Source organism: Taudactylus pleione, unplaced genomic scaffold (assembly GCF_031769625.1).
Source record: "Taudactylus pleione unplaced genomic scaffold, aTauple2 ptg000005l, whole genome shotgun sequence".
Classification (NCBI taxonomy): domain Eukaryota; kingdom Metazoa; phylum Chordata; class Amphibia; order Anura; family Myobatrachidae; genus Taudactylus; species Taudactylus pleione.
Window position 1 is genome coordinate 12421523 of NW_028284408.1, and position 72089 is coordinate 12493611.

The 72089-nt window shown below is 43.3% G+C and overlaps 1 protein-coding gene across 1 annotated transcript; it reads left to right on the forward strand.

Moving 5' to 3' along the window:
- The first annotated feature begins 25670 nt into the window (after positions 1-25670).
- On the forward strand, positions 25671-37252 carry RGCC (regulator of cell cycle). The gene is made up of 5 exons (XM_088482490.1): positions 25671-25855; positions 28186-28359; positions 35012-35119; positions 36391-36453; positions 37191-37252. Exons 1-5 carry the CDS (start codon positions 25822-25824, stop codon positions 37196-37198), a joined length of 387 nt encoding a protein of 128 aa, XP_088338616.1. The 5' UTR covers positions 25671-25821; the 3' UTR covers positions 37199-37252.
- The last annotated feature ends 34837 nt before the right edge of the window (positions 37253-72089 follow it).

The window sequence follows — 72089 nt, forward strand, 5'->3', positions numbered from 1 at the left end:
ACTGTATGATGTAGGTTGTGTGACAGAATCGTATGATGATGATGTGACAGAACTGTATGATGTAGGTTGTGTGACAGAATCGTATGATGATGATGTGACAGAACTGTATGATATTGGATGTGTGACAGAACTGTATGATGTTAGTTGTGTGACAGTACTGTATGATGTTGGTTGTGTGACAGAACTGTATGATGTTGGTTGTGCGACAGAACTGTATGATGTTGGTTGGGTGACAGAACTGTATGATGTTGGTTGTGTGACAGAACTGTATGATGTTGGTTGTGTGACAGAACTGTATGATGTTGGTTGTGTGACAGAACTGTCTTATATTGGAGGTGTGACAGAACTGTATGATGTTGGAGGTGTGACAGAACTGTATGATGTTGGTTGTGTGACAGAACTGTATGATGTTGGTTGTGTGACAGAACTGTATGATGTTGGAGGTGTGACAGAACTGTATGATGTTGGTTGTGTGTCAGAACTGTATGATGTTGGAGGTGTGACAGAACTGTATGATGTAGGTTGTGTGACAGAACTGTATGATGTTGGTTGTGTGACAGAACTGTGTGATGTTGGAGGTGTGATAGAACTGTATGATGTTGTTTGTGTGACACAACTGTATGATGTTGGTTGAGTGACAGAACTGTATGAAGTCGGAGGTGTGACAGAACTGTATGATGTACATTGTGTGACAGAATCGTATGATGATGATGTGACAGAACTGTATGATGTTGGAGGTGTGACAGAACTTTATGATGTTGGTTGTGTGACAGAACTGTATGATGTTGGAGGTGTAATAGAACTGTATGATGTTGGTTGTGTGACAGAACTGTATGATGTTGGTTGTGTGACAGAAATGTATGATGTTGGTTGTGTGACAGAAATGTATGATGTTGGAGGTGTGACAGAACTGTATGATGTTGGTTGTGTGACTGAACTGTATGATGTTGGAGGTGCGACAGAACTGTATGATGTTGGTTGTGTGACAGAACTGTATGATGTTGGTTGTGTGAAAGAATTGTATGATGTTGGTTGTGTGACAGAACTGTATGATTTTGGTGGTGTGAGACAACTGTATGATGTTGGTTGTGTGACAGAACTATATGATGTAGGTTGGGTGACAAAATCGTATCATGATGATGTGACAGAACTGTATGATATTGGAGGTGTTGCAGAACTGTATGTTGTTGGTTGTGTGCCAGAACTGTATGATGTTGGAGGTGTGACAGAACTGTATGATGTTGGTTGTGTGACAGAACTGTATGATGTTGGTTGTGTGATAGAACTGTATGATGTTGGTTGTGTGACAGAACTGTATGATGTTGGAGGTGTGATAGAACTGTATGATGTTGGTTGTGTGACAGAACTGTATGATGTTGGTTGTGTGACAGCACTGTCTTATATTGGAGGTGTGACAGAACTGTATGATGTTGGAAGTGTGATAGAACTGTATAATGTTGGTTGTTTGACAGAACTGTATGATGTTGGAGGTGTGAAAGAACTGTATGATGTTGGTTGTGTGACAGAACTGTATGATGTTGGTTGTGTGACAGAACTGTATGATGTAGGTTGTGTGACAGAACTGTATGATGTTGGTTGTGTGACAGAACTGTGTGATGTTGGAGGTGTGATAGAACTGTATGATGTTGGTTGTGTGACACAACTGTATGATGTTGGTTGTGTGATAGAACTGTATGATGTTGGAGGTGTGACAGAACTGTATGATGTACTTTGTGTGACAGAATCGTATGATGATGATGTGACAGAACTGTATGATGTTGGAGGTTAGACAGAAATTTATGATGTTGGTTGTGTGACAGAACTGTATGATGTTGGAGGTGTGATAGAACTGTATGATGTTGGTTGTGTGGCAGAACTGTATGATGTTGGTTGTGCGACAGAACTGTATGATGTTGGTTGTGTGACAGAACTGAATGATGTTGGTTGTGTGACAGAATTGTATGATGTTGGTTGTGTTACAGAACTGTATGATTTTGGAGGTGTGAGACCACTGTATGATCTTGGTTGTGTGACAGAACTGTATGATGTAGTTTGGGTGACAGAATCGAGGTGTGACAGAACTGTATGATGTTGGTTGTGTGACAGAATTGTATGATGTAGGTTGGGTGACAAAATAATATCAGGATGATGTGACAGACCTATATGATATTGGAGGTGTTGCAGAACTGTATGTTGTTGGTTGTGTGCCAGAACTGCATGATGTTGGAGGTGTGACAGAACTGTATGATGTTGGTTGTGTGACAGAACTGTATGATGTTGGTTGTGTGACAGAACTGTATGATATTGGAGGTGTGACAGAACTGTATGATGTTGGTTGTGTGACAGAACTGTATGATGTTGGTTGGGTGACAGAACTGTATGATGTTGGTTGGGTGACAGAACTGTATGATGTTGGAGGTGTGATAGAACTGTATGATGTTGGTTGTGTGACAGAACTGTATGATGTTGGTTGTGTGGCAGAACTGTCTTATATTGGAGGTGTGACAGAACTGTATGATGTTGGAGGTGTGATAGAACTGTATGATGTTGGTTGTGTGACAGAACTGTATGATGTAGGAGGTGTGACAGAACTGTATGATGTTGGTTGTGTGTCAGAACTGTATGATGTTGGAGGTGTGACAGAACTGTATGATGTAGGTTGTGTGACAGAACTGTATGATGTTGGTTGTGTGACAGAACTGTGTGATGTTGGAGGTGTGATAGAACTGTATGATGTTGTTTGTGTGACACAACTGTATGATGTTGGTTGTGTGACAGAACTGTATGAAGTCGGAGGTGTGACAGAACTGTATGATGTTCATTGTGTGACAGAATCGTATGATGATGATGTGACAGAACTGTATGATGTTGGAGGTGTGACAGAACTTTATGATGTTGGTGGTGTGACAGAACTGTATGATGTTGGAGGTGTAATAGAACTGTATGATGTTGGTTGTGTGACAGAACTGTATGATGTTGGAGGTGTGGTTGAACTGTATGATGTTGGTTGTGTGACAGAAATGTATGATGTTGGAGGTGTGACAGAACTGTATGATATTGGATGTGTGACAGAACTGTATGATGTTGGTTGTGTGACAGAACTGTATGATGTTGGAGGTGCGACAGAACTGTATGATGTTGGTTGTGTGACAGAACTGTATGATGTTGGAGGTGTGGTTGAACTGTATGATGTTGGTTGTGTGACAGAAATGTATGATGTTGGAGGTGTGACAGAACTGTATGATGTTGGTTGTGTGACAGAACTGTATGATGTTGGTTGTGTGAAAGAATTGTATGATGTTGGTTGTGTGACAGAACTGTATGATTTTGGAGGTGTGAGACAACTGTATGATGTTGGTTGTGTGACAGAACTATATGATGTAGGTTGGGTGACAAAATCGTATCATGATGATGTGACAGAACTGTATGATATTGGAGGTGTTGCAGAACTGTATGTTGTTGTTTGTGTGCCAGAACTGTATGATGTTGGAGGTGTGACAGAACTGTATGATGTTGGTTGTGTGACAGAACTGTATGATGTTGGTTGTGTGACAGAACTGTATGATGTTGGTTGGGTGATAGAACTGTATGATGTTGGTTGTGTGACAGAACTGTATGATGTTGGAGGTGTGATAGAACTGTATGATGTTGGTTGTGTGACAGAACTGTATGATGTTGGTTGTGTGACAGCACTGTCTTATATTGGAGGTGTGACAGAACTGTATGATGTTGGAGGTGTGAAAGAACTGTATGATGTTGGTTGTGTGACAGAACTGTATGATGTTGGTTGTGTGACAGAACTGTATGATGTAGGTTGTGTGACAGAACTGTATGATGTTGGTTGTGTGACAGAACTGTGTGATGTTGGAGGTGTGATAGAACTGTATGATGTTGGTTGTGTGACACAACTGTATGATGTTGGTTGTGTGATAGAACTGTATGATGTTGGAGGTGTGACAGAACTGTATGATGTACTTTGTGTGACAGAATCGTATGATGATGATGTGACAGAACTGTATGATGTTGGAGGTTAGACAGAACTTTATGATGTTGGTTGTGTGACAGAACTGTATGATGTTGGAGGTGTGATAGAACTGTATGATGTTGGTTGTGTGACAGAACTGTATGATGTTGGTTGTGTGACAGAACTGTCTGATATTGGAGGTGTGACAGAACTGTATGATGTTGGAGGTGTGACAGAACTGTATGATGTTGGAGGTGTGATAGAACTGTATGATGTTGGTTGTGTGACAGAACTGTATGATGTTGGAGGTGTGACAGAACTGTATGATGTTGGTTGTGTGACAGAACTGTGTGATGTTGGTTGTGTGACAGAACTGTATGATTTTTTCGTTGTGTGACAGAACTGTATGATGTTGGAGGTGTGATAGAACTGTATGATGTTGGTTGTGTGACAGAACTGTATGATGTTGGTTGTGTGACAGAACTGTCTGATATTGGAGGTGTGACAGAACTGTATGATGTTGGAGGTGTGATAGAACTGTATGATGTTGGTTGTGTGACAGAACTGTATGATGTTGGAGGTGTGACAGAACTGTATGATGTTGGTTGTGTGATAGAACTGTATGATGTTGGTTGTGTGACAGAACTGTATGATGTTGGAGGTGTGACAGAACTGTATGATGTTGGTTGTGTGACAGAACTGTATGATATTGGAGGTGTGACAGAACTCTATGATGTAGGTTGTGTGACAAACTGTATGATGTTGGTTGTGTGACAGAACTGGATTATATTAGAGGTGCGACAGAACTGTCTGATGTAGGTTGTTTGACAGAGCTATTTTATGTAGGTTGTGTGATAGAATCATATGATGATGATGATGTGACAGAACTGTATGATGTAGGTTGTGTGACAGAATTGTATGATGATGATGTGACAGAACTGTATGATGTAGGTTGTGTGACAGAATCGTATGATGATGATGTGACAGAACTGTATGATATTGGATGTGTGACAGAACTGTATGATGTTAGTTGTGTGACAGTACTGTATGATGTTGGTTGTGTGACAGAACTGTATGATGTTGGAGGTGCGACAGAACTGTATGATGTTGGTTGTGTGACAGAACTGTATGATGTTGGTTGTGTGACAGAATTGTATGATGTTGGTTGTGTGACAGAACTGTATGATTTTGGAGGTGTGAGACAACTGTATGATCTTGTTTGTGTGACTGAACTGTATGATGTAGTTTGGGTGACAGAATCGAGGTGTGACAGAACTGTATGATGTAGGTTGTGTGACAGAATTGTATGATGTAGGTTGGGTGACAAAATCATATCAGGATGATGTGACAGACCTGTATGATATTGGAGGTGTTGCAGAACTGTATGTTGTTGGTTGTGTGCCAGAACTGTATGATGTTGGAGGTGTGACAGAACTGTATGATGTTGTTTGTGTGACAGAACTGTATGATGTTGGTTGTGTGACAGAACTGTATGATGTTGGTTGGGTGATAGAACTGTATGATGTTGGTTGCGTGACAGAACTGTATGATGTTGGAGGTGTGATAGAACTGTATGATGTTGGTTGTGTGACAGAACTGTATGATGTTGGTTGTGTGACAGCACTGTCTTATATTGGAGGTGTGACAGAACTGTATGATGTTGGAAGTGTGATAGATCTGTATAATGTTGGTTGTTTGACAGAACTGTATGATGTTTGAGGTGTGAAAGAACTGTATGATGTTGGTTGTGTGACAGAACTGTATGATGTTGGTTGTGTGACAGAACTGTATGATGTAGGTTGTGTGACAGAACTGTATGATGTTGGTTGTGTGACAGAACTGTGTGATGTTGGAGGTGTGATAGAACTGTATGATGTTGGTTGTGTGACACAACTGTATGATGTTGGTTGTGTGATAGAACTGTATGATGTTGGAGGTGTGACAGAACTGTATGATGTACTTTGTGTGACAGAATCGTATGATGATGATGTGACAGAACTGTATGATGTTGGAGGTTAGACAGAACTTTATGATGTTGGTTGTGTGACAGAACTGTATGATGTTGGAGGTGTGATAGAACTGTATGATGTTGGTTGTGTGACAGAACTGTATGATGTTGGTTGTGTGACAGAACTGTCTGATATTGGAGGTGTGACAGAACTGTATGATGTTGGAGGTGTGACAGAACTGTATGATGTTGGAGGTGTGATAGAACTGTATGATGTTGGTTGTGTGACAGAACTGTATGATGTTGGAGGTGTGACAGAACTGTATGATGTTGGTTGTGTGACAGAACTGTGTGATGTTGGTTGTGTGACAGAACTGTATGATTTTTTCGTTGTGTGACAGAACTGTATGATGTTGGAGGTGTGATAGAACTGTATGATGTTGGTTGTGTGACAGAACTGTATGATGTTGGTTGTGTGACAGAACTGTCTGATATTGGAGGTGTGACAGAACTGTATGATGTTGGAGGTGTGATAGAACTGTATGATGTTGGTTGTGTGACAGAACTGTATGATGTTGGAGGTGTGACAGAACTGTATGATGTTGGTTGTGTGATAGAACTGTATGATGTTGGTTGTGTGACAGAACTGTATGATGTTGGAGGTGTGACAGAACTGTATGATGTTGGTTGTGTGACAGAACTGTATGATATTGGAGGTGTGACAGAACTCTATGATGTAGGTTGTGTGACAAACTGTATGATGTTGGTTGTGTGACAGAACTGGATTATATTAGAGGTGCGACAGAACTGTCTGATGTAGGTTGTTTGACAGAGCTATTTTATGTAGGTTGTGTGATAGAATCATATGATGATGATGATGTGACAGAACTGTATGATGTAGGTTGTGTGACAGAATTGTATGATGATGATGTGACAGAACTGTATGATGTAGGTTGTGTGACAGAATCGTATGATGATGATGTGACAGAACTGTATGATATTGGATGTGTGACAGAACTGTATGATGTTAGTTGTGTGACAGTACTGTATGATGTTGGTTGTGTGACAGAACTGTATGATGTTGGAGGTGCGACAGAACTGTATGATGTTGGTTGTGTGACAGAACTGTATGATGTTGGTTGTGTGACAGAATTGTATGATGTTGGTTGTGTGACAGAACTGTATGATTTTGGAGGTGTGAGACAACTGTATGATCTTGTTTGTGTGACTGAACTGTATGATGTAGTTTGGGTGACAGAATCGAGGTGTGACAGAACTGTATGATGTAGGTTGTGTGACAGAATTGTATGATGTAGGTTGGGTGACAAAATCATATCAGGATGATGTGACAGACCTGTATGATATTGGAGGTGTTGCAGAACTGTATGTTGTTGGTTGTGTGCCAGAACTGTATGATGTTGGAGGTGTGACAGAACTGTATGATGTTGTTTGTGTGACAGAACTGTATGATGTTGGTTGTGTGACAGAACTGTATGATGTTGGTTGGGTGATAGAACTGTATGATGTTGGTTGCGTGACAGAACTGTATGATGTTGGAGGTGTGATAGAACTGTATGATGTTGGTTGTGTGACAGAACTGTATGATGTTGGTTGTGTGACAGCACTGTCTTATATTGGAGGTGTGACAGAACTGTATGATGTTGGAAGTGTGATAGATCTGTATAATGTTGGTTGTTTGACAGAACTGTATGATGTTTGAGGTGTGAAAGAACTGTATGATGTTGGTTGTGTGACAGAACTGTATGATGTTGGTTGTGTGACAGAACTGTATGATGTAGGTTGTGTGACAGAACTGTATGATGTTGGTTGTGTGACAGAACTGTGTGATGTTGGAGGTGTGATAGAACTGTATGATGTTGGTTGTGTGACACAACTGTATGATGTTGGTTGTGTGATAGAACTGTATGATGTTGGAGGTGTGACAGAACTGTATGATGTACTTTGTGTGACAGAATCGTATGATGATGATGTGACAGAACTGTATGATGTTGGAGGTTAGACAGAACTTTATGATGTTGGTTGTGTGACAGAACTGTATGATGTTGGAGGTGTGATAGAACTGTATGATGTTGGTTGTGTGACAGAACTGTATGATGTTGGTTGTGTGACCGAACTGTCTGATATTGGAGGTGTGACAGAACTGTATGATGTTGGAGGTGTGACAGAACTGTATGATGTTGGAGGTGTGATAGAACTGTATGATGTTGGTTGTGTGACAGAACTGTATGATGTTGGAGGTGTGACAGAACTGTATGATGTTGGTTGTGTGACAGAACTGTATGATGTTGGTTGTGTGACAGAACTGTATGATTTTTTCGTTGTGTGACAGAACTGTATGATGTTGGAGGTGTGATAGAACTGTATGATGTTGGTTGTGTGACAGAACTGTATGATGTTGGTTGTGTGACAGAACTGTCTGATATTGGAGGTGTGACAGAACTGTATGATGTTGGAGGTGTGATAGAACTGTATGATGTTGGTTGTGTGACAGAACTGTATGATGTTGGAGGTGTGACAGAACTGTATGATGTTGGTTGTGTGACAGAACTGTATGAAGTTGGAGGTGTGACAGAACTGTATGATGTTGGTTGTGTGACAGAACTGTATGATGTTGGAGGTGTGCCAGAACTGTATGATGTTGGTTGTGTGACAGAACTGTATGAAGTTGGAGGTGTGACAGTACTGTATGATGTACATTGTGTAACAGAATCGTATGATGATGATGTGACAGAACTGTATGATGTTGGTTGTGTGACAGAACTGTATGATGTTGGAGGTGTGACAGAACTGTATGATGTTGGTTGTGTGACAGAACTGTATGATGGAGGTGTGACAGAACTGTATGATGTTGGAGGTGTGACAGAACTGTATGAAACCTGTTAAGCTATACTATCATATAAGAACTTTGTGTCTGTATGTTTGTTCCAAATTGGCGCAAAAAACTACTAAACCTATTTTCATGAAAAATTCATCATTGTGTAGTGCAAACTTCTAGAAATAATCTGCACTTTGTTTCCTCTCGATCCGTCAATTTAAAGCTGAGCAATAACAAAAACTAAAGTTATTGACATAATCAATGTATGAGAGAAGTGTGGAACCATGCGCGCAGCCGGTAGGCTTTGAGGTGCTTTGGGTCTGCATTCACTTGAATGGTATACGGATAGACAAAAGGTCGACAGTACAGAAGTTTGACAAGGACAAAAGGTCAACATGTGCAAATGGTCACTTCTGTTGACCTTTTGTACCTGTCAACCTTTTGCATAGCAGTCTGTGCCTAGGGCACAGTGACAATGGTGTGAGTGGTGGGTGAAGGCACTGCTGCCACCACTCTGTATAGAACTGCTGGTCACATGGGCCACTTCCACAACAGGATCCCTATGCAAAGCAATACAACTAGAACCATTCCCACTTCTAGCCTCCTCTTGTTTTATCCCCAGCATCTCCTGGCCTCCCCTATCTCTTCCCCGGCCCTTCCCCATGAGGCCATGGCCCTTTTTCAGGTGCATTTTATATCCCTATTTAAAAAATCAGAAGGGGGGGGCACCAATGCTCTCACTGGCAAAGGGCACCAAAAAGTCTAGTTACGGCTCTGACTAGAACACCAAAAATAAAAAAAATTGTTGGCAGAAGCGATTTCATCGTGGGTGAAGCTTCAGGCAAATCATTCTTTAATATAATTCTTTCTAACCTGATACCATAATACACAGATATATCCTGGGACACTGGTTGAGAATCAGTGACATAGATGCATTATGCCATAGAGTAGGCCATGAGAGAAACTATAACATTTTGGTACCAGTAATTGTTTATAGCATGAATGTTTCGTGGAAGAAAAATTCAAGAACTCCATCTAAAATGTAAATGTCCCTGAACTTATTAAGTAGAAGATGACTTGAAAAGGGCATCATTATGTTATATCTAAGTAACATAATACCTTTAGCTCATAGCTCATAATATGTTGGTGTCTGCTGACAAGGGGCAGAGTGTCTGGGTGTATTTATAAATTTTATATGAAGTTACTTATCCCATGACTTGTTCTATTCCTCTCACTGACTCATGCTGGTGGTGGGATAAGCGAGACAAAATAGTCATTACTATGTTCAGTCCAATGATTGACTACTTTGGAAATGATCATTTGTGTCTGACGTAACTAAATCTACGAGTGACTATGGAGCCAGTCACAGACACCCTGGGAGGTCGTTCTGTTCAGTCCCCCGCACCAGTTACAGTATGTGAGTTATTCCAGAATGAGAAAGCTCAGAGTTATTATTACTGAAGGGAAAGACACTTTTACACAGGCACATCCACCAATGACATTATGTTATTGTTTATACAAAGGTGAGTTAACAGTGGATTGTTTTCATTTTATATAATAGACTAAATGTACCTGCGCCTTACTTAGTATACCCTGGCCCAGCCACACTATTCTAAATGCCCACTGCTGTTGCTCTGAAGACCTATGGGTGATAGGGGGCAACCCTTGCAATACTTTTTTATAGGAGATATTGTTATTTATGTTCTTGTTTTCTGTGCTCTCCAATCACCTCAGTAATCCCTGTACAGTTTTATAACAGCGTTTCTCAAATCTGGTCGTCATGTACCCTCAACAGCTCATGTTTTCAGGATTAAAGAAATACTGAAAACATGAGCTGTTAGAGATGTGTGAGGACCAGATTTGGAAAAATATAAATAATGCGCACAAATGCTTAAGAAATTAGGTTTATTTTGCAGCAGTGGAATTTTAATGAGCTTCCAGGGATAAAGACTGAGCATGGTGAAAGCTGCTTCACCCTAAGTGGGAGTTGAAAAGGCTTACAGAAAAGCAACATTTATACATCACCCCAGAGGTGGCGGCAATACGTACTTGGTCGCCACTTAGAACTCCTTCTGCAAAACCATGTTATTGGAGGGAATAATAAAGCAGCATAAAAAAAACAAAAAAACAAAAATTGTGACAACAAGTATATATGTACTACTATTGTATTTTGTTATAGAACAGTGTAAAAATGATAAATTCTATAAAAAGAAAAAGTACTTCTCAATGTATGGAGTGTGCATTTTATAAGGTAACCTCAGGCAGTACATTTTGAGCTGTACCAAAATGAAGTAATTTAATTTAAAAATACCAATTTGCTGAATGCTAAATTATAAATTAGTAGTATTTACCTGATTAAAAAATCTAATACTGCTTAAAGTTTATAACAGCCTCTTAAAGTTGGAATTGACCCCTAAATTATGTGGAACTGGTTGTGAAAATATGGGAGGAAACAAGAGTAGGGTTCCCCCATATTTTCATTAACCAGCATCAGGCTTATTGAGCCAGTCCTGGTTTGGAAATACGGGGGGTAAAATGAGTAGGGATACCCCATATTATACACAACCAGCACTAGACTTTTTCTAGCAGGAGTGTAATGCCACAGCTGTGTGATCCACTTTACGGGGTCCCCTGGCCAAAGTATTATCAACCCATGCTAGTCAGTCCAGGCTGGGGATCCCCAGGGAGGTGGGGACCCCCAGTAAAGGACCTTCCTCTCTCCAGGGCACCCCAGGCCTGAGCTTTTGCACTTTTCAAATGCATAAATAAACCATGCTATGGGTTTGCCACCAAAAAATATTCAGAGAAGGATGTTGTTGATTTGATGTGATTACTGTTGTTGCATTGAAGTGAAATAAATAAATAAGTAAATAAATAAATGTTACTGAATGGACCTAAACACACAAATGCGACAAGTGATGGCGCCAATTTTGCCGCTGCCGGTGTCTTTAAAATACAAATGAGTTCTATGAGGAATGCTCACTATAACATATACAGTATGTGGATAATTTGATACATGTTAATTATGGACTTCTGATGCCTTATGAAAGCAAGGACAGAAGCTTTAGCTATGCTTATCTTTCCTTTACAACACTTATGTACAAATGCCTCATACAGCTGTCAGCAGGGAGGATGTGCTGAATGTGTTCAAATGAACATGGGTACATGACATGTATAGTGTTTGGGTGGGGAGTCTTTTATAGGTTCACACCCTCTGTATTTGAATGTCTTCATTGTTATAATTGAGGACAGTCAACAGTCAAAGGAAAAGTTACAACAGATCTTCATTGACTTGTTAATTACAGGGAACTAATTCCTTCACACATCGCCTGTAATTGACCATGCTGAAGTTAAATGGACTCTTACTAATAGCACAGTGCTCTAAGTGTTATCTAAATGTTTCGGTAACATGAAGCATTGGGCCTGATTCAGAGCCGGACGCTATTTGCGCTCGCTCGTTCAGAAAAAGGGGCCGGATATTTAAATAGAGCGCTCACTCTTTGCGGTCTGTTGACGCCTCTATGTCTGAACGAGCGAACGAAACATGCGCTCGCTATTTTTAAAAAAATGCCCCCTGGCCGCTCGCATCCTACGTCATCTCCGCTATTTATTAGATTAATCGAGTACATCTAAAGGCGTATGAACTGCTCGCAGTGCTTGTGGTAGCATTTTCCTACCGCAATCATGCGAGCAGTTCAGGCTAAAAGACAACCAAGTGACGTGGTCGATGACGCTGCTTTGTTAATTATGCACACCCTTAAAACGCCCGTTTTGACCGTTTGGCACGCCTGCGTTCGGATCTCCACTCCCCGTTTTCAAGCACCTTCCCCTGTTACCACCCACAAACGCCTCATTCTGTCACTCAAATTAGCAGGCATTCGCTATTTTGCGAGCACACAATTTCCGACCGCAATGACTGGTTCGCGCATGCGTATTACAACCCATACGCATGCACAGTTGTGCGAACATCGCTCGGAGCGAACGAGCGGTCGCTTACGAGCGGCTCTGAATCAGGCCCAGTGTTTCCTATAGCCCTGGTTACTGCTACTTTGTGATGTCATAAAAATTGTGTGTGGTTTTTGCAGCATATTTATAGAACTGCAAACTATAAAATGTTGTGTAGAAATAAGTATATGGCTAGTACTATCAAAGCCTACACAGATGACACGGGATTTCACTTATACCCCTTTTCCACCAAAATTCCGGGTCTGACCCGGAGTTGGAACAGAGTTCCTATACGGATGAGACCCAGAATTTAGCCAGCGCCGACTCGGGATATTCCCAAGTTAGCGCTGCTCACACCGGATAGACCCAGCATAGACCCAGCTTTCCCGGCGTGAAAGTGGACGCTTGGAGATTACGTCATCTCCAAGTGCCACTGAAGCCGGACCAATCGGCCGGCTTGCAGCGCACTCCAGGTCATCATGACCCGGAGTGCGCTGTTCTCACAGCAGGGTTTCACCTGCTACTTACCTGGGTTGGATTGCCGGGTCACTCGCCCCCGGCGATCCAACCCTCTCCCCTTTTACACCAGGGAGCTGCCCGGGTTAACACTGCAATAACCCTTCCAGCTCTCATCCTAACCCACATAATACTCCTCCCTGTCTTCCCCTTCTGTGTCACGCCTGTCTGTCTGCCCCTCCCCTTTAGAATGTAAGCTCTCACGAGCAGGGACCTCTTCCCTCACGTGCTTCTCCTTACACTTGCTTCTACTCCTTACTCCCCATGAGGGCACCTAACACGTCTCTGCCAACTCCCTGCTACTTATTGTGAGTGCTTTAATCACTATTGCAGCAATGTATATAATGTCCTTCACTGTACTGTAAGTTACTTGTTTGTTGTTTGTTTGTTTTTTTGTTCACTTATTAGTTCTATGTACTATGTAAGGCGCTGCGGAACACTTGTGGCGCCATATAAATAAAGGATAATAATAATAATAATAATAATAACCCGGGTTTTAGCTCTGGTGTAAAAGGGGTATTAAAGTACCAAAGTCTAGGGAGCGCACAGACTAGGGTGTATGGTAATTTGAAAAAAACCTGCTAATGATGTCTTGCCAATTATATAACAAAACATAGAATGTATTCATAATACTGACAGACTAATGTCTTTTGCTGTACAACATGGACACTGATCTGGTAAAACAGAGCTCATATACCTATGTACAGCAAATAATGTTGCTAAGAGAAGATAGATGGGAAATGAGGTGCTGTATGATGTAAAACAAACAGCTTTATAATATTATAAATTATATTTTCCCAGAAAAGGATTTAATTATTTTGATTTTTGCAAATTGAATAACCCAGGAACAGATTTGAAAAACAACCCCCAATCTACCGAAAGGGAAAAAATACTTATCAGCCATCACGGTGGTAGTAGTTAGGGAACATGTATCCACAGCATCATGGTGCTAGTCATGTGACAGAAACCAGGGACTGCAGGGATGTCAGTGGCAGAATCTAAAGCTGGGTACACACTACACTATATATCATAGTGTAGTGCACAGGTTCCCAAACTCGGTCCTCAGGACCAGTGGCGTCACAATGGTGGTGCGGGTCGCACCTGGGTGTCACCCGCCGAGGGTGACACCAAGGTTCTGGCTCCCCCTCAGTGACAGGAGCCGAGTGCTGCACTTATTGCTACAGTGCAGCACTTGGCTCCTGTCACAGTGAAGGAGCCGGCACTCCGCACCACCGGCACCCCCACCACCCCAGTGATGAAAACTATGGGCCGGGGTTCGGGCTGTGAGGCCGCATGCCTGTCCACGAGGCCACATGCCTGTCCGCGAGGCCACGCCCATGTCCGCATGGTCACGCCCCCTTTTATGACACGCATGGCATCCCTCCCCGCACTGGGTGTCACCGCGGGGAGGGGCGCCCCTGCTCAGGACCCCAAACAGTTTATGTTTTCCTGGTCTCCTCACAGAATCACAAGTGAAATAATTAGCTTCACCTGTGGATCTTTTGAAATGGGTCAGTGAGTGATGAACACACCTGTGCTCCTGCTGGGTGACCTGGAAAATATGAGCTGTGTGGGGTCCTGAGGACCGAGTATTAGAACCACTGGTGTAGTGTTATTCTGACGCGGATTGAAACAATATATCATATGGATCGTGCTGTGTGTACATCCGATTGCACGTTTATGAGGGTCATTCATCATATCATCACAGCAGATGGGATGATGCAAAGAACAATGTGGTGTTGTTAAATGTACAATGTAATGACAAATCACGCGTTGTACCCCGGACAGTGCCGTGTGTTTGGCGCACACGATGTGTCGTTATATGGCATCTTTTCGTGGCTGGGTACACATATCATATAGTGTGTATCCAGCTAAGGTACCTCACACAAAGAATAAGAAGAACAAAGCTGGGAGGCAGTGTTCAGTAGGGTTGGGTACGCGATCCCGGCACACACAGGCTGTAACAGAAAATCTTGTGGATTAATTAAATATAATTACGCCTCATTTGTTTGACATGCCTTGCAATTGATGACCTTGATCCTGTGCAGGCTTATAGAACAATTAACTTATTATTTAGGGCTATATATGCTCAGTATGTACTATGTATTTTCTGCCCATCATATCTATTATCAGTGACATACACTGTACTTACATCCTTCCTAATCTTTACTTTACATGCATTAGATGAATAAATGCTTATCACTCCAAAAGATAAATGATGTGTGTTTTAGCAATCCAAAGATCTTCTTGATGTGTTGAAAGTCTCAGATATCAAAGGACTATTTGGGTGGGATAAGTACAATTCTGTAACTCATTAGCACCAAATCATCATTTAAATAGCTGCTTTATAACTGAATGGAATCTTTTAAATGTGTTGTCATTGTTGTCTATTCATATAACGTTTTGCTTTGGGGTACAGTACATATCATATGAATGTACTTTAGTTCATATTGTCATTGTTTGTGTTATTTGTATCAATACATATTTGTCTATAGATATTTAATTTGTATAATTAAAATAATGTCATGCAGAAGTTAGGATGATAATAATATTGTAGAACATCTGCTGTTGGTCTGTGGGAAAATATGTGGATTTACTTTACAAGCAGCAGTAGATCTATAGATGATTTAAACTTATGATTTGCCATGTCACTTATACTCCTTTTACACCGGAGCTAAAACCCGGGTTTTTGAAGGGTTAACCCGGGCAGCTCCCTGGTGTAAAAGGGGAGAGAGTTGGATCGCCGGGTCGAGTGACCCGGCAATCCAACCCAGGTAACTAGCAGGGTTTAATACGGGCGTAGCCTGTGAAACCCTGCTGTGAGAACAGCGCACTCCGGGTCACGATGACCTGGAGTGCGCTGCTAGCCGGCCGATTGGTCCGGCTTCAGTGGCGCTTGGAGATGACGCCATCTCCAAGCGACCACTTTCACTCCGCAAAAGCCGGGTCTATGCAGACCTGACTGCGGTGTGAGCGGTGCTGACTCGGGAATATCCCGAGTCGGCGCCGGCAAAATTCCGGGTCTGATCCGGATAGGAACTTTGTTCCAACTCCGGGTCAGACCCAGAATTTAGGTGGAAAAGGGGTATAATGCTGGGCATACACTCTACAATTATCTGTCAAATATCTGTCTAATCTGGCTGGTTGGAATGAAAACCTGGTAATGTATGGGAGCAAATGACAATCAACTATTTGCTCACAAACACTGGAAAACAAGATAAAAATGGTCGTTCAGACAAACTGGTTAAATCAAACTAATTTAACCAATTTGAACAATTATTTTTGTCCGTTTTCCAGTGTTTAAGACCATATGGTCGATTGTCATTTGCTCCCATACATTACCAGGTTTCATTACAATCAGCCAGATTGAACAGATATCTGACAGACAATTGCATAGTGTATGCCCACCCAGGGGCATTAGAATGGGTTACCATGATCATCATTTTGCTAATTGAAGTGGGTTGACAAACATGGCCGTATTAACCTATGGTCGGACCGTAAGGCATTCAAGTATTTTGGGCCCCCTCCGGCACTTCAATCTTTCACCACACTACAGCTGACAGCCTGACCCTGGTACGATAGGTACTAGACCACAGTATATCCATTTTGAGGGTCACCTGAAGACTTCTAGTCACTATTTTTTTTCATATTTTTATTGTAGAACTTTTCAGGAAAGCTCATTTTGAAGGTATAATTGTTCAATACTGTAATATTTTGAAGTGAATACATTTTTTTATTAAAAAATCTAAGAAAACGATGAGACTGCGCTACGTGTGAAAGAGCTGATATCTATTAAGTATATTGGTGGTCAATAGAGCTTCTTTTGGGGCCCTATTTCCTACAATCCGAATTTCAAATGCAGATTGTAGTGTGATATTTACGACTAAGGACAGTATTCAATTAGTTTCGCATCTGTGGAAAAGTTTTGCCTGCCGGACTTTCCGCCGGAATCGCGTGCTTTGGATGCGGAAATTTATCGTGCGCATCCCCGCTATTTGCTACATTCAATTCCAAAACAGATGAAAACGGCAAGCAGCGAATTCAGAACAGGCGGAAAGTGCTGTCAGAATTGGGGAAATCAGCCTGAACTCCCCAAAAAGATGCACTAACATTGGGGATCAATGTAGATGTGTCTGAATATCCCTAATAAAACTTTTTGGGGTACTTAAGTTGTTCCAATAGCTTCTTATTAGTGTCTTTGCACAAGTGGTGAAGAATGGCATTAAGCAGTATTTTTTGGTGAAAATAATTAGTCATGTCAAATTTGAGGTACTTGAAAATGGGTACTAGCAAATTTTAATGTCTCTAAAGTGAAGTTTAGTAAAAATTTAATTCCTCCATCATACAAGCACCTGCAATCCCAAAAACACTTCGCCCCTTCTTAGAGCAGAACCTTATTTCGCTAGTTTTTGAAGTTGTCCACCCACTTTTTTCATTTTCACCCCAAATTTCAAATGCATTTTTTGGGGTGTTCCTGGTTGGTTATTTTCCCTTTTTCAGGCAAATTGTCCTTTGGGGGGGGTGTACCAAGGGTTCTGAGTGGTTTTCCAACATCTGCACCCAAAAATATAGATTTTGCACTTTTTTTTCTCCTGCTATTCTGTGGAGAAAAAGTATCGCCTATTTCAGTGCACTGACTAGGTGAAGTCTAGACACACACCTAGGTGAAAACGGGATGGAATGGAATACGGAGTTAAAAAAATAAAAGCAAAATTATCGCAAAAAAAAAACATGCGAAAATGACTTTTCGCTTCTAATTGAATACGGTCCTAAATTTGCATTGTGAATTTAGGAAATATCACAGGTATTTATCTAAAATCCCTTGCAGGTACAGAGCTTGCGATAAAGCTGCATCCCTGCAAATCCCCTCCGCAATCTTATTTTTTGTAAAAATACAGCAAGTTGACCAGGTTCACAGTTCAGGAGCCCGGAGACCAGCTGACCAGGGTCACAGTGCAGCAGCCCGGGAGACCAGCTGACCAGGGTCACAGTGCAGGAGCCCGGGAGACCAGCTGACCAGGGTCACAGTGCGGGAGCCCGGGAGACCAGCTGACAAGGGTCACAGTGCAGGAGCCCAGAGACCAGCTGACCGGAGGACCTCACTGGAGCACTGATCACCGGTCCCAGGATGCAGGTAAGTGTTTTGGTTTTTTAAACAATTTTTTTCCCAGTGATCAGCTTGTGGTCTATTTAGACCGCACAGCTGATCACAGGGGTTTGTCAGAGCAGAGCAGGAGTCGGGGGACCAGGGTGAAAGCCCTGATAATGCCATCTGCAGATGACGTTATTATCACAGAGCTTTCCCACTTATTTTTCTACAATATATTTTAGTAAATCTCAGGCAGATTACATTTTCCATTACAAGTATGGGAAATGCGATCTGCATACTAAAAATATATTTTTCATGAAAACTACTCTAATTGCCCTTTAATAAATTTCTGTGATACTGAAATAATGTGAAAAGTGTGTGAAAACACCCTTTTTTACATATTTTTAGTAGAAATAATATTGATAAATAGTCCCCTTGAACTTCTAAAACAAGTACAAATTTAATAAGCTAGATCCTGGTAGACAAAGATCCATTAAAAAACATTAAAAAGTCACATGCCACATTGTATGTTTTCATGGCTTTTTTGTGTGTTTTTTTACGTATCTTTGGCTATCAGATTCTAGCTTATTAAATGTTTTCTTGTTTTATATGTCTAAAATAAGCCATCCTATTTAACGCTATTGATCCCCAATATATACTTAATAGATATCAGCTCTTTCATGCTTAGCACAGTCACATAGTTTTAATGCGTTTTACTAATTGTTTTAATAGGTCAGCGACCAGATGGTTGACTTTGCAGCCGCTGTGTAAATCACACAAACATTATTGTCAGTAAACCAAGTGCTGGGAATGGAAACGTTTCACTATTGTACAATCACTTCTTAAAAGATATATCATTTATATACTGTATAGTTGTTTTAATTAGGGATGTGCAGGCTCGGATAGGTTCGAGTTTGCACGTGGAGTTCGGATTTTTCCCTCCAAAAAAACGGAACTCAGAACGAGGCAAAACGTCATCTTACATGGACGAACATCATCATTCCTGGTCTTTTGTCCAGGAATGATGATGTTCGTCCATGTAAGATGACGTTTTGCCTCGTTCTGAGTTCCGTTTTTTTGGAGGGAAAAATCCGAACTCCACGTGCAAACTCGAACCTATCCGAGCCTGCACATCCCTAGTTTTAATATGAGTCAATTTGTTTCATTGCAATAAGGAAACAGTTAATTATCTTATTAATAGAGGTTATATGAGAATCAATTAATTGTTATTTATGGGGGCCTTTTGTTAATAATAAATACATTTAAAAATAGAATTAGGAGATGAAACAAAATTTTAATATATGTGTTTGGGGTATCCTTGTTCTCCACTCGGTGGTGACTCTCTAGTAGGCGGCCGGAATCCCCACGTGTCCTCTCATGGAGGTATAACAGCGCTGATGGTAGTGCGCTATTGGTCTGCGGACCCCCCCTCACATTGTCTCAAAACAAACCTCAGCTGATTTTAACTGTGCCTTGCAACGTCTGCATGCGGGGCTCCTAGGCTTCAGCCTAGTCAGCCTTATGAATAATACAACCCTGCTGACAAATAATAAACTACATACTCTCCAAATTGTAATATTATTATTTTGATATATCTAAGTTAATGATTTATACGTAATAACAACTATATGTGTAGACAATGATAAAATAAGTATACAGGAAATAATATATAATATAAAATCAAATAATTCAGCAGCTGAATACTTCAATGCTAAAGCCTGGAAATTATCCAGAGTTGATGTATCTGAAGTTAAACACTGGATGAACTGGATCATTATTCATTAAATTACTCAACAATTCAAACATTAATCTCTGAGTTAAATGCCAGTGTTGTATAATAGATGTTCCCAGACCCCTTTCCATTTCCCCCTATGCAGCCTCCTTTCTCCTCTATTCTCGCTTACTAACCTCAGAAGTGGAGAAGTTGCCCATAGCAACCAATCAGATTCTAGATATTATCTTCTAGAAGGTGCTAGATAAATGTTAAGTAGAATGTGATTGGTTACTATGGGCAACATCTCCACTTCTAAAAACCCGCACCTTAGTAAATATACCCCAGGAATCTTTTCTGCAAATTAAACAAACCTAATATCTCTAGTCTCTATTTATAGATAAACTCTTCCATCCCCTTTTCTTAATCTTACCTATGTATTTCTAGGTGCCCAAGAAGAAATGACATTTCAATTAGGCGTAATCATCTCACGCCCTCAAGTAAGTGTGGCTATATGCAGCACTCATGGTAGCTCCGGACTCGCAGAATTATGGGGCTGCATACAAAAATCAGAGAGTCCAGGGCGAGTTCGTGCCACAAAGGGGGGGCGAGTTCGATGGCCGTTGTCTGCGTTTCTGCGCGTTGCAGCTGTAATTAGCCCCCCTCTCACATGCATGGGGGAGTTTATTGATTTGGATGACATGCATTTACTCTGGATCCCAGCATGTTGTTCGCCTTTGCAGCTGCTGCCTGGTGCTGTGTACTGCCACACGGCTGTCTGTCAACTAAGGGACAGATGCAATTACATGTGAGCAGCGTCATGTGATGTGCGCTACACACATAACAGCAATTAGGGTGGCTCATTTCTGCTCACATCTTCATGGGCTGTGAGAAGAAATGAGAGAGACACATCCCGAAAAGATGTTCTGACAGCATTTTGTTGTATATAGGATAATTGAACAATAAGTAATTCGCATTGTTAATGCATTATCCGACTTGAATTACGCTAGCTGACATTGCACGGCCCAGTTTGCTGGTTTGTCTAAATCTATGTGTAGCAAGTAAGTTACTATCCTGCTCTATGTCAACCCTACATAGCTTAGTGTCATCAGTAAATAGACACGTTACCATCTAAACCAGTGGTTCTCAAACTCGGTCCACAGGACCCCGCACAGGTCACGTTTTGCAGGTCACCCAGCAGGTGCACAGGTGTAGTCATTACTCACTGTTACATTTTAAAGATCCACAGGTGGAGCTAATTAATTCACATATGATTCTGTGAGGAGACCTGGAAAACATGCACTGTTTGGGGTCCCGAGGACCAAGTTTGAGAACCTATGATCTAAACCATCTATAAGGTTATTAATACAAATACTGAAATGAAAAGAACATTATCCAATACTGATCACAGGAATGTATTACTATGACTTTAGCCTAGTCTGAATCTGTTCTGCTTTAAACTATCCTTTGACATTTAGGGGTAATTTTACTAAAGTGAGAGCTTTTAGAAGTGAGTTTTAAAAGTGATATTGCCCATAGTAACAAATCAGATTCTAGCTATTATCTTCTAGAAGGTGCTAGTTAAATGTAAAGTAGAATCTGATAGGTTGCTATGGGCAACATCACTTTTAAAACTCACTTCATATTAAAAAACTCTCACTTTAGTAAATTTAACCCCTTAACCTTTAAAGAGTTCACTACTTACTTTTCTCCTCCCTACACCCAGTATTCTCATCCTACAGTATGTACCAGACTGCTGTGTTGAACTGATTCAGGATTTTCCCAAAATCCACATATACCACATCACTACCAAGCAGAGTGGATGGGGCAGTCACCCAGGGGCCCCCACACTAATCCCCGCCACCATTTTTGATTAGCCCCCGGCCTGGCATCTCCCAGCAGCTGTGGTCATCGAGGGGGTGCAAACCATCGATGGTTCACTATAGATGGTTTGTGTGCCATCGATGGCAATCACTGATGGGCCCATCGATGGTAACAATAAATGGACACCCCAACAATGGCCATCCCTAATGGAACGTGGCTGATGATGAAAGCCGAGCCCCCTCGCTGACATAATGCCGTAATTCATGGGTGTATGTGAATTGCCCAACCCATCAGAAACATGATGCTGCAAGTTTGCAACAGGCTGTGTGTGTGTGTGTGCACTCTGCCCTCTCTCCCCCCCCTCTCTCTCTCTTTCTGTATCCCTCCTTGTCCCTCCCTCTCTCATTTCATCTCCGCCTCCCTCCTTGTCTCTCTCTCTCTTTAACGTCCCACTCATAATCCTGCGTTTGCCCCTGGCAATGTACTAGATCATGTCCCTTATACTGGCAGGAGTCGGTTCCCAGCAGTTTTGCGGACATGAAGTAGTATGATGCGACCATGCCGGTCAGTGGAGAGACAAGGTTTAGGGATATAGTAGTCACTGTGTGGGGCCCTGCTAATTTTATTGATAGGGCCCCCACAACTTAGTTGCCCCGAGGCCCCCCAAAATCCTTAAAGCGGCCTTGCTACCAAGACCCAGTATGAATATTATCTCCTAATAAAAGCCTATTTGTTAGACATGACCAGTCCTTCATTAAACTATAGTGACCTGTTGTTATAAAATGATTCTCTACAATATATTTAAACACTTCATTCCTTAGAATGCCTTCACATATTTTATGGACATGTGAGGTTTGGCTTATAAAAATTGGTACCACATCTGCTTTCACCAATCTTGTGAGTGATTCGACTATTAGGGGGTCCATAAATGTAATAGAAGTACAAATGGGTGGATGCCTTCTGGGGCAGGTTCTTTATAAATTATAAACCAGGTGCTTTAATATTTATTCTTTATGTGTTAATACTTTTCTTATTTATATATTTATTTAACACTGGTGGCCTTTTAGTCCTATAAATGTTTTTACCATATGTACTTTTCTCCATTGCTGCCGCAGGGAGGCTCCATTTGCCGGGCACCCGTCGAGATTTTGTTATCAGGGGGTGCCCGGCTCCTTCCCTGCAGTGGCAGCCGGAGGCTGGAGCTCACTCCTGAGCTCCCCTTTCGGCTCCCGCAGTGAGCACTATGGGAGAGATGTCATGACGTAATGACGTCTCTCCCATAGGTCCGAGGAGCGGTTGGACCGGACGGCAGCGGACTCAGGAGAGGGCTATTGTGTTTATATTTTTAATTGTATTTTTTTGTGTAAGTGGCACTACCATTTGGGGCACTACTACTGGGGGCATTACTACTGGGGGGCATTACTACAGGGGGTACTACTACTGGGGGCACTACTACAGGGGGCAATACTACTGTGGGCATTACTACTGGGGGCACTACCACTGGGGCAGTAATGGGGGAATTACAACTGAGGTCACTACTAATGGGGGCATTACTATAGGGGGTAGCACTACTGGGGGTATTACTACTGGGGGTACTACTACAGGGTGCATTACTAATGGGGGCACCACTACTGGGGGCATTTCTACTGGGGTCACTATTAATGGGGCCATTGCATAGGGAGCACTGCATCAGGGATCGCTACTGTGGGCACTGCATAAGAGGCACCACTACTAGGGGCATTGTGTAAGAGGCACCACTGCTGGGAGGATTGTGTAAGGGGCACTACTGCTGTGGGCATTGTATAAGGGGCACTACTACTGTGGGCATTGTGTAAAGGTGGCACTAATGTGAGCATTGTGTAGAAGGGGAACTACTGTGTATTATAACATGAATAAGGGACACTACTATATGGTGTAATGTGAATCAGGGGCAGTATGGCCCTGATTCAGAGCCGGACGTCTTTTTTTTTTATGGAGCGGCCACCCACAGCTAATGCGAGTGGCCAGGATGATGGTCGCGATGGTCAAGACCATTGCGACCATCGGGCTTGCGACGAGACCCTTGTGGTAGGGTCTCTAACTTTACCCCAGTCCTCAGCAGTCCAATCCCTGTACCTATTGCAGAATATCAGTCTGTACCTGATGTTTTTCCTGGAGAGAAGTGGCTTCTTTGCTGCCCTTCTTGACACCAGGCCATCCTCCAAAAGTCTTCATCCTGTGTCATGCCAACAGTAAAGCATCCTGAGACCATTCATGTGTGGGGTTGCTTCTCAGCCAAGGGAGTGGGCTCACTGACAATTTTGCCTAAGAACACAGCCATGAATAAAGAATGGTACCAAAACATCCTCCAAGAGCAACTTCTCCCAACCATCCAAGAACAGTTTGGTGACAAACAATGCCTTTTCCAGCATAATGGAGCACATTGCCATAAGGCAAAAGTGATAACTAAGTGGCTCAGGGAACAAAACATCAAAATTTTGGGTCCATGGCCAGGAAACTCCCCAGACCTTAATCCCATTGAGAACTTGTGGTCAATCCTCAAGAGGTGGGTGGACAAACAAAAAGCCAGAAATTCTGACAAACTCCAAGGATTGATTAGGCAAGAATGGGCGGCCATCAGTCAGTATGTGGCCCAGAAGTTGATTGACAGCATGCCAGGGCGATTTTCAGAGGTCTTGAAAAAGAAGGGTCAACACTGCAAATATTGACTCTTTGCATAAACTTAATGTAATTGTCAATAAAAGCCTTTGACACTTATGAAATGCTGTAATTTTACTTCAGTATACCATAGTAACATCTGCCAAAAAGGTCACTCTAAACACACTGAAGCAGCAAACTTTGTGAAAACCAGTACTTGTGTCCAGCAGCAGCTCCTGCCCTCTTACCTGAGGGGAGCTGACACTGCTTCTGGTCCCGACGTCTGCACAACGAATGTCAGGCACCGGGACTTGTGCATGCACGGCTGCAGCACCGCGCATGCGCATAACTCTAGACCAGCTTCTCGGAGCTGCATTGATTGCAGCCCCGAGCAGGGGCGCCGAGAGGGGGGGAGCGGGTACAGATTACCCAGGCCCGGGCTTCCTGAGGGGCCCCGGGTCCGGCGCCGCTCCCCCTCCCTCACAGCAGCCCAGCACACAGCGTGTGCTGAGCTGCAGTGGAGACTGCTTGTGGCTGCTGAGCAGCAGCCACAGCAGTCTCCTAAGTCTGTGGGGGAGCGATCACACTGATCGCGCCCCCCCTGGCTTTGCGCCGGGCTGAGGGGGCTCAGAGCGCCCCCTCTCCCCAGCGCGCATATCTTTTTTTTTTTCCGGGAAGGGGGCGTGGCCACGCCTCCCGCGGTTAGGCCATGCCCCCTATTACCCGGGCCCGCCACAGCTCTCAGCGGGCCTGGCCCCGAGAAGCCCTGTAGGGCTGCCCGAAAAGGCAGAGCAGCAGCTTCCACTTGAGCGGCCCTCTGCTAATGGCAGCCCGGACTGGCAGTCCTAGGGGGAGGAGACAATAGGAAGACACCTCCAGTCACAGTGTAGCCAGGTGGAGAATTTTACTGGGACTGGCTCACTGAAGTGGAGAATTTTACTGGGTGGGGTGTAGCCTCACAGGCCTTAGGTAAAATCCGCCACTGCTTGTGTCATTCGCAAAACTTTTTTGCATGGCTGTATATTGCAGTGTGTGGGAGACCTGACAGCAATGTTTCTATGCGATTTGCGCCCTCCAGTGGCACGCAGGAAGATCACACGCCAGCTAAGTAGTTTACTACTGTGACATCAAAGAATGGAACTTTCCTAACACGCCCGCTGTGACGTCAGCTCCAGCTGGAGAGCAGCACATAAAGCATCGGAGGTGCTGCTCTCAGAATCAGACAGAGCCAGAGCTGTGCACGGGGTAATACAGCACAGGGACACTAAAGCGTGGCAGCGCATCTATTGAGGGACTCCCGGGCTGCTTCCTTTACTAAAGAAGACATTTCTTATTTTATTGACTTGGAGTCATGAAGTCCCCGAAAGTAAAGGCATCCAGGAGAGGTAAGAGGGGATCCCAAGTGCAACTTTCCCCAATTTACTGAGCCGTACTGGTGCTGCTGTCATCGGATCAGTAGTCAGCCTTATGTTAGTAACACCTGTCACCCCCCCACCAGTACACCCAGTAGACCCAGTAGTGTAACTCCGTGTACTGCCCCAGGATCCACTTCACCTGGCTGTGTGATATATGTAACGGGTCCTGTCCACCTGGCTGTGTGATATATGTAACGGGTCCTGTCCACCTGGCTTCTGTGATATATGTAACGGGTCCTGTCCACCTGGCTGTGTGATATATGTAACGGGTCCTGTCCACCTGGCTGTGTGATATATGTAACGGGTCCGGTCACAGACCATCTTCACAAAGCCTGCACTACCCTATGTACTTTGTTGCCAGCGGGACTGCTGTTACAGGTCGATAGACTGCCTGTTAATACTTCACCAATGTGAATTAGACCTCATATTTATTTTTACCCTTGATAAATAAATTATATACCTGTAATAAACAGGTAATGTGGTTCTCATGCAGTTGTAAAACAAGTTGCAGTGGTGACCTGCTAGCCTGTGGCTGAGACTTGTAGTCCTAAATCAGGCTGCCACTTGCTGTCTAACTCTGATGAAAAACTAATGTTATGTCATTCTGTCACTTGTAGTTCTATAGTAGAGCTAACACTTGGTAATTTGTGTTACAGAGCCGCCAGATACTAAGCTTTGGTTATGAAATGATTTGGGAGAGTTGTATAGCCTTAGCCTGTGCACTGTGTATCTCTGCATGTTTCTGTCACAGCAGATGTGCTATTCAGTGTCTCCTCTGCTGTTCCCATTCAATTAAAGGCTTCCCATAAAGTGGGGAGCTGTGTTTTGCTAAAGAGGCTTTCTCTGCCTTTTGTTCCCAGCCTCCTGCTAATGCTTTATTGTGAACAAGTACCCACATTGGAAGAGACTGGTGCTGCTGGCTTAGTTACAGTTCTGTGCCAGTCTGGTGGCTGCTTGAGTGAGGGGGCAGCTAAGGGAAAGTCTTGAAAACTAATCATGGTCTTAAAACGACATGAGCACATCTTTGCAGAATTACCAAACCCTGTAATAGACAGTGACTCATTCAGTGGTTTTATGCTCACTCATTTTCACAATGATGGCGATGGAGTTTTCTTTATACAAATTAGGTTACCATGGTTTTCTGACTGTTGTTGTTGTGTGATTTTCATGCATCTGTTCCATGCATGGGCTCAGAATTTATTATGATTTGAATACATACAGTGTAGTGACTGTTACTATATTCTGTATTTTTTTTTTTTTTTTTTTCATTATTGATCTGGAACCCCCAGTCAGGTTTTACTTCTATGCTCTTAGCTTGGCTCAGGCTAAGAGATGGAAAGATATGATATAGATATCACAAAATATACACGCAGAAAATAAAAACCTGGATGTTGGGGCCTGTTTATTGGAATTGTGAAATATTTTGTGTCTATATACTAAGCCTTGGACAGATATAATGTGGACGGAGATAAAGTACCAACCAATTGGCTCCTGTCACTTTTTACAAGATGTTGAAAAATGGTAGTTAGGAGCTGACTGGTTGGTACATTATCTCTGTCCGCTTTTTCTCTCCCCCCATTGTCTGGTACATCAGGAGTTTTGTATGTGGCCCAATACACACCATTAAAAAAAGTTAGAACACACAAAGTAAAGATGTACTTGCTGCAGGTGACCCCAAACTTTGCTCCAGTCATCATTTTAAACAGCACACATTGATGTGTGTACAGTATTATTGGCCTAAAGCATAACTATCATACAAGAACAAGCCTGTAATTTGGCTGGTTTAACCGAAGATGTGGACTTGGAAGAATCTCCCAAATGCAGCAATGTGTAGTAATATTATAAGGGTATATGAGGGATTGACAATGTGAGGTTGGGCCTGTTGATAATGCAATTTAATTTAAAGTGTTTAAACAGTGTTGGCATTACAACTTCAAATATGATGTTTTACCATTATGTTTGAACTTGTAAAGCAGACAATGTTAAAATGCTTCTAATTGCATTATTGACATGTCGGCATTCGGGGTTTGACCTCACCCTGTCCTTATTCTCCGTGTCGGCAGTTTGATTGTCGAGTGGTTCTTGGTAAATAGAAAAAAAGTACTTGTTGGTCTACTTGGTGATATTCTTGTAGACAATATAACCTGTCCCTGTGACTAGGCTTATTAGGGTTGATAACTACACTTACCAATAGTGGTCAAGGTTCTGTGTGACATGGAACAGAAATACACATGGATATGTTGAAATACCTGGTGAGTAATGTGTAACTGTTTTCTTACTGTTAATTTTACTTCTTTCAGCCGCCTTTATTGAAGACGATGATTTAAATGAGGTGTTGTGTGAATTTGATGCAGTGTTAGAAGATTTCTCCTCCCCTTTCAACAAGAGGCGATTCCGATATGATGAGCACCTGCGGACCATGAAGAGGAGGAGCAGCGCTAGTATCAGTGACAGCGGGATCAGCGACTCAGAAAGTGAGCAACTGTACAGGTGACATGGGGGACAGCAGAAATATGGCAGGTGTCCTAGTCTTTTTCACTTGTTAAGTTTTGGTCAACTTATTGCTATTGTCCCTCTTTGGTGTCCTCCTTCACCGTCTGCAGGGCTGTGCGGGATGCAGTCAGGAAGCCAACGGTCAAAATGCTGACCGCCGGCTTCCCGACTGTCAAATCTCAGCAGGGGACCAATGACAGGCGTCGAAATCTCTATGACTGTCATTATACTTACGCCGGGAGCCCGAACGAAAGTAAGCCGGGCGGGGGGGCCGCAGACAGCCGCAGAGGGGGGGAGGGTTAGGTTAAGGGTACCTAGGGGGGGACCAGGGTAGGCACCCCCCTGGGAGGGTTAGGGCCAAGCTAGAGGAAGGCACCCCCGGGGGGAGGTTGGGGTTAGGCACCCCCCCCGGGAGGGTTATGTCTAGGATGCGGGAACATGGGGGGTTAGGTTTAGGCACTTACGGGGGGGTTTAGGTACTAGGGGGTGGGAGATTAGGGTTAGGCACCCCTAAGGGAGGGTTAGGGGTGGTAGGGTTAGGGTTACTTACCTTAATCCCCTGTCAGGATCTTCACTGCTGCCGGTCTTCCGGAATCGGGATTTCAACCGCCGGACATAGGTATTTCCCCGGAAGGGGGTGAATATGGCAACTGACTGGATCAAAGTCATCCAATCTGATACAACTATATAGTATAAACTGGTGCATTAGATAACTTGCTGCATCAGAACAGTATCATGATACCTTGTATGGGGATTGTAACTCTGGGTCTATTTATCATAAGGAGAAAACCCCTAAATCCTGCAAAAAGGGTGGCTTCTTGCTATTTACTAAGCCTCAAACCAGACAAGAGCTATCAACGAGTACGACAAGCATTAGCGCTTGCTGGTGGTAACATCCCCATGTAAAAAATGAGGAAACTTATTTAGGAATGATTGTGTAGGTGCCAATACTATAGTAATCCTCAGTACACTATCACAATCTTAGGATGGCTGTAGCAGGTGGTAATAGATGGAATGAATAAGTAAATAGAGGCATCTTTCATTTTGTTACTTTAAAACAAACAAACAAAAAATTTAACTATCTAAATATTGAAGAATCTGCACTAGATGCCTGAGGCTGGGCGTGCAGTGTGCATGTATAACTCTGTCATGCTGGGTCAGGTATGCACCAAAGGGCCCCTAACTGACCAGCGGAAGAGATGCCTGTCCCTCGCCTGGGAGCTTAGCATAGCTCGGCTGTCCTCTTAACCTATTAAGGTGATGGAACATTTTTTATTGCTGTGATATGCGGATTTAGAATCTCTCTTCTATTGCTGATTTTTGTAAAGTAAAGCCCAAAGCATTTAAATGAACACTGTCCTATTAAATCTGCTTTGCATGGATAAAAACACCATGGGACCTGATAACTAAAAAGCAAGTAGCTATTATAAGAAAACAAATTTGAGGTACGGTTTGATGTTGAAGTGTGCTTGGCATCTAAAATAAGTGCTACCTCAAAGTATTTGAATTTGTATGTGCAAGATGCTGTGATTTGGTATATTTTACATCAATGTTTCCCAACCTCAGTCCTCAAGGCACACTAACAGTCCTGGTTTTAGTGATATTCATGCTTGAGCACAGATGGTTAAATCAAAATATCTGAGGTACTAATTAAGACACCTGTGCTCAGGTATGGCTATCCTCAAAACCTGTCCTACATCCTAAGTACTATTCAGTGGGTGATTTATGAACTGAATATAAAATGCTAATTCCAGGTAAATTAGTCAATGGAATTAAGTAATATAAAATAAAGTACAGAAGCTTAGTTACCTGAAATATATTGATATACTGGCTATCACAATACATTGAATGGTCTTGAGCAGGAGAGTAACATAGCCACTCCTATCAACATGAGACGTTCACGGTGAGGTTGGAAGAGAGGTAATCGCGTGACATTCTCATCCAATCTTTGGGCACCCTCTGCACTCAGAGACCCTTAACTAATCGGAGAAATTGCAGGGGGTTTTATGCTCTTTAATAAAGAAATCAAGCTGATATAGGGCAGCTAACCATTAGGAAAGTGGCTTATACAATAGACAGGTTACATATAGTTGTTTTGATGTGTTATTGACACATTACTTTTGGTGTGTGATTAAACCACTAACTCTCTGGATAAATGTAATGCAGATAAGCTCTCAGGGATGCCGACTGTCTAAATGCTGACCGTCGGCATCCCGACTGTCTAATCCCGGCAAGTGTCTAATGACTGGTGTCATTAGGCCTACGCCGGGAGCCCGACACCCAGCTTACCGAGCGAAGGTAAGCCGGGCGCGGACAGCCACGGGGGAGGGTTAGGTTAGGGGCTTCCGGGGGGACTTAGGGTTAGGCACCCCCCCCTGGGAGGTTAGGTTTAGGCTAGGGAAAGGGGGGGTTAGGGTTAGGCACCCACCCGGGAGACTTAGGGTTAGGCTATGGGGAAGGGTGGGGTTAGGTTTAGGCACTTAGAGGGGGGGTAGGGTTAGGCACTTGGGGGGGGGGGGGGGGGGGTTAGGCACCCCTATGGAAGGGTTAGGGATAGGGGATGGGGAGGTTAGGTTAGTAAATAGAGAAAAAACTTACCTGTCGGGAACTTCACTGCCGGGCTTCCGCTATCGGGATTTGAATTGCCGGCCGGCGGTAAATCATACTGATCCCATAATATAAGCTCCAGAATTGTTCTTCTCCCTTGTGGTTTTCTCAAGTCCTTGTAACTGTTTAGTTTCTTGTTAACCCATTTCTGCTACGAGTGATTACTACTGTCTTCAGTGTGCTGTATGGGCCTGATTCAGTAAGGATCGCTATTGCGTACGCAGCTGCGAATTCACTCAGAAAGTATGCTAATGCATGCTACAGCTCAGCCAGCATAGACACCAACTGCTGCTTTCTTACATCCTTAATACCTCGCAGTCCTGTGTATACATCAACGCACATCCGCCCATCACGCAACATTTACACTGGGCCTGGCCAGCCACAGAAACTGCAAGTCTTGTCATACTCAGGCTGTGTATGCAATCACAGTGGCTAATTTATGTACGCCCATACAACAGTGTCCAAATGGCCAGACACGTCTGCATTTCTCCAACCACTCCCCCGTCACCACCCCCAAACGCTGACTGCCTGTCACTCACTCTGCGATGGATTCCTCGGTGCATCTGTAATCGCAGTGTACGCTGCTGAAGCAGGCCCTATGAATGCATGTCCTTATTCTCTCCCTATGCATAGAAAATAAGGGTTGAATGACCACAATATATATCTTCTTATAATATACAGTGTTTGAGGTAGAATAGGACATTTCCAACTATGATAGATTATATATAATAGAACAATGAATACTGATTTATCTATTATCTCATAGACCTGTGTTTACTTTATGTGGGCAATAGACTAAATAATTACTTGGATAAGGTAAAGCTTATTAAGTATTCTGTCTTTTAAGATAATTTGGCTGCTAGATGGCACCGCTAGCAAACCTCTATTCTGTCTCCAAACTGCAAACAGTAGGAGCACACTAAGCTGATGTGTCACATTCCTGAAGATGGATTCCATCATTAATAGATTACTTCTGTGTATGACATGTAAGTCAGCCTGGGGTGGTCTTGTAATCAGCGATCTCAATGTATAACTATTCTTGTTTAACTACTATATCATACTGAATGATAATGTCTCAATTGTGCACCAGAGTATGACCTCAACCATTAGTCAGGGGAGACTTTTGTCATTTTGTCTGGGGATTCTACTGTATTACCTGCAGCCTCTCAGGCTGATGCAATTATTAGGGGTGGGGACACCATCTAGGTGGCCAACAGTGCTCCTGCTGCCCCTATTGTGATCTGTGATATGTAGGTGATCATATGACGGCATGTATTACTTCTGTCTCTGAATCAGGAGATGATCATTGCAGGACTGAATTTGAATATCACATACCAGGAATGAGTACAGCAGTGTGAGGCAGACACACAAATCCTGCTAGCCACCCCCCTGGGGTTTAGCAGTTACATGAACTCAGATTATAACTTGCAGGTGTTGTAAACTGTTACAAGAGTCTGTCTCTGTGACCTTAGCGGTCATGTTAAGTTAGATAATGACATTTTTTTACCATCATTATATCCTGTGACTTGCTTCTGTTTAAACCAAGCATGGTGTACCCGAAATACAGGAAATATGTGGTTTATAGCAGTCTCTAGATGTTTTATTCTAGTTTGTCATAGTAATACTGAAGTTTTCAATGAAATTGAGAATTATCTGAAAGGTTGTTTGAGAATTCTCTTCTTCCTAATCCCAATAAAGGAACGTTATCTTACTACTTGCCACATTATCTCCTGCCTGATGGCTAGACCAACTGCAGACAGTGTATGATGCAATTTGTAATGCTACCTTGTATTGGAAATCTGAAGTGGGCAAGCGTTAAATACAAAGCAAACTATGATGGTTGTTTACCTATAAAATTGCTCTCAAACAAGTAGATTAACAAATATTCATTCTTTTAAGTTGTGCCATAAATTCAGTTCTTAGCAGGGTTTTTGTCTTTATAAAGGTTTATGGAAACCTATTGACATAAACCATATTGTGATGGGAATCCCATTTCTCTTCATTTTTTTTAATGTAGGTTAACCGGCTTCTGTGTGTGGCACAGAATTTAGGTTCTAAGCTCCAAGAACAATGACCAGGTATTGATACAAACTATTACATATTCACTGTACAGCACTGCGTAATATTGTGGTGCCTTATACACTATAATAATAAATAGTTGGTGCTGACAGTGGTTGGACAGCAGTGACCAAAAATATAAGTTTGTGGTATGACTGGTCGACACAAGAAAGACGACCGGTTCTGAATGTCAACATGATCATTAGGTTGACCACCAAACATGTATTTAGGTCGACATGGTTAATTGGTCAACCTATTGAAAATGCCGACAGTTAACTTATTGACAGTAATTTTGTAACCTAATACTAAAAAGCAACAAAATCATGTCAACATTTTTTTATCGACATGTTAAATGTCAACCTTTTGAATACGTTGACTATTTAACTATGTCTACCTAAAAGCATGTCTACATATTGGTGGTCACCCTAATGTCCATGCCGACCTTCTGACTGTCATCATTCAGAATGTGTCCACCTTTTTATTTTTTAATGTTGACCTGATCCCAAATATTACTGGTTAGGAAGGGTGGGATCTAGAACAAATGAGTTTGTGCTTCTCAACTGGAGTATTACTGACAGATCAATCTCTAACCTCTATATAATATACTGTATGTTGGCCAAGTTCTGGCACTCAGTGATTGTGTTCTGACAAACCAACAAATCCAAATCTAGCATTTGTGGCTTCTTCTTACAATACACATTCCCTATATTAAAATCCCAATAGTTAGCTTGAATATGAAGCTTCTTTCTGTATAATTCCCTAACTGTATAAAGTCTTATGTTCTAATATATGTACATTAAAGATCTCTGGATTTCAGAGTTCAGCTTTTTTTTGTGTTTTTAAGTTACAGGAAATAGTTTTACACTTGTAATTATATTTATTTTAACTTATGGCTAACCTTTTTTTTATTTAAGTATAACTCTGCCTCTGTGGCTTCCTATAAATGTAGATGTTCCTTCTTTACTTTGCCAAGTTTAACTTCAAAATATGCTTCTGTCTTGCAAGACACTAAAGAAGGAAGAGGAGAGATTCAGTTAGGAATGAAGCCGGTGGGGGAAACTAACAATCCCTGCTGAAATTACATTTTCAGATTGTACTTGAACTGCTTTCACCATTTGGACTACTAGAATCTTACATATGCACTAATGATAAAAATAATGATTATAATAAACTTTTAACGAAAACCTAAAACCATTCTGAGGCTTGGAAGAACCGTTTGTATGCTGTGTCCTAAACCTGACTCTCCTAACAAATAATATTGCTCTTGCTCTGACCTTAAATCTAATAATGTGTCTATGCTGTACTGACTAGAGAAACAAGGGCAGTGACTGAAAAGTCAATATATAGTGTTTGCAGATATAATAGTTATGGAACAGTCTCCTAACCTTTATCCATGCTGATTGAGCACTGTCTTATAACTTTCCTTTCATACAGGTAGCAACTTTGTGGGTTATACCAAAATTCAGCCTATCAATTCCCTAGTAACTAGTGTCATCGTTAAGGCATGAATAAAATAGTATCTCATTCCCCAGTTATGTCATTAGTTTCTAGTGAATATTTGTACCAGCAATAAATTGGCTTCCCCCACTGTGGCTAGGCAACAGGCACAACTTATATTTCAAATGGACACCTCTGGGCTGCAATAAACATATTTCTGAGTCCCACATATTGTTGAAGCTCTCTGTATGGGTGTGTTCCTATTGGAACATTTTACATCAATATTTAATATTTTGCTTTCTACTTTAAAAGAATAAAGTTCTCCAAATTAAGAGTCTTGGTTAAATCCTGTTATGAAAGTTTCTATAAGAACAGGAATAAGTTATCTGTTAGAAAATACATTCATCAGGACTGTGTCTTATGCTGTTGTGGGATGTTTGGGTGTTTCAGAGCTGTGTCACATCTGACAGCTGTGTAACCTGTATCTAAGTGCCCGGCTTCTGCTCACCAGTCTCTTGTTTGTGTTTTTAGGTGCGGATTCACTTTGTAGAAACAGCTTTAGTTTCAGTGATGAAAAGCTCAACTCTCCAACACGCTCTTCTCCACCACACTCCTCGCCAGTAGATACTCCACGTAAAGGTATAATGTGATATTATTACATTATTAGTAACCTTTTATTAAATTGCAATATCTACCAATCATACAAACCCATTGTTTCGCTGAACACTTTGCCAACACTTAACATCTGATAGAGCCTACAAACTTTTATGATGGAGTGTTGTGTGTTTTTCTGGGGCCAAGAGTAACCCATATCAACTAATAAAAAAGTAAATTTAACAACTCTTTAAAGGCTTTTTGTAGGTAGAACTATGATATGCCTAACCCTAATGCTGGGCATACACTATACAATTATCTGTCCAATCTGGCTGGTTGGAATGAAAATCTGGTAATGTATGGGAGCCAATGACAATCGACCATTTGCTCACAAACACTGAAAAACAGACAAAAATTGTCATCCAGATAAATTGGTCAAATTCATTTGATTTAACCAATCATTTTTGCCCATTTTCCAGTGTTTAACACCATATGGTCGATTGTCATTGCCTCCCATACATTAACAGATTTTCATTCCAACCAGCCAGATTGGACAGATATCTGACAGATAATTGTAGAGCGTATGCCCAGCATAAGTTAAATAACATAACTGAGGTTGTAGTGTTTTTTTATATGCGACCAAATTTGTACATCCCTTGGTGATAAGCAAATCTTTCAGGAAAGTGGAGTGTCTCTGTAGTGCATCAAGTTTTAAGCACTGCAAAGTCTCTGATTGGCTTGCAGTGTCCTAAGCAGGGCCGGCTCCAGGGGTCTGAGCACCCTGTGCCGGCCCGGTACACTGCGCCCTGGTATCGCGCATGACCAAAATGGGGGGTGTGGCCTCATTACCATAGGCCATGCCCCATACATGACGTTCGTTGGAGGCATGGCACGCCTCCAAGTAACGTCAGGCTGGGGGTAAAGCCCAGCCCTCTGTCACTGGCTGGGCTTCCCCCCCCCATGCGCGCCGCATCCATTCACACTCCGGGGGTCCGGCGTGGCGGTGTGGGGTCCCCAACCTCCCGATTTTACCACCCGCGGCCCACGGGTGGGACAGTACTGTCCCGCTGAAATCGGTATGTTGGGAAGGAGTGCGCCCTCTATGGGTGGCGCCCCTGTTCGACCGCACTGGTCGAACACCCCTAGAGACGGCCCTGTTCCTAAGTAACAATCTGAACAAACCTAATTATAGACTGAAACACAGCATATGGTCAGTGACGTCAGAACAAATATAAAATAGCATGTTCTTTGCCATTTTGCTAATAGCAGCACCCTTTATGCTCTGATAGGTGTAATATGTATTTTTATACTCACAGCTAAACTTGGAGATACAAAAGAATTGGAAGATTTTATTGCAGATCTTGACAGAACACTTGCAAGTAAGTTTATTAGTATAACAACATTTCCTCCTGTATTATATGGTTTATCATACAATTCACTGATTGTTTAAGTGACCACAAACTCTAAAATCTGATGTGCACCCATTTTATAACCATGACAGTGGGACAGTGCTATTGTCACTGCTTGGGGGGGGGGGGGGGGTGTGGTGTGTGTGTGTGTGTGTGTCACTAAAACTTACAGAATAGACAGACCTGTGGGTTATTTTCTGCTGTCTAATTGTATGTTACATGATACACTTTAGGAAAATGTCCTTTCTTTTAACAACATCCTTACGCTAAATACTCCTTGCTTTTTAATGGGGCTTCTTAATCTAATCCATATTTAAAGACTTTGTAATATTCCAAACCAATTCATCCATGCAGGATGCTGACACTGTCCACTTCCATTAGCCTAGTGAGGAATCTGTCCTGTAGAATGTACTAATGCAGGTATAGGCCATGTGGGTGTATTTCCCTTTTAGTATCATGCATGTTCCTGCATAACCTGTACAGGTGTCTCTTTTCCTCAAACCCCTACCAATAAAAGGAGCTTTTTTTTTTTTTTTTTTGCTTAAATTAAATTACAGCTCCAACATCTAAGCATCAACTTGCTTTTTGTTCTGCACCTGTTCCTTTCACTTGGACTCTCATGTGTCACAAAGCTGGAGCGTACATTGCTGCTCTGGGTATCACTTTCCATGCATACTTGGTTAACCTCCATCTCTCCATCCTCCCAGGCATGTGAAGCACTGTACGGCTGGTCACAGTGTGATCACTGAAATGACTCAGAAGGCTATACCCCTCATGAAGTAACGTTCCGTACGGCAGATACTTCCAGCTGAAGACCATACCTAATAATGCTCTGTAATCTCAGCATATGAACCTGCTGCACGGTTGTTAGAAATCTTTATATTTGTTTATATTACTTTAAGGATACAGTGGACTGTATTTTTTACATAAATATTGCTTGTAACTTAAAATGCTTTTATGAAGATAATTTGTAATGTTATAGTTGAAACAAATTTAATGAAGCTTTTTTTTCCCAATATAATATATTTTTGTATACAAATAAAACATTGTCTGGATTTATTTATTATTATGTGCAAGAATAGTTCTTCCCTAACATACTGTACATTTGGTTCTAGTTTGGCTCCAGCGCTGTACTTTGGTCGGACTTGGAGATGTGACCGCAACTAACCCTGTCGTTTTACAATATCCATCCCCTCTGACCTGTCCCTCTGGGATCCCTGCTGCTAAGATTAGTACGGACATGCTGACAGCAGCCATGTATCATGACCACACTGGTTACTGCAGAATTCCTATTAATGGTTTAGGAGCTTATTTTACACCTATTAAATATTATGGTTGCAAGTGGAAAGCAGCATCCAAAATATCTTTCAATGGTCTCTTGTAGTCCTGCAATCTAGCCAGAAGGGAACGGAGGCCTGTGTTAGGACATTTTCACAAAGATGAATAATTCTTTTTGATGTTCAGACTTCTGCTTAAAAGTAACAAAACTGGCAGCGTGAGTGTGTACAGACTGGTTTTTCAAAGCTAAAGTGAATGGTCAGCTAGATGGATAAAAGTTAACTGATGTTTAACCTATTCTCTGACAGAATCCACTAGAAACAAGCGTCTTTAGATTAAGTGGTGTTAAGCCATGTTTGTCATCTGTCAAATAGACATAGGGGTATATTTACTAAGGATCGTGCCTGGTTGTGATAAAATTTCACGCTGGGCATCACTCAGACTTGTGTGTTTTTCATTCTCAAACACAAATTTACTAAGAATCATGTTTACCTGCCTATGTTGATTCAATGGTGATACTGATCGTGTTTTTTGAGTGTACACTGTAAAAGGGTTAAAACTTAGAAAAAAAACTGCATGTGGTCTCTTTAGTAAATCTCACAGTTGCAAAATCAGGGGAAGCTCACACGGGAACTTAATCTCAGCCAGACACCATTCTTATTAAATATACCCCATAGATTTATTACCAGATTGCTCCAGCAGACTTATGCATATGGTTTTCTATTGTAAAAGTTGATGTTATTTAACTGTGGTCAGGCCACCTTAATCAGTCCTCATCTCCTGCACGTCACTGCGTATCCTGTTTCTAATGGCTGGTGTTCATACAATCAAATTAACAGCAACACAGTGTATTTCAGGAGCTGAATGTGCTGCTGGTGTGAGTGGCAATGAAACATTCTCATGTGATTCTATTACTGAGGAGAAGGCTGTGTTTGACAGTGATGAGATATGCATGTGACTGTGAGATGGCAAATTTTAAAGCTGGAAGCACACACTGAAATGTAATGGAAGTAGCAGAGTCCGCCATTATTAGATTATAAGGAGTATATTCACTAAAGTGTGGGTTTTTAGAAGTGGAGATGTTGCCCACAGCAACCAATCAGATTCTACTTATTTATCTAGCACCTTCTAGAAGATAATAGCTAGAGTCTAGTTGCTATGGGCAACACCTCCACTTCTAAAAACCAGCATCTTAGTAAATATACCCTAAATGTGATGCGCCTATCAAACTGATTAAGGTAGATTGTGACTGTATATGAAATGGCGCTCGTACATCTCACCCCCCCTCCCCCATTTTCTCTCTGATCTGCATGCAGCACCATACCAACTATCATCTCCCCAGAATGTAAGTCTGTTACAGTAATTATAAGCTATTGTACACCACCTCCTAATATAACTCCCCCCTAAGCTATAGCTTGCTTATCTGCCTCCTCCTCCATGAACAGATCAATATTTATTTACCAATGATTTAAAAAGAACAAATCTGAAAAACATTGTAATGACATTAGTAGTAATTTCTGGACTAGCTTGTACAGTAATTCACAAGGCAAAAATACAATCTCAAAAACCACAGAAGCACTAAGCTAAGGCCATATTATCAGGGAGAAACTAACCCGAAAAAAACTTCCTAAGCTGTAATAATAAAATATGATTTAATTCTGTAGGAAACAATACTGCATTCTTTATTACTTATTAATCACCTACACGTTAACATATTAAGTATATGTTGTATATTTCTGTTATGATCATTTGGATGCTATTGGAAATTTTGGATACTGCAGTAACCAATCAGCAGTTCCGTTTAGCTGGACTATTGCAAGAACAATGTAACCAAGTGTTTAATTGTTAGCTCTTGGTTCAAGAACTATGCAAGTGTGCACTTTTGTTAATAAATAAAATTTCTAGAGACCTGGAGGGGAATTCAATTAGAGACGAAAAGCCATATTCGCCTGTTTTTTTTGTGTGAAAAATTTGCCTAAAAATTTTTTGCCAAATTCAATTCCAGGACAATTTCGCCTAAGTGGAAACAATTCTCCAAAAATGATTCTCAAATCAATAGCTGGTGAAAAGAAAAGCAAAATCTTTATTTTGGGGTGCAAATGTGGGGAAACAACTCAGACCCCTTAGAACAGCCCGCCAAAGGACAAATCTGCAAAAAACCCAGAAATAAAAACCTAAGAGCACCCCAAAAAAGACATGTCATTTTTGGGGTGACAATTTAAAAAGTGGGGGGGGATAAACATAAAAGTAGTGAAATAGACTTCTTGGGGGTCCCCAAGTATGGGTCAGCTGTTTTTGGGATTGCAGGTGCATGCAGCAAGTGGGTTTTTCACATTTTTAAAAGTTGACTTTAGAGACACAAAAACATGCTAGCACCCATTTTCAAGTACCCCACATTTGACAGGACTACTTATTTTCACCAAAAAATACAGCTTTATGCCATTCTTCACCACTTTTACAAAGACGCTAATGGCAAGCAATTTACACAACTTAAGTACCCAAAATCGCCTTATTAGGGCTATTAGTACACATCTATATTGATTCCCTATGTTAATATATCTTTTTCTGGGGTACAGACTGATTTCCCCAACTCTTTCAGTACTTTTCGCCTGTTCCGCATTCGCCTATTTCCGTTTTCGCCTGTTTTGCAATTGAATTTGGCGAAAAGCGGGGACGAGCACGGAATAAATTCGCCTCTGAAACAGGCAAACTTCGCCTCTAATTGAATATGGCTCCTGGTTTGTGGAATCTTTCTAAGAGAAAACTTGATGCGGCCCTTCCAAACGTGTTGTGCCCCCATCATCCACAGCCAGTTGCATGACATTTGTTTATAACATAGTTATGAAATGCAGCCATCTTTCTGGAAATAGCTGGGCTATATATCTGCCCTAGAAAACAGAAGTGTCTTGTTGACTACAGAGTTGGCCGAGAGGGGTTTTTCCATTATGAAGCCTGGATGTACTGTACTTATAATAGGCATCCTTGTAGGGGAGCCGCCATGTTTGAGTCATAAAGCTGCCGCACCATAGAGTATTTATTTCCACATACTTTGCTGCTATTTCCCAGGCTAGAAGAACAATACTGATATTTGTGCCTTTGACTGAGAAGCCAGCCTTTGTTCAGTTATGGGATATGGCTGCCATATGCCCTGACATTTTGACTTTTATTATAAATTCATGTGAAACTAATTCTACTACACATGGTTATGGACATTTCTAAAGTCTCACGGTGGTTCAGTGAGAAGGATACAAGCTTCAGATTCTAAAGTGGTGTCACTTGGAACATTTAGCTGACATGGAAACTGCTACAAACCCACTAAGAATCAGAGACTGCCTCCTCAAGTGTTCAGGAAAATCATCAAGGAGAATCTAACCCAGAAACAATTCCAAATTAAATAAAATTATTTCATTCTATAAGAAAATAGTGCACACCTTTAACTTATTGGCGTTAGTCGCCCACACATCAACACATTAAAGTGATGGCATGTCACTCATATTGCAATTACTGATTATGAGTTTGTCATTGACTGTGTTTCCATAACATATCCTAATAAATAGACACCAGATGCTACTGTATATTACTGCCGTGAAGATCCCTACAACATTTCTGATACTTGAGGTGATCATTCACATTTAGATACTTTTTAGTGCTGCTTGCAAAATTCATGTGAACTGGTTTAACTGAAATGGAACAACCAAAGTTATGATCCAGATATACAGTGCATCCGGAAAATATTCACAACGCTTCACTTTTTCCACATTTTGTTATGTTACAGCCTTATTCCAAAATTGAATAAATTCATTTTTGTCCTCAAAATTCTACACACAATACCTCATAATGACAACATGTAAAAAGTTTTTTTGAGATTTTTGCAAATGTAATAAAAAAAGAAAAGAAATCACATGTAAGTAGGTATTCACAGCCTTTGCTCGATACTTTGTTGATGCACCTTTAGCAGCAATTACAGCGTCAAGTCTTTTTGAATATGATGCCACAAGCTTGGCACACCTATCTTTGGGCAGTTTCGCCTATTCCTCTTTGCAGCACCTCTCAAGCTCCATCAGGTTGGATGGGAAGCGTAGGTGCACAGCCATTTTCAGATCTCTCCAGAGATGTTCAATCTGATTCAAGTCTGGGCTCTAGCTGGGCCACTCAAGGACATTCACAGAGTTGTCCTGAAACCACTCCTTTGATATCTTGGCTGTGTGCTCAGGGTTTTTGTCCTGCTGAAAGATGAACCGTCACCCTAGTCTGGGGTCAAAAGCACTCTAGAGCAGGTTTTCATGCAGGATGTCTCTATACATTGCTGCATTAATCTTTCCCTCTAGCCTGACTAGTCTCCCAGTTACTGCCACTGAAAAACATCCCCACAGCATGATGTTGCCACCACCATGCTTCACTGTAGGGATGGTATTGGCTTGGTGATGAGTGGTGCCTGGTTTCCTCCAAACATAATGCCTGGCATTCACGTCAAAGAGCTCAATCTTTGTCTCATCAGACCAGAGAATTTTGTTTCTCATGGTCTGAGAGTCCTTCAGGTGCATTTTGGCAAACTCCAGGTGGGCTGCCATGTGCTTTTTACTAAGGAGTGGCTTCCGTCTGGCCACTCTACCATATAGGCCTGATTGGTGGATTGCTGCAGAGATGGTTGTCCTTCTGGAAGGTTCTCCTCTCTCCACAGAGGAATGCTGTAGCTCTGACAGAGTGACCCTCGGGTTCTTGATCACCTCCCTGACTACGACACTTCTCCCCCAATCACTCAGTTTAGACATCCGGCCAAATGTAGGAAGAGTCCTGGTGGTTCCGAACTTCTTTCATTTACAGATGATGGAGGCCACTGTGCTCATTGGGACCTTCAGAGCAACAGATATTTTTCTGTACCCTTCTCCAGATTTGTGCCTTGAGACAATCCTGTCAAGGAGGTCTACAGACAATTCCTCGGACTTCATGCTTGGTTTGTGCTCTGACATGCACTGTCACGTGTGGGACCTTATATAGATAGGTGTATGCCTTTCAAAATCATGTCCAATCAACTGAATGTACCACAGGTGGACTCCAATTAAGCTGTAGAAACATATCAAGGATGATCAGTGGAAACAGGATGCACCTGAGCTCAATTTTGAGCTTCATGGCAGAGGCTGCGAATACTTATGTACATGTAATTTCTTAGGTTTTTTTTTTTTTATTAAATTTGCAAAAATCTGTAAAAAAAACCTTTTACATGTTGTCATTATGGGGTATTGTGTGTAGAATGTTGAGGACAAAAATGAATGTATTCCATTTAGGAATAAGGCTGTAACATAACAAAATGTGGAAAAAGTGAAGAGCTGTGAATACTTTCCGGATGCACTGTACAATTTGTACTGTAATTGGCACAAGGAAAGATATATTGGAGCGCAGAAAATATTCTGTTTATGCACTTGAATGAATAATAAATATCAGAAAATAAATATTATATACCTAAACTTTCTGAATAATAACAAAATGGTTGTTATATTCAAAAAATGTAGTACGTGAGTTTAAAACTAATGATATAAAAATAGTGTATGTTAGTAAATATGTATTAAGAACAATTATAAGCCATAGCTGTCTAGACTTAAATCATTAAACTTCTTTCAATAATACCAATATTAATGGTAATATTCAGTGGTAATGAAAATATGTTTTGGGTCACTGGATTCACAGGTAAACTCTTTGGTTGGTTAAGAACCCTTTACAGGGTGTGAAGAAATATCTGAAACAATGTTTCTCTTCATTATTTCAAATATATTATTACTTTAGGCCAGTGGTTCCCAAACTTGGTGCCGTGGCACCCTGGGGTGCCTCAGGGCAATGGCAGGGGTGCCTTGGATTGGAATTCCAGTACAAATACATTTAGTCAGCATGATAGGCAAAACCAGTGCTGGCTGCTGCCAATCAAAAAATATGTGGACAAAAAAAAGTTGAGCCGTGTCAACCACCACGTGACTGAACCTAAGATGACATACTGTATAAGCACAATTTACTTCATTTAAGTTTTTGCTGTATTTCTCATTAAGAAACTTTTGCCCCAGGGGTGCCGTGGAAAAAATGCTGATACTCTAGGGGGCCGTGATTCTAAAAAGTTTGGGAACCTCTGCTTTAGGGAATAATACTGTGTATTCTCAGCATGTAATCTGTTTGCTCAAATTTAGCTCTACAAATGTATATTCTGTACACCGTCTCTTTAAACTGGAATAAGAGCATCAACACCAAACTGATATAATAAAAGCAATTAAAGGTATCTAATACCACATCACTGCTCTCACCTCTGCTGATCACTAATTTTCTAACGCGTTTCCTCACTATAAATGATGACTTCATCACAAGCATAAGTGGTAGCCTGACAGGCAGTCCTAATATAGCTCTCCCAGGAATTGCATACAACCAATGCAAATAATTTTAGAATGAATGTTAATAAGATTAATGCTTAAAATACTTAATATCACATTCTAACTTACATAAATAGTGCAATCATACAATAAAAATGCTACATTATAAATTAGCAAAAAAGAAAAAAAAGGCAATCTTATTATATAACACCCGTGATACTGCCTATCCTAGGTGTATTAAGCCTAACTATACCCCACAGTAGCTGGTCTCCCTGAACATGTCATTATACAAAGAGCCAAACTCCAAGAGAAATAAAACGAGATGCAGAAATGTTTCATAACTACTAGAAAACTATAATGGGTTAAAAAATATACATACATTTTTATATTTGTCTGTATTTCCAGAAGGGACATGTAATTATCCAATCTCCTCCCAGAGTATATATAAATTGGAACGCAGTGTGTGACAGAGCATCCCATTTATGGTGGCCATGTGCCACACCAATATTCATGGTAGCGCCCTCTGCACTGCAGTCACGCAAACCTCTTGCCCGGGCAGTGAGGGGCTCTTTTGGATGGCTCAGATGCAGCCTGGGCCATGACCTATAGACATCGTCATGGTGGTGTGATGCCATAGGTCACACAGCCACATGCTATCTCGCCCATACACAGTACATGCACTGCTGTGACTGAGTCACTGAGGCTGCTGCATGACGATGCCGCAGCTGAGGGAGGGTCTATTTGGGTGTTATTTTTACCTGTTTATAGAAATATAATATCTTCTGAATGCTGCAATTTTATTTTGGAAAACTACAGCATACCACAGCCTTAATAATTAATGTACCAATATAAAAGGGTATATGTATCAAGGCAAAAGCAAGAAAATTAATTGACACTATTTAATTTATTACATATTGTGACAGGAACACTGAAATTAGTAGATTTATATGTTTGTATTCGAGATTTCTTGTTTTATTTGCTTTAAAACTCCAGGGATGTTAGTATGTTATAGGTCTCTTTCCACTGTGTTTAGCTGAAATAGAGCTGCTTTACAGGGTTCCTGGAGTGCATGTAGGAGAGCGGGCAGGCCTCTATCCCATTAGGCTGGAGTGCATGTAGGAGAGCGGGCAGGCCTCTATCCCATTAGGCTGCAGTGCATGTAGGAGAGCGGGCAGGCCTCTATCCCATTAGGCTGGAGTGCATGTAGGAGAGCGGGCAGGCCTCTATCCCATTAGGCTGCAGTGCATGTAGGAGAGCGGGCAGGCCTCTATCCCATTAGGCTGGAGTGCATGTAGGAGAGCGGGCAGGCTTCTATCCCATTAGGCTGGAGTGCATGTAGGAGAGCGGGCAGGCCTCTATCCCATTAGGCTGGAGTGCATGTAGGAGAGTGGGCAGGCCTCTATCCCATTAGGCTGGAATGCATGTAGGAGACCGGGCAGGCCTCTATCCCATTAGGCTGGAATACATGTAGGAGACTGGGCAGGCCTCTATCCCATTAGGCTGGAGTGCATATAGGAGAGCGGGCAGGCCTCTATCCCATTAGGCTGGAGTGCATATAGGAGGGCGGGCAGGCCTCTATCCCATTAGGCTGGAGTGCATGTAGGAGAGCGGGCAGGCCTCTATCCCATTAGGCTGGAGTGCATATAGGAGAGCGGGCAGGCCTCTATCCCATTAGGCTGGAGTGCATATAGGAGGGCGGGCAGGCCTCTATCCCATTAGGCTGGAGTGGAGAAGAGTGTGTGTCTGGGTGCTGCTGGAGTGTTGAAAGTGAATGTAGGAGAAGAAGAGTGTGTCTGGGCGCTGCTGGGTTGTTGGTAGTGAATGTGGGTTTGGGGATGTGCGCAGGGGCGGAACTAGCAGCGGTGCAGCCGATGCCTTGCACCGGGGCCCGCTGTGGTGCAGGGGCCCATGGCCGCCTGCATCCGACAGCGCCGCTGCCCGCCGACCGACATATTCTTGCACCTGGGCCCACCACTCTCTAGTTCCGCCACTGGTTGTGCGTGTGAGTGCTGTTGGGACTGGAGTGTTGGTAGTGCAGGTAAGCAGAGGGCGGCACCAACAACTATCTCGTCTTCACCACAACTGCAGACTTTTACATGTATCTATCAGCTGATCTGATGTTTAGTTTTCCTGTCACATTTCTAGAAATCCTTTTATTTTCTCAATAGTTGCCTTTCTGACCTCTGACATGCTTCACTGTTTTCCCCCTGTCCCTTCCCTGCTGTATTGCTGTATATGTCCTGCTCTTGTGTCTCTCCTGGTAAATGTTAGGTAGTCAAATCACCATTTTAGTAGCTCTTCTAATTTTTTTCTACTACATAATATTTGAGGTGAGGTCTTTCCAGTGACCTATACAATGGTATTACCTTCCTCTTCCTGCTACCAATACCACTAATTACACAAACATGTGTTGTGCTGGCTGTTCTTACTACTGGAATGCACTGCTTCCTCACCTTCATATCATCTAACAATAAATCTCCTAGGTTCTTTCCTCTGTTGCTGGTGACATCACTGTTTATTCTATGTTGCTTACTATGCAGTATTTTACATTTTGATTCATTACATTTTCATCCATTCCTCTATTTTCCCTTCTGAGGTATAAACCTAGTTATAAATATTTGCAGTAGTGGTAGTACCCCTTATGCAGTGCCCCCAGTAGTGGTAGTGCCCCTTATGCAGTGCCCTCAGTAGTGGTAGTGCCCCTTATGCAGTGCCCCCAGTAGTGGTGCCCCTTATGCAGTACCCCAGTAGTGGTAGTGCCCCTTATGCAGTGCCCCCAGTAGTGACAGTGCCCACAGTGATAGCGCCCCCCCTTTTGCAGAGCCCACAGTAGTGGTACCCATTATGCAGTGCCCCAAGTAGTAGTGCCCCCAGGAATTGGTGTCCCTTATGCAGGACCCCCTATGCAATGCCCCATTAGTAGTGGCACCAAGTAGTCATGCCCCCTGTGGTAGTGCCTCCAATAGTAATGCCCCAGTAGTAATTCCCCATGTATTAGTGCCACCTGTATAAATGCCCCCACTAGTAATGCCTCCAGTAGTAGAGCCTCCTGAGTAATGCCCCCAGTAGTAGGGCGCCCTAAGTAATGCCCCCAGTAGTATTGCCCCCCGAGTATTACCCCCAATAGTAATGCTCCCCGAGTATTGCTCCCAGTAGTAGTGCCCCTATAATGAAGCCGCTTGCACGCACAAAAAAAACAACCTAATACTTACCTTAGGCCCCGCTCCCGCTGCCGTCCGGTCCGCTGGCTGCTCCTCTGAACTATGGGATAGACGTCATGACATTTCTCCCTAGTGCACTGTGGGAGTTGGAAGCCGGAGCTCAGCAGTGAGCTCCAGGCTCCGGCCTACTTTAACCCCGGTGGGTGTGGGGGCCCTTAATGTGTGGGGACCCAGGGACGACCGCCCCTGTCACCCCCCTGTTAATCTGGCCCTGCATCCACCCCATTGTTAATCTGGCCCTGTTGACATGAGGAGAACACCCACCACAAGTCAAGCAGCTGGGAAATTCCCTCACAGAGAGGAAAGTCCTGTCTACTTGGTTACCAACCAGCTAGAGGATTCACCTCTGGGGATTAGCAGAGTGGGTCCCAGCCAACAAGACCTCCCCTCCTCAGCATTTAATTGACTAATTTTCTCTTATAAATTGGGTGAGGGAAATATTACATAATCATCCAAACACACAGTGCACATATGAAGATCCCTTTATCAAACTAACAGAAACAGACACTATTTAGATTGCCAGCAATCAAACTACAATTGTGATTAAACCAACAGAGAGATACTTAGGACCTCATTCAGAGCCGGACGCTATTTGCGCTCACTCGTTCAGAAAAAAGGGGTGGCTATTCAAATGAACAGTTCGCTCTTTGTGGTCTGTTCACGCCTCTAGGTCTGAATGAGCGAACAAAACATGCGGTCGTTTTTTGGAAAAATACGCCCCCTGGCTGCTCGCATCCTACGTCATGTCCGCTATTTATTAGATTAATCAAGTACATCGACCAGCGTATGAACTGCTCGCTATTCTTGTGGTTGGTTTTTCCTACCGCAATCTTGCGAGCAGTTCTGACTATAAAATAACCCAGTGACATGGTCAATGACACTGCTGTATTAATTATGCACACCCCTAAAACGCCCATTTTGACCTTTAAGCACGCCTGCGTACGGATCTCCACTCCCCGTTTTCAAGCACCTTCCCCTGTTACCACCCACATACGCCTCCTCCTGTCACTCAAAATAGCAGGCATTCGCTATTTAGCGAACAAACGATTTTCGGCCGCACTGACTGGTTCGCGCATGCGTATTACGATCCGTACGCATGCGCAGTTGGGCAAACATCGCTGGGAACGAACGAGCGGCCGCTTACGAGCGGCTCTGAATCAGGCCCTTAATTTGGCATTCTCGTACTCTAGTCTCTAGAATACTAACCAGTGCTTTAAAGTGGTCCTAGAGCAATTGTGGAACCAGGGGCGTATCTATAATGGGTGCAGGGTATGCAGTGCACATGGGCACCCATATTATCTAAAACATAGCTCTCCGGGGTCCCACGCTGGGGTGTCCGCCGCGGCCATTTTTCTGGGATTTTGCGTAGGTGCAATGAGGAAATCGCAAGGTAAATAAGGGCCGCGCCATTTCCCCGGTGATATACACATGCACAGTAGACTCTGGCAGCCACCGAGGAGAGAGGAGGGGGCCCTGGACGGGGAATGCACACTGGACCCCTCCTCTCTTAAGATGCACCTGGGTGGAACTCACCTCCCCCCCGCCTTGGCGCTTCTTTAATAAAAGGACAAAGCGAGTCATAGGCGTGTGCCGAAAAACAGGGGCATGGTATCAAAAGAAAGGGGCATGGTCACACATTAGTATTTCCAATTCAAATTACGCCACACAGTAGTGCAATCTTATTCACATTACCCCGCACATCGTGCCCCTGATTCACATTACACCCCATAGTAGTGTCCCTTATTCATGTTATGACACACAGCAGTGCCCCTTATACACAATGCCACTGTAGTAGTGATCCTAATACACATACTGCCCACAACAGTAGTGCCCCTTACACATAATACCCACAGCAGTAGTGCCCCTTATGCATTTCCCACTGTAGTGGTGCCCCTTATGCAGTGCCCCCAGTAGCGGTGCCCATTATGCAGTGCACCCAGTAGTGGTGCTCCTTATGCAGTACCCTTAGTGGTAGCTCCTCTTATGCAGTGCCCACAGTGGTAGTGCCCCTTATGCAGAGCCCACAGTATTGGTGCCCCTTATTCAGTGCCCCCAGGAATGGTGCCCCGTATGCAGTGCCCCTATGCAATGCCCCCAGTAGTAATTCCCCTGTAGTAGTGCCCCCTGTAGTAATGCCTCCAATAGTAATGCCCCCTGTAGTAATACCCCCAATAGAAATGTCCCCTGTAGTAGTGCCCCCTGTAGTAATGCCCCCAGTGGTAATGTCCTCTGCAGTAATGGCCCCAATAGTAATGCTCCCTGTAGAAGTAGTGCCCCCTGTAGTAATGCACCCAATAGCAATGTCTCCTGTAGTAGTGCCCCCAGTGGTAATGCCCCCTGTTGTAATGCTCCAAACAGTAATGTCCTCTATAGAAGTAATGCCCCCTGTAGTCAGGGGCAGAACTACCGGCGGTGCAGCCAGTGCACTGCACCAGGGCCCGTCGCAATATAGGGGTCCACACTGCCTGGCATCATTTATAATTGTATGGCAGCTGCAATACAGCTACTTGCCGGGCAGTCATCAAGGCTGACCCGGCCGGCAGCTACATGCAAAGACGACGAGGGCACAGCGCTGTAGGCTCAGCACTGCAGTGCACTACTGGGTAATAAATCCCAGTAGTCTCTGCAGTGGGGTCAGAGGAGCATGTGCTGAGCTCTGATTGGAGGTGCCCATCACATGCTCCTCTGACATGGAGTTTAGCAGCAGCAGCACAGCCTTATGGGTGTGACTCATTGTGAGGCTGTGTCTGCTGCACTATAGGTGGCATAATGTGTTGGGACTGCAGTGTAGCATAATGTGTGGGCACTAGAGGTGGCATGATGTGTGGGTAACACAGGTGGCATAATGTGTGGGTAATACAGGTGGCATAATGTGGGGACTACAGTGTAGCAAAATGTGTGGGCACTAGAAGTGGAATAATGTGTGGGCACTACAGGTGGCATAATGTGTGGGAACTACAATGTGACAATGTGGGGGCACTACAGTGTAGCATAATGTGGGGGAACTACAGGTGGCATAATGTGTGAGCACTATAGTGTGGCTTAATGTGGGGGGCACTACAGTGTGACATAATGTGGGGGGACACAACAGTGTGACAATGTGGGGGGGCACCCACTGCATATCCTTGTCACCCACTGCCTGTCTCCTCTCCTTGTCACACAGTCTGTCACACTCTCCCTATCACCCACTGCCTGTCACCCACTGCCTGTTTCCTCTTCCTATCACCGTCTCCCTCTCACCCACTGCCTCTCCCCTCTCCTTGTAACACACTGTCTGTCACACTCTCCCTATCACCCACTGCCCCTCCCTCTCCCTGTCACCCACTGCTTCTCCCCTCTCCCTGTCAACTATCCCTGTCACCTCTCACCTTCTCCCATTACCCACTGCCTCTTCCCTTTCCCTGTCACCCATTGCTTCTCCCTGTCACCCACTACCTCTCCCCTCTCCCTATCACGCACTGCCTGTCACCTCTCCCTGTCACCCACTGCCCCTCCCTCTCCCTGTCACCCACTGCCTCTCCCCTCTCCTTGTCAACTATCCCTGTCACCCACTGCTTCTACCTGTCACCTCTCACCTTCTCCCGTTACCCACTGCCTCTTCCCTTTCCCTGTCACCCATTGCTTCTCCCTGTCACCCACTGCCTGTTATATCTCCCTGTCACCCACTGCTTCTCCCTGTCACCTCTACGTCACCCACTGCCTGTTATATCTCCCTGTCACCCACTGCTTCTCCCTGTCACCCACTGCCTGTCACCTCTACGTCACCCACTGCCTGTTATATCTCCCTGTCACCCACTGCTTCTCCCTGTCACCTTCTTGCCTCTCTTTGTCTACTTCTAGTCTCTCCCTGTAATCCTCTACCTCTCCCTGTCACCCACTGCACTTTGAACTTGGAGTAGGGCAGAGGAGGGAGCCCAAAGCAAATTTTTGCACGTGGGCTCACCACTCACAAGTTCCGCCACTGCCTGTAGTAATGCCCCTGTAGAAGTAATGACCCCTGTAGAAGTACCTTAAACCCCGAATCCTGTGTCTGTTGCCATCGGGTCCGTCTGGCTGCTCCTCAGAACTATAGGAGAGAGGTCATGATACCTCTCTCATAGTGCATACTGCGGGAGCCAGAAGCCAGAGCTCAGGAGTGAGCTCCAGCCTCCGGCTGCCACTGGCACTGCTGGGAAGGATCTGGGCGCCCGCTGGTAACAAAATCTCAGTGGGAGCCAGTCAAATGCAGCCATCTAGCGGCGCCAGGTTGAGGTGGGCCGGAGGAGATGGAACTGGTTCCGTCTCCAAAAAGAGTGACGGAACGCAGTTTCCGGCCCACTTTAACTCCTGATACTAACTTTAACTAGTGGCAGTTTATGAGAAAATATACCTCTATATGATAACTTACACCAAAATACTGGCTCATTTCTACAATACTATAGGAAACTTACTTAAAATATTGATGTAGGCTAGAATAACTATATGCACCTAAACAGCAGGGCGGATTGGTCGTAGGCTTCACTGGTAGATGTATGCAATTTGTTTTGTACAACATGTAACAGGAATTGGGCAACAAGGGTCCAAGACACTCAAGCATGGTGATCTCCACACAGTATGTGGGACACGGGCTATGGCCAGAGTGCTGTTCCATGAGCTTGTCATCCAGAAGTGATCAAGCTACAAGTCTGGGGAGCTATGTACATTATGATGTACTGTATGGCATCACCTTGATGCTCAGGGGTAGATGTATGAAGCAATGAAATGAATGAAGTGTGCCAGTGGAGAAATTGCCCATGGACACCAATCATCTTTGAGGTTGCATTTATCAAGTACATTCTATAAAATAATAGGTAGGAGCTGATTGGTTGCCATGGGTGACTACTCCACTGGGACACTTCTCTACACTTTTCACTGCTTCATACATCTACCCCTGATGTGGAATCAGTATGATTTACCGCCAGCCGCATGGCCGGCGGATCTAATCCCGACAGCGGCAGCACAGCAGAGGTGAAAATCCTGATCGTTCTGTCTGGTAGGTTTCGCTAACCTAATTCCCTACCCTAACCCTCCTTTAAGGGTGCTTAACCCTAACCTCCCCCTCTAAGTGCCTAACCCTAACCCGCCCCCAAACGGCAAGAGTTCCGGCGGGAATGCCTCTATTTGAGCAGGCACGCCTCCTGCCTGCCTCCTAAACGGGGCGAGCTGTCACTCACCATCGACAGCTCGCCCCGTCTCCTGCGAGACCCCTAGCGACGGAGCGTCCATCGCTAGCCGGGTCTCGCGCATGCTCACGACGGAGCCGGCTCCGTCGTGCGCATGCCCAGTGGGGCAACATTGAGTCGGTTGCGAGCGCTCAGCACTTGCGACCGACTCTGAATGACCCCCCCCAGTCTTTACTGTATGATGGTAACTAGGATGGTCAATTTCATGTCTGGCAGTCCCTAGAAGATCTATGAGGGCCCAATAGCAACATTTCCAAAGGCCCCTCCATGCAAATTATTTAGCAGTTTATCCATTTGGATTGTAAATGATCTAATATTTGCACTTCTCAGCTGACATGCAGGAATAAATTAATGGTGATAAGGAAAGGAGAAATACCAGTCAAACGATAGCATGTAACAAGTGCATCAATTAGGCTGAGGTTGCCAAGTTTGATACAAATTAACATAGCATCTTGGAAGGGATACAAAGGAATCCAACCTCAACCATTACCATCACTGATATCTTAAATGAATGTCTCAAATTTTATTTTATTTTTTCATTAAATTAAGCAGAGAGCAAGAGAAAGTGGGATAGAATGTATACAGGTAGCTGATACCTCATCATATATCTCTGACAATAAGATACATGACATAAAGAATATATCACTATAGTCAGAAAGAATAGATGAGTTGGGGGTAGTAGAAATAGCTAATTGTCTCAGTGATTGTGCTGATTAGCACCAGAGTGATAGTAGTGGAGTTATCCCACTATTACATATTTTCTTGTATTGGTCACATCAGATGAATAATTTACTTTATCCATTGTTTCTAAATTAAAAAACTGCAGATAAAATGGGGGGAGGTGTCTGAAGGGGTAAGGGTGATAGGCCAAAATTTGTTATAAAGTCCTTACCTAGAGATGTTGCTGTTCAGGACCTTATTGGAGAATATAATCCAAAATTCATATCAGTAGTCGTTGTCTAAAGTTGCTAAAATAAAGCAGGAACTACTCAGAGAGTATCACTGTAGGACAAAATGTCACCACAAAATGGCTGCCAGTAGCTGGGCATCCTTTATATAGGGCTGTGACCTGCATTGTGACATCACAATGCATGCAGACAGCAGCTAGAGATGGATGTAGCTTAGATCAGCCCTGGGCCAGATGCTCTTCAGCAACACTCAGGTGAGAATAGAAAAGCCGGGGCTCAGGAGATGGCAGTGTAACTCAGTGCAGGGAGGGGATTGGGCCACAGAGGCGACTTGCTCCCGTAGCAGCCGCACCTACTGAGCTAGGCCCTTGACTGGGATGCTGTATGGCAGGCACAAAGATGCTCTCTGTATTGTTTGGCTGTTTGCTAGCGCCATTTATGTGTGTTTGGGTGTCTACAGTTTAAATTTGAATGAGGTCACTCAGAATTTTTCCAGAGCCACTTTAAGTTCCCAATCCTCCCCTGCATGAGGTGCTCTACTGGTTATCATCACATGAACAAATAGAATGACCCTTTCCTGGTGTTCCAATAAAATTACAATAGGTAAATTTAATGGTAACAGTCTCATATAAATTTATATTGAATATAACAGCTTGTGGCAATGAATAATTCATGTCCTCCATTGGACTTTATAGACTAATGCAACATATAAAATGAGATAAAGAGAAAGAGACAAACTAATATAGTGCAGTAAATTAATAAATTTAGTCTATATGGATGTCGTATATGGCAAAGGAAACAACCTTGTTCAGGGTTTGAGTGGAAAGGGTGAGGGACAATCTAAGAGTGTACTTTGCTCTTTGCCTTCTTAACTCCTTCTCCAGTGGTACGGTCAGTGGGACGGATTGCAGCAGGTGGCGGGCCGCATTGGCCCACGGGCGGCAGTTTCACCTACGGGACATAATTTGGGTGCCTTTACTCTACTTAATCAACTTTTCATTATTTTTCTTGTCTTTATGTGTCTCAGTTAATTTTCCTGTTATTGATGGCAGACTAACAAATCTATAGTTTTCATAATCTTATTTACAGTTTTTTGTGTATTATCTGAAATTATAGTAATCAGATTTACTTAATAACACTGCAAGCACTACATTTAGACTTTTCAGTATTCTAGGCTGTATACCATCTCCAAGGGTTGCATGGAAAAGTTTAACCTGTGAAAGAGTCCACAGGGCAGATACTACGAGTGTCCCATGGCACCAATGCTGTCTAAAGATTGACTTGACCACAAAGGCCGCATCCCATATTTGGTGACCAGATGCAATAGTTTTCTAGCCCGGGAGGCATAAGCCCCCTAAACCCCAGCCCAGCACATCACTGGGACCCACTGAATTATCTATTTTATAGTTTGCTCATTCAAGTAATATCTCTTTAGTAGTAAATGTATTTGTGTCTGCTATATAGTAGTGTATATATTTTCCCCTCTTGTGTAAGTGACTTCTCTACATTTTCAACAGTGAATCTCCAGCAAAAACTGTTCTTTATGAGTTGTTCTAGTCAGATGTTTATTTTAACTCTGGTCAGGGTTTCACTTTTGAGTTTTAAAATACTAAACTAGCTCTGAGCTCACCTCTATTCTAACCCCAGTTCTCCTACCAAAGCAGATCCCAATTATTAGCTATAACCCAAAAGGTAAAAAAAAAAATCCAAAACCTACACTAATCGCTAGAACTCAAGTTGCACTTGGCTCAGAACAGTAGCACCAAGTGAGCCAGACATGACCAATATCATTACAGCAATCAGGGAGGGGGAGCCGGGAAACATAGCACCCAGACCCTCATTCATTGTGCGACAAAAGAAAAATTAATCACTGTTCTTAATAAATAAGTGAAATTTTTTCCAGATGCACCGAATGACTATGTATTGTTATAAATATTGCACAAAAGATCCAAAATACATGAGCTACATATTGGCAAAAAAAGTGACATTCTGGATTTAATTTAGCCTGAAATTTTATTTCCAGACATAGCATAATATGCAAACTCAGTTCCCTAAAGGATCAGTACGGCAGCTCTAGCAGATTTGTGGAATAACCTTTTCCTTACCGAACACATTGCATTTCCTAGATAGAGGACCGTCCAACTATTAATATCAGAGATTTATCATTTCCAATAAAGTACAAATGACAATCACTTCATTTTCTGTACTTCATTCCTATCAGTTATGGGAGACAGCTGACACAAAAGGCTTAAGTGTTTTCTATTAGACTTGGAACATTCCTAATGTTACTGCCAAGCCTTCTGTGACTTGTTGGAATATACAACTAATCTGTGAGTTGGAAAATGTCCTTAACTATACCAATTTACAGCTATTATCATGCCAAATTCACAAAGGTGACTTTCATAGCTAGACTCATATAAGCTATAAAAAGTTTTGAGAATTTGGTTTTAGTAACTACAAATGTAATGTAAAAAGTGATAATTTTGCTACATTAATATATCAGTTGAAAAAGACGGGATGCTGGCAATCGGGATGCCGATGGTCAGAATCCCAACGCCAACATCCCGACAGGGTTAGGATACCGACTACTGCTGGTAAGTATTCTAACCCTGCCGCTACCCCTAAACCTAACCCTCCCTACCCACAGTCCAAATCTAACCATCCCCCCTGTAGCCTAAACCTAACCAACCCCCTTGTAGCCTAAACCTAGCCATCCCCCCCTGTAGCCTAAACCTAACCATCCCACCTGTAGCCTAAACCTAACCAACCCCCTTGTAGCCTAAACCTAACCATCCCCCCTGTAGCCTAAACCTAACCACCCCCTCTGTAGCCTGAACCTAACCAACCCCCTTGTAGCCTAAACCTAACCCACCCCCTTGTAGCTTAAACCTAACCATCCCCCCTGTAGCCTAAACCTAACCACCCCCTCTGTAGCCTGAACCTAACCAACCCCCTTGTAGCCTAAACCTAACCATCCCCCCTGTAGCCTAAACCTAACCACCCCCCCTGTAGCCTAAAACTAACCCTCCCCCCTGTAGCCTAAACCTAACCCTCCCCGCCTAGTGCCTAACCCTAACTCTCCCCCTCCCCCTAGTGCCTAAAATTAACCCTAACCCCATTACTTACCATCGGGAAGCTGGCGCCAGGATTCTGACGTGTCTGGATTCCGGCGCCAGCATTCTGAGCACTGGCATCCCAACAGCCGGGATCCCGAAAAGACATATGTCCGTCAAGTTCAAACTTTACTATGTAAGCTTTTGGTCAGGTGTGTAATTTTTTACAGATGACTAACGACTTGTGCATTATCCAAAAGTGCTTTAAACACACCATGATGCACTACTGGTAGCAAACACATAATTACCATGTTTCCAGACGGATTCAGTGGATTTTGTAACACCTGCAACTACTTCCAGAGGTACTGAGAGGGGGGAGCGGACACTAATTACCCAGGCCCATGTTTGTTGGAGGGGCCTGGATCCCCTCCTCCCTCTTATCTGTCCTCAGCACAGCACATGCTGCTGTGTTCTGGGCTGCAGTGGGGGCCAGGGAGACTGCTGTACTTGTGTGTGTGTGTGTGGGGGGGGGGGGCGATCACACAGATTGCAATTAGGCTATGGACCCTATAGTAATGGGGCTCAGGCCGGCTGTCTACCGCCCTGATCACTTCCTATCACGCTGAAGGACCTAGTGATAGAGTTGAGGAAGACATGATAAGTTTAAGCTTGTTTGAACCAGCAGCACCAAGTCCCGATCCACCAAGCCAACAACTGTAAGCAACCAGTGCCACACCTGTACAGATCATGTGGCTCAGTTTCTGAGTTCTATAGGTGCATTTGGGGGCATACAGCTTGAACCTATGGGAACTCAAATCTGTCAAATATGACACCTGTATAGGCAAATGAAGAGGAGAAACCATATATTGTCTGCCATGAATGTTATATAACATAGGTTATGTTCAGCTATTGGAAATCAAATAAAAATATTACACTCAACAGAATGCATGATTCTAACCTTAGGATGCCTGAAGCATTTCTTAGGATGCAAAGCAAAGCCTTAAAGTATTTAAACACTAATATCCTGTCATTAGGGGGCCAGCTGATAGCACACATACCTGAGACTCTTACAACCACTTCTTCAAGTAGTACTGCACAAACTGGTTCTGTCCCAACATCACCGCCCAGGCGTGGCCTCTGCACTTTAGGTGGTTATTTGCGGAGAAGCCCTGAAGGCCCCTCCTAGTCAGCATCCTAAAATGATTCTTACACATGTATTATTCATAGAGTTATTATTATCAATATTGCATAGTGCACAGAAAGGCCTTGTTATTTATATAATTTTCTATGATGTTTGCTTCCTATTTTTTGGTATTTGTACCTTTTATAGGATGTACTTGCTATCCCGGCTGTCGCAATGCCGGTGCTCAGAATGCCATTGCCAGAATCACGACACCAGTCAGAATCCCAGTGCCGACATCACGACGGTAAGTATTGGGGTTAGGGGTTAGGCACTAGGGAGAGGATTAGGGTTAGGCTGTGGGGGTTAGGGTTAGGCTGCAGGGAGGTAGGGTTAGGGTTAGGATACATACCTGCAAGGTGTCGGTATCCTAACCCTATCGGATGCCGACATCAGGATTCTGAGTGCCGGAATCCTTAATGCTGGCATGCCGTAACCGACCCCCTTGTACAGTGTTGTGTACTACATGTGAATTTTGCTTAAACATTCAAATCGCCATCTTTTATACACATTTAAAAGGTTTAAACCTGTATGTACTTGTAATAATCGTGTTCATATATTACAATAAGACAAGTAGTGTTTCACATTTGCGACAGAACTACCTCTGCTACAAATAAGACAAAGGTTGTTTCCAAATGTAGTTACAACAAGACAACATTATGGTGATGTCACCTTAACTACAAGGTAATTCATATTTGCAACAGAACTACCCCTGCTGCATATAAAGGGAGTAATGCATTTATATACATATACAGAACACACTATAGTAATATGTGGGATGAGTTTGTACAATAGATTTCTGCACACCAGCACATATAATACCTTATTTAAAGGTAATGTATAGTCACACATAAAAAATTTAAATAGCGATATATTTCTATTCAAAAACTTTGCACAATTATGGTTATGATCAGCTTCATAAATGGGGTACACTTACAGGTGAAGTTGTTGAATAGAGTCTGCCTGACCTGCCTCCATGCTCTGAGAGTCGCTAGTTGGTACCCTACCTGCTCACTGTCTTTTGCATAATCTGGTGAATAAGGTTGATGTAAAGCCAGATTATGAAATAGCAGCAGAGAACAATATCAGACACTTTACCTGGACTATATAACAATACATCACCACATTTATCAAGACATCTGAGCCTAATGCCTGATTCAAAGATGGATGCAGTACGCATTGCTTCTGCATCTTTGGACACAGCAGCAATGTGTAAATATGTTAATGCTGCAGGAGGCATTCAAAAGAAAAAGACACCTCCTGTCAGCAGCTGATCAACATCGAGGCTATGGCCAAAGGCCATGTTTCCAGCATTGGCCATCTGAGTAAGCTGGGCTGCCTCCTGCCCACTTGTGAAGTTAGGAATACTCCAATGCAGAGCCTGGCCTCAGCACTCCCAAAAAGCACTGGTGTCACACCCCTGTTTCAGGGAATGCAGGGCGATGCCACCCCAAGTTGCTGCCCATGTGCAGAACAGGTCCTGCATATGCACAGGTGCTCCCCCAATGGAACGGTACGTAAACCATTGGGTTTACTTACATTTCTGAATGCCTAAAAGTGCATCTATCACTGATCTAGTGGATTTGTGTGCCTCATTATACTTATGCCCAGCAGGATTTCCAAAAGTGACAACTGAGTCAGAAGCCAGGAGCAACAGCTATAGCCATAAACACCTGTCAATAAAAATCTATTTTTTTGGGGAAAAAAGTGTAACATACAAATATGTGTGTGGTTTAGAATGAAGATTATACAAATTGTATACATACCCAGTAGCCATCAATCATGGAGGGATAACTGAGGGTAAAGGCATCATGACTCGAGCCAAGATAGCCAGCTACAACACTTATTTTTATGTTTTGCATCACACACCACCTGCACATTAATAGAATAAGCATGGTGCATATTAATGTATATTTCAGCTCTATTTCTCGTTAGTGCAAGTATAATGTGTGTGCAGTCTATACCTCTCAGGACATTAGGCATCCAAGCGAGACTATAGAAAGCTACCCTTAGCTCGTGCTATTGTTATGCCTGGCTGGGGGTGCAAATACAGGAGTAGGAGAAGGTCTTCAGGGCTGTCCTGTTCTGGGTGAGATGATGGGAGCCTGTGATATGCCCACTATACTGGTCTGCCTTTCAGTCAGCTGGTGGAGTGCTGCATATCTTAGGTAAGTGGGGAACACTGAAAATCCTGCTGCTGCCATATTTCTTACAGCCACATTGCTGCAGGTGGATTTGTCATTTTTTTTAGGCATCGTGATGAAGTATGAATCTCTATTTATATACAAACTTGCCTCTCAATTGGTAGTCTATTTTTATTTACATACTGTATTTACTGCAGATTTTCTTTAGGTTCTATTGGTTTTACAAACCCAATGGTTAGTAAATCTGGTATTTCTATTGTTGTCGATGTAAAATAATCAATAGTCTGACCGATGGTCTATAGCTGTCTAAAGTAAGTTTTTTCTGCAAATTTCGGTCAGATTTGCCTTTAGTAAATCTCCAATATGCAAATCCGAAGGAAAATCACAAAACAAACTCAGCGCTTAGTAAATTACCCTCCTGTCATTTAGAAATCTGCAATAATGACCTTGTTGGTAAACTTGTAGGTAAGAAATATAATTTTAGGTTAGATTAAACTTTCTATATAAGTCCTGGGTTAGGCTACAACTTGTATTTGGGACCAGCTTTTAGCACCAATCCCTACAAGAGGGTGCAGGTATATACATTCTAAGTCTGACTCTCAGTGGGATGCCTCAGCGGCCTCTTTACCATTCAGTAGTGGTAGCCTGCTAACTTCCTTATGCTAATGCAAGAATCCACGCATGTACAATGAATATCCGTGCATCTGCATGTGGAAGCTGTCATTAGTATCTGGACTTGCACCCATCCCATGCTGGCTGCAAAAAGATCTGTTTGAAACAGGTGTCCAATTCTACGCTATGATCTAGAATGGACCACCCATAACACTTCCATGACACTCCCAGGAGACAAAACAGTTCTGTGCATTCACATGGTCACCGCCAGTAACCAGCTAGAAATGCGCACGTTATCAATAGTGTGCTCCATCAACAGACGGATCAATCCGCATGCACTAGCAATCTCTGTTGTGATCCAGCATATGCACAGGTGCTGATTTGCACAGGTGATCCATCCACATTTTTGGCTCAGAATCAGGCGCTCTATGGGGGTCATTCAGACCCACTCGCGAGCGGCAGTACGCTCGCAAGTGGGTCGATGTTCCCCACTGCGCATGCGCACAACGGAGGGAGCTCCGTCGTGTGCATGCACGAGACCCGGGGAGCGACGGGCTTCCCATCGCTCCGGGTCTCGCACCAAAGGGGGCGTGCTGTCGATGTTGATTGACAGCAGGCCCCCTTTGGTGGGCGTGCCGGGGGCGTGCCTGCCAGACGGAGGCGGTCCCATGGGAACGCCTACCGTCTGAAGCCGGCCCCACTGACATCACTAGTGATGTCAGTGGGAGTGATTTTGGCTCTGATAGAGCCAAAATCACTCCAGGGCTTGTGGCAGGGAGACCCTACCGCAGGGTCTCCGTCGCAAGTCCGATGGTCGTGATGGTCAAGACCATCGCGACCATCTTTTTGGCCGCTCGCATATGCTGTGGGTGGTCACCCACAGCTATGCGAGCGGCCAGGAGGCCGCTCCATTTTCATGGAGGAGGGCCCTGATTCAGAGCGAGCGCTCTGGTCACAGCGTCCGGCTCTGAATCAGGCCCTATGTTCTATCTCTCTTGTATGGCTAAGGTCACTTGACATAAAATGGTACATGGAAATTTTCTTAATCAGTAAGTCATTTATTCTGTCATATTGTGGTGATAAAATGGTCTTTATCTCCCAGTATGTCTCAGTTTGTTTCTATAGAAGACTAAAGATTCCCATACACGGTGCGATATAGCAGCCGATCCGACAGATGCGTACGATTTGGCTGCTCTATTGTACCATGTATGGGCATGATATCGGACAGAGCGTGCTCCCGTGGGGTCGTACATTGCACTTCCAGATCTTCAAACCGGTTCATTTGATCTGGGGATGCGATGTACGATCCCATGCAGTGCTATGCGGGTGGGGGAGGGGGTGCTGGCATATCGGGCAATCGGCCACTTGATCGCACCGTGTGTGGACACCGCCCGATATGTCGGCCGTCGGATCCTCCGTCACGTCGCTAAGTGCATATCGCACCATGTATGGGCAGCTTAAGCCTTGGTTTGTGAATGTGCTCACATCAAAATGTTTTGACCAGCTGGTAGCTGTGTATCACTAATTCCCTTGATGATATTTTATACATTCAACTGCGCCATTTCTGACCTGCTTGCTGTAATAATACATCCAGACTGTAGATTGTAGCTGCAATGTTCTGTAGAATAAATCAGTGATCTTTAGATAAGTATTTTAAGGGGCATGCCCTGCAGGGTGGACACAGCTTCTCAGAGCTCCTGCTGCCGGTACCTAGTTTGGGTTGATTCCAGGGACTGGAGACCCCTATATCTGCTGTCTACCAGGCATGCAGTGCTGGGAACGTGTTCTAGCTGCGCAAATGTGATGCTATACTTGGTCGAAGGTCCATGGTTTTCAGGCAGGAGACACTGCAGGAAACCGCAGGCTTGAGTGGAGGCAACAGCAGCTGTGGCTCTGATTAGCTCCAGTGTTGAGCAGCATCTCCCTGGACTGCACCAGAGTGGGGTTCCTAGGTATTAGGTGCTGCTGGTGCCCTCTATTCCCATTTCCATTAATATCTGAAAATCCCTGGATGGGATGTTTATAGCCTGGACATTTACAGCCTGAAAATAGTCTTTTGGTAACTTGCACCAGTGGCGTAACTACTGCCCCTGCGGTGGCTTGGAGGTGCAGGGTAACTTGGGGGCGCCGGGGGCAGTGGTTGGGCCACTGCAACTGTGAGCGCTGGCCTCTGAAGTGATCAGAGGCTAAAGAAACCTCCGATCACTTCAGAGGCCAGCGTTCCCAGTAATGCATTGCGCGTTTTACATCATGACGTCACCCGCGCAGTGAGGAACCTGAGCATCCGCGTCTGCTGGATGAGAGCTGCAGCCTGCACGGAGTCCGGTAAGTAGGGGGGGGGACAACTACAGGGCGCACTAATTGAAGGTGCACAACTACAGGGGGCAGTGGGCACTACTTGAAGGGGCACAACTACCGAGGCACTACTTGAAGGGGCACTAATCGAAGGGGCACAACTACAAGGGGCAATACTTGAAGGGACACAGCTACAGGGGGCACTGTATAAGGGGCACAACTACAGGGGGCACTACTTGAGGGGCACAACTACAGGGACACTACTTGATAGGGGGCACAGCTACAGGGGCACTACTTGAAGGCGCACAATTACAGGGGCCACTACTTGAAGGGGCACAATTACAGGTGGCACTACTTGAAGGCGCACAACTACAGGGGCACTACTTGAAGGGGCACAACTACAGGGGCAAAACTTTAAGGGGCACAACTACAGGGGCACAGCTACAGCGGGCACTGCCTATGGGCACAACTACATAAGAGGCACTATTACAGGTAGCACTACTTGAAGGGGCATAACTACAGGATCACTACTTGAATGGGCACAACTACAGGGGCAATACTTTAAGGGGCACTGCATATGGGCACAGCTACAGGGGGCACTACTTTAAGGGGCACAACTACAGGGGGCCCTGGATAATGGGTACTATTATAGGGGCATTGCATATGGGGCACAACTACAGGGGGCACTGTATAAGGAGCACTAATTTAATAGGTTATAAACTATGTTCCAAATAATCTGGTTCTACATGGACATAAAAACTGTGCAACCTGTTTTGAGCTGAGGGGACAGACTGGCAGGAGCGGAGAGGAGGGTTGATGAAGTAGATCTGTCAGGGTGGGATGTAATGGGCATTATTGTGTGACATAAAGTGTAATGGTTATTACTGTGTGCACAATGTGCTATTAGGGGCATTACTGTGTGGCATTATGTGTTATAAGGGGAATAATGTATAAGGGGCATTACTGTGTGGCATAATGTGTTATGTGGCATAATGTGAAATAGAGGCATTACGGCATGGCATAATTTGTTATAAGGGCATTACTGTGTGGCATGTGTAAGGTGCATTGCTGTGTGGCATAATGTGTTGTAAGGGGTATTACCGTGTGGCATAATGTGTTATTGGGGCATTCCGGTGTGGCATAATGTGTTATAAGTGGCATAATGTGTAAGGCACATAATTGTATCATGAACATGAAACCGCACACCTTAAACGTCATCTTTGGGTGTGTTTGTTTTTTGGGCGGGGGGGTGGGGTGGGGCGCCTGAAACTTTTTTGGCATGGGGGAGCAAAATTTATAGCTACGCCACTGACTTGCACGTAAGAACCCTGCATGCTTCTGAAGGGAGCCTAAAGCTTGGCTGCACTCTGTATGTTGCACACATCCTGGTTAGAGTATGGGAAGCCTGAATGCCTACTGTGCCCCTCCATATAGTGATTGATTGAGGTCTCATTATTTTCTCTCATCACTCCTCTATGACCTAATGCTCACTGTTGGATTCATGAAACAGCTTCTGGCATCCTTTAAGGTGGATATTACTTTGGAATTTCGATCTGTACTTTAGTCTTGCCAGCAAACCATTGATGACTTAGGAGGTCGTACAGACCACCGTGAGACTAAATATGGGCAAAGTGGTGGGGGCTCAACACAATTTAATAGTTCTTCATGAGCAACTGCAAGCTGAAGTCATTGCATTGAAGGATAAATTCAGTGACTTGGAAGACAGATCATGCTGTAATAACATAAAAATATTGAGCATTCCAGAGTTGGTCCTCTAATCTGATCTCAAATACTTTGCTACAGATGTGTCCACGTATATCTTACCTCCGTATGCAACTTTTTGCCTTCAAATGCAACTTGTTTGCAAAGTGATGCAAATAGAATGCACACGCAGCTACTGCTGATTAAAACGATATGTGGCATGGCTATACTCTGTGTGATACTTGTACATTCTATTCACAAAGCTTTGTCACAAAGTCACACAAAAATATGTTTGGCGCTACAGAGTCACGCCGTGGCATGGTGCGACTAGAAGGGCTGTTTAACACGCAAGGAACTAAGATATAATGTATGTGGACACAGCTGTGCATCTATTTTTCAGAAGCTCCTTCCCAACACTCACATCTCTGACTTACTTATAGATCATATACATTGCCTTCCCAGGACAGAGAGTGCCCCAGCTGGAGTTCTTTGGGACACTCTCATTGCCTGCATTTTTTCCATGTCAAGGAAGCTATACTCCAGACCGCTTGTCTGTCTGAGACTTTAGGTGATCTTCAAGTGTTTGGAGACATCTCTGCTGCTATGCTGGCTAAGTACGGTATCAGGGTTCAGCCTGGGATCAGCCGTTACTCACCCCAGCACTGGCTTCCCCTGACTTCTCATGTGGTCATGCGGAGGCGGGTGACGTGCTGATGATTCTGCCTTAGGTACTTTCTGAATTCCATGAGTGGCTCCATGTCTTGGTTTCTGAGGTTGCCATCGTGGGCGCCACCATGTTAGTCTTTCTCACCTGACTGTTCCCTTAACCAATGGTAGCATGTTCTCGGTTAGCTGACTCTGACCTCCAATGAACTGCTACTATAGGGTATATAACTGGGCTCTGGACACCAGGAAGTTGCCTGTGCAACATCGTAACTTCCAGTGTTTGCTGTTCTGTTCCAGGTTCCTGTTCCTCGTTCTCTAGTTATTGATGTAGCATTCCACTACTATCTTCTGGTGCGTCTGGAGTCGCACATAGTGTACACTGTACACACCTCTGTGTACTATTCCGAGTCATCTGTCGGTGCGTCTGGAGTCACACATTGTGTACAAATTACCCAACCATCTTTCGGTGCGTCTGGAGTCGCACATAGTGTACACTGTACACACCTCTGTGTACAATTCCAAGTCATCTACCTGTGCATCTGGAGTCATGCATTGTGTACAAAGTATACACCATTGTGTACAAATTACCCAACCATCTTCCGGTGCGTCTGGAGTCGCACACTGTGTACAAGTATATCCCACTGTGTACAGATACCCAACCATCTCCTGGTGCATCTGGATTCGCACACTGTGTACACAGTACACATTGAGTACTTCTCCAAAGTACTTCTCTCTGGGCCATAGTGGTGTATTCCTCTCCGTTTCCTGCTTGTATTGAATACCTGACCAAAGGGCCACGACCTGCTTGTCGGGAGCAGTTAAACCCATATCCCCCTTGGAGGGGTCACTGGTGAACACCTTCAAGCAGGTTAGACTCCGCTTCTTTGGTCAGGTCTCGCCAACATCCAATACTTGGTGATGAGGAGAACCTACATTCAGGCCCCTCGCCTCCGATTCCTTCCTCAACTCAGGACCCAAGCTTTCAATTCCTCAGTAGGGGATCCCTCAGAGCCGAGCGTGACACATGGATTTTCTCAACAAGTCATGGGTGCACTAGCAAAGGCAAATAACCTATACAGTTGGGGCTTTCCATCTAAATTGATTGTATTGCACAATGGAGCTACAGTTTCTTCTGAAGACAGCAATAATTTGCTCAACTCCTGGAATATTGCTGACAACCTTCCACGAGTTCCCAAGAGCCCCCACATCAAGCTGGACTGGACCATGGTGGGGACGAATGGATGATAGCCCTCTTGTCTTTTTAGATTATTTTATGTGCCAGCATTATGTACTTATGCTATCTCGTATGCTTTTCTTCTTTTTTTTCATGTGGGTTTTCCTCATTTTCGTATTTCAGGGAATTGGAGTCCACTGCTTATTCTTCATTACAGCGACTTAGGGCCTCATTCAGACCCACTCGCAAGCGGCTGTCCGCTCGCAAGTGGGTTGATGGTGTGCACTGCGCATGCGCACGACAGAGGGAGCTCCGTCATGCGCATGCGCCAGACGCGACGAGCGAAGGACTTTCCTTCGCTCGTTGTGTCTGATCAAAGGGGGCATGCTGTCGATGTTGATTGACAGCACGCCCCCTTTGGTGGGCGTGCCTCCCAGACGGAGGCGTTCCCAAAGGAACGCCTACCGTCAGAAGCCGGCCCCACTGACATCACTAGTGATGTCAGTGGGAGTGATTTTGGCTCTGATAGAGCCAAAATCACTCCAGGGCTTGTGGTCGAAAACCCCGACCACAGGCTTCTGGTCGCACTGGCGATGGTCGCGATGGTCAAGACCATCGCGACCATCATCCTGCACGCTCGTATGAGCTGTGGGTGGTGACCCACAGCTATACGAGCGTCCAGGAGGATGCTCCATTTTTATGGAGGATGGCCCTCATTCAGAGCGAGCGCTCTGCTCAGAGCGTCCGGCTCTGAATGAGGGCCTTAGTTAGCTTCCAGCTTTTTTTTTTTTCTTTGGTACCTGGACTGCACTTTGGTAAGAGCATGTCCGATTACTAGAGGAATAAATATGGTGCTCTACTTATTGTGTAATGGTATACTCTGTTCTGTATTTTATGCCGTATCTTTTTACTTGCTGTTTAGTTTAAATGGTTTGGACGGAGTGAAAGTTTGGAAAAGACACAGCTGTCTCCTGGTAAAGGGAGGTCTGATGGATGGATCTAATTTTAATGTCTAAGGATGGTATTCTGTGGTTTTCATAGATATTTTCTATATTTATATCCCTTTTCTGGAGACCCTGGCCTGTGAGCACCACTCCTTCCTTTGCCCCTTCCCTGTTTATTTTCTGTACCCACCTTTTTCTTTTTTTCTCTGTGTAAACTCAATAAAATATTAATATAATTAGTATTTTAATTTCTAAATATTTCAATGTAAATTTCATAGTATCTCCACAATAAATCAGACCTGACTATGACACATTATATCTGTCAGTACTTGGTTGCAATCAACATCGAAATAATGATCCAATACTTATCCAGGAGTTTGTTATCTTGGCAAATGAATGGCCGCTATTAGACTCTGGCTGCTAGAAGCCTCCGTTCTCATCACAGGAGAAAGCAGTGAGGCTCCTATTTCAAACTGTTCTCATTTCAGAGGAATGCAACATGAGGGGTTGGCAGCGATGCTCCTTAGTAGACTCCGGCCAGAACAACACACAAACTGCAAGGTTGCCTGTATGCTCACTCTTGGCCTTCCAGTAAATATGTGACTTCATGTTATATTATCCTATCATGGTTATAAAGTCATAGTCAGCAAAATGTTTCCATTTCTGTCCAGTAACATAGTATATAAGATATATCATTTGAAACAATACAGCCAGTGTAAATAAGAGCTGATACATTTTGCATTGCAAGCTAGTAGCTATATTACTTCAGATTCTCAATACAAACTGTAACATGTTTCCATAGGATGTAGTGAAAAGTGCAGCTCTGAATATTTTCCTTTTCATTGTTAATTCTAAACCTTTGTATTTTCAGCGATTATGTATTTTAGTTGGACATTCTCTTGTCTGCAAAGGGTACTCATGACTGGTAATGAGCCTTGATGAAAGCCGTTAGGAACTATACGTGATGCTAACTGTTAGATATAGCACCCATCAGCCATCTGTGATTTCTCATTGGGTTATGTCTTCCTGACCAATAGTTCAGCTGGATGCAGATAACAACTTGGCTTCTAAAGATAAATGGTCCTAGGTATCCTCAGTGGGCTGATGAGTCACAGTTGCCTTGACAATTGGGGAGTGAAGATGGATTATAGTAGATGAAAATTAATAGTACAACATTAGGAATAATCTCATTTTCTGCATAACGCTATTTCCTGGGGATGTTTTTCAAGCCTCAGCATTTATGTGAAGAAGTGATCTGTTGCCTACCAGAAATCTAGAAATATTAGGCATGGTCTACCTGAAATCAAATTGTCACGTGATGGGGATTTTAACACCGATACTTTTTTTTAGAGGTGCACCAGTGCAGTTTTATATATATTTTTGTATGTTCCTTTGTTTCAGTTGACTCCGGCAGCTTTTCCTGAAGAACTGGCTGGTTGCCAGAACAATGTTGTTGTTTCACATGCCATTCCTGGTCCAGCAGCGCTTGCAGTGTGTTCTGTATTCCTGCTAATTGCTATACCTGTCCCAGCCCAGTTACTTATTGCTATACCTGTTCCAGCCCAGTTACTTATTGCTATACCTGTCCCAGCCCAGTTACTTATTGCTATACCTGTCCCAGCCCAGTAACTTATTGCTATACCTGTTCCAGCCCAGTTACTTATTGCTATACCAGTCCCAGCCCAGGTCACCTATTGCTATACTCAGGGCTACCATCAGAAATTGTGGGACCTGGTACTGACAAAATAAGCAGCCCCCCCACCCCCAAGAGAATGGGGCAGAGGTGGGCAGAGCTGTGGATAATGTGGGTGGAGCTACTTTGGGGTGGGTCATCAACTGGTGCGTAAACCAGTTTAAAAATGTTCAAAGTTTGGGCAGTGGGGGCGGTTGTTGTTATAACATGCCAATCTATAATATTATATATGATACTAAACAAATACAGAAATATAGGAGAGAAAACTGCTGTAAATTCACACACACACACAGAACCAGACTCTATACTAAATATATAGGGAAAGCAACGTAGATTCTCTCTCTCTCTCCCTATATATGGTGCAGGAAAGACTGGCTGGACTTGGAGGGGGGGGGAAGTGCAGGGAAGGCTGGCTGGACTAGAGCACAGGGCAGGGTCAGCATACCTGGTTTCTTTAGAAACAGAACACTAGCGGCATTTCTGGAGAGAGAGGGCCAGGGTGGCAGCAATGTGAAATGCACCGGGCGGCAGCCAGGGAGAAAGAGCATCGGCGGCATTTAAAATATGAAGCCAGCTGCAAGTCACGCTGATCTTCTTTCTCCCTGGCTGCCGCCCGATGCATTCCGCACTGCTGCTACCCGGGCCCCCTCTCTGAGCCTGGGACTGGAGTCCCAGCTGTCCCCCCCTGTTGGCGGCCCTGGCTATACTGGTCCTAGCCAGGTTAGCTATTGCTATAACAGTACCAGCCCGGTTACCTATTGCTATACCGGTCCCAGCCCATTTACCTATTGCTATACTGGTCCCAGCCTGGTTACCTATTACTATAATAGTCCCTGCCTGGTTACCTAATTGCTATACCAGTCCCAGCCCGGTTACTTAATTGCTATACCAGTCCCAGCCCAGTTACTTAATTGCTATACCAGTCCCAGCCCAGTTACTTAATTGCTATACCAGTCCCAGCCCGGTTACCTAATTGCTATACCGGTTCCAGTTCGGTTACCAGCACACTCTTCTAATTTTAGTCCTTTCTCCATGCGAATGAACTTTATCAAACCACCTAGTTTTCTACATGTAACCTCCAGACCAGCTCCTACTTTAACCTCCAGTTTATGTACAGAAGAATCCTTAGATCTGCCTGCATAGAAAACCATAATCCTGATACAAATTATGTTCACAGTATACCTTTATATCAGACTTACAGTAGCATGATACATAGAAGATACAGATACCAACATATCATGTTATCAAATCTAAATACTTTATGTAAGTAAGTACTTATGTAAGGACATACATGGGGACAGTGGCAGGTGGGGAGTTTGACTGGTGCGGTACTGTATGTAAGTAAGTACTTAAGTAATACTTATGTAAGTAAGTGAAATTTGCAATACGTTATACTTCAGGTTGGTGATCAACCTGGATTTTCTACATCCATTATAGTCTATGCAATGGTCAGACAATTGTTTTTAAATTGTGTTTATATTTGTATTTTGAAAATTTACACCCATAGAAAAACAGTGAACAAAATAAATAGGAGACATGATAAGTATGCAACAATAAAGGAAATAGTATATAATGGCAGGCCCTCCGACATCACCCCTTCCATCAGGTACAAAATGCTCTGCTCCTGGATTTACCTCTTAGAACTATCCTAGACACCCCAACATGACCCACTCCATCAGCTACAAAAAGCTCAGCTCCTGGACTTCCCTCTTAATTTATGATTGCAATCACCTGTGTTGAAACATCTTTCTTATCAAATCAATTAACTAGTTCAACACAGGAGACTGCAATCATAAATTAAGAGGTAAGTCCAGGAACAGAGCTTTTTGTACCTGATGGAATGGGTCATGTTGGAGGGTCTGGAATGGTCCAGCACATAAGAATAAACAGAAGACAAAACAAACATGAGAATAACATCAAAAACACAGAGGAATAAACACAGCACAAAAATGAGCATCAGGAGTGTAACCAAGGACTTCAAATGTAGCATAACTGACAGGTAACAACTTTGCAAAGAAACAGAAGTAGGGGAGTAGTCACTATTACAATACAAAAAACTTACATAAAACCCCAAATTACATAGACGTAGGGAAGGCCAAGCACAAATGCGCTATTAAGGCCCACGCGACACTAAACCAGAAGAGTGGAAGGTAACAGTATGACAAATATAAGCTCAAATGCAAGAAGAACAAAGGAACAAATGAACCAGTTCAGTATGTAATTATACAATAATTACAAATCATAAATGATATGGAATTAATAATGTAGTATTTATAGACACTAAATAATTAGTGCCAGGTTATCATGAGCAGATACAGAATACATGAACTGTATTTCCAAGCAAAAACTTGTATATGAATTATCTCTAAATCATTCATAATATGTACAGTAGGTAAATCTCTCATGGAGTAAAATACCTTTAATAGATCTACAGGACATATTTTCTTTATAGTATCCAAACCAATGTGTTTCTGAGTGCACCTTTAAATAATACATGCGTGTCCAGTCCGGATGCTTGATGTCTATACCTATTATTCCATCTAACCTGCAGAGACAATGACCTTTTGTCATTCCTTCCCGTCTTGAGTTGCAAGCTGCTCAGGTGACAGAGCACTAGTCAGTCTATTGATCAGCTTCCTACCCACATCACAGGTCTATTCTTCTGCACTCTGATCTATTGACTGATATGAAGCAGGATCCCGGTTACATCTTGTACAACAAGAGGGTATGCAGAGCATGACTTTGTATTGAACCATAGAAATGTCAGGTTAAAAGGCCACCTTACAGCTACTATGTACATAGTAAAACAATGTCAATGCTGAACTTGATTGGCTGTCACATTACATAATGTATTGTTTCCTGACAGGGGCACTGGGGCAGAAAGAAGAAAACACATTTTCACCCTGCGCCACTTTGTTCTCTGGAAAAGGTAACAATGTTTCTGATCTATTGATAATGTCTGGTCTCCTATACACCTATGCAAAGCTGACCCTGCTTACATCATGCAAACAAGTAAAACTTAAGCAACAGCTCAACCACCATTTGCTGACAACTGTGATCCATGTAATAAAATGTCCACAGATCGACTTCCTAAATTAGGAATGAGAATGTCCCCAAAACAATATATATTAGGGGATGTTATGGATTATGCTGATCCAAGAGCAGATGATTAGAGCATAGCTCTCA

What these genes read in the sequence shown, in the direction of transcription:
- RGCC (XM_088482490.1), top strand. Translation starts at nt 25,822, where the DNA reads ATGAAGTCCCCGAAAGTAAAGGCATCCAGGAGAG. An exon ending in AGTAAAGGCATCCAGGAGAG is followed by an intron (nt 25,856 to 28,185) that starts GTAAGAGGGGAT and finishes TACTTCTTTCAG; the next exon opens with CCGCCTTTATTGAAGACGAT. An exon ending in CGGGATCAGCGACTCAGAAA is followed by an intron (nt 28,360 to 35,011) that starts GTGAGCAACTGT and finishes TTGTGTTTTTAG; the next exon opens with GTGCGGATTCACTTTGTAGA.